Source organism: Schistocerca americana, chromosome 9 (assembly GCF_021461395.2).
Source record: "Schistocerca americana isolate TAMUIC-IGC-003095 chromosome 9, iqSchAmer2.1, whole genome shotgun sequence".
In the NCBI taxonomy this organism is placed as follows: domain Eukaryota; kingdom Metazoa; phylum Arthropoda; class Insecta; order Orthoptera; family Acrididae; genus Schistocerca; species Schistocerca americana.
The window spans coordinates 93220260-93292348 of NC_060127.1; the positions used below are offsets into that span (position 1 = coordinate 93220260).

Sequence of the window (72089 nt, forward strand, 5' to 3'; positions counted from 1 at the left end):
TACCAAACATGAACACAGAGGGTTATCTAGTAGCACAATATAGTAAAAAGCCACATAGTTATCTATGGTGTGAGCAGATTCACTAGGCTGTTTGCTTCTGCAATATAGCATCAGATAGTCCATCAATAAATAAATTTTCTGTAAACTGTATTTCAAGAATAGGAGGCTTCGGCAGAAGTGCCAGAGATTCTCTGGCGTTATGTCTCCAGCAGACTCGGTGTGATAACCAGGAGGTCCGTCCGGTTCCACCAGCAGGTCCCAGGAAGTTCGTTGTCAAGTCGTTGGTTCTCGGATTCTCGATCTTGGATGGTACCGAGAAGAGCTCTGCAGTCCTGGCGTTTCTCAGGTTGCTAGATTGCTGCAGGCATGGTATCACTATCCTGAATCGTTGGCTTCTCGATTGCATTTCAGCTGCACATGGTGTTGCGCTGTGTATTGTGGTTCTAGTTCGTAGCAGTTGTACAACATGGACACTAGAGTCACTATCTTGGGATCAGAAGATGAACAATGTGATTGACGACTTGATATTTCTGCAGTATCTGTGTCAAGGGCTTGTGGAATCTCTGATATCATTTCTGGTTCTGATGCTCTAAATTTTCGGACACTAGTTTAATATATATACACTCCTGGAAATTGAAATAAGAACACCGTGAATTCATTGTCCCAGGAAGGGGAAACTTTATTGACACATTCCTGGGGTCAGATACTTCACATGATCACACTGACAGAACCACAGGCACATAGACACAGGCAACAGAGCATGCACAATGTCGGCACTAGTACAGTGTATATCCACCTTTCGCAGCAATGCAGGCTGCTATTCTCCCATGGAGCCGATCGTAGAGATGCTGGATGTAGTCCTGTGGAACGGCTTGCCATGCCATTTCCACCTGGCGCCTCAGTTGGACCAGCGTTCGTGCTGGACGTGCAGACCGCGTGAGACGACGCTTCATCCAGTCCCAAACATGCTCAATAGGGGACAGATCCGGAGATCTTGCTGGCCAGGGTAGTTGACTTACACCTTCTAGAGCACGTTGGGTGGCACGGGATACATGCGGACGTGCATTGTCCTGTTGGAACAGCAAGTTCCCTTGCCGGTCTAGGAATGGTAGAACGATGGGTTCGATGACGGTTTGGATGTACCGTGCACTATTCAGTGTCCCCTCGACGATCACCAGTGGTGTACGGCCAGTGTAGGAGATCGCTCCCCACACCATGATGCCGGGTGTTGGCCCTGTGTGCCTCGGTCGTATGCAGTCCTGATTGTGGCGCTCACCTGCACGACGCCAAACACGCATACGACCATCATTGGCACCAAGACAGAAGCGACTCTCATCGCTGAAGACGACACGTCTCCATTCGTCCCTCCATTCACGCCTGTCGCGACACCACTGGAGGCGGGCTGCACGATGTTGGGGCGTGAGCGGAAGACGGCCTAACGGTGTGCGGGACCGTAGCCCAGCTTCATGGAGACGGTTGCGAATGGTCCTCGCCGATACCCCAGGAGCAACAGTGTCCCTAATTTGCTGGGAAGTGGCGGTGCGGTCCCCTACGGCACTGCGTAGGATCCTACGGTCTTGGCGTGCATTCGTGCGTCGCTGCGGTCCGGTCCCAGGTCGACGGGCACGTGCACCTTCCGCCGACCACTGGCGACAACATCGATGTACTGTGGAGACCTCACGCCCCACGTGTTGAGCAATTCGGCGGTACGTCCACCCTGCCTCCCGCATGACCACTATACGCCCTCGCTCAAAGTCCGTCAACTGCACATACGGTTCACGTCCACGCTGTCGCGGCATGCTACCAGTGTTAAAGACTGCGATGGAGCTCCGTATGCCACGGCAAACTGGCTGACAGTGACGGCGGCGGTGCACAAATGCTGCGCAGCTAGCGCCATTCGACGGCCAACACCGCGGTTCCTGGTGTGTCCGCTGTTCCGTGCGTGTGATCATTGCTTGTACAGCCCTCTCGCAGTGTCCGGAGCAAGTATGGTGGGTCTGACACACCGGTGTCAATGTGTTCTTTTTTCCATTTCCAGGAGTGTATGTATGGCATAGAGAATAGCATCAGTTTAATATACGTTGTGGAATTTGTTTAGCATATATGGGAATGGAGGGTGGTGATAGAATGATGTGCTCACTGGGAATTTGTTCATTTAACTGTTATGTCTTAGGTGTGTTTGATGCATCATTGTACTTTCAAAGAGACCAAAATCTTACATTTAATGGATTTTTATTTTGCTCGAATTATCGTTGACGTTTTGTGTATATTATGATATGCATGCATAAGCGAAACAGAAAATGTAGATACTGCAGTATTAAAGTTCTGAAGCTTCATTGTGCTTGCAAAGTGCGGAATGTTTCACAATAAATGGTAGGTAAATTTAATTATTTCTCAGATGTTGACTCTGAATTGCTTTTGTAAATGTCACATCTCTCACTGGTCGTCTTTCTGGCGAGTGTGTTTTTATAAATAGTCATTCTCATCCCGCAGGTAACGTCATATACCGTGGTGAAGCGCGTTACTCCTTCATGTCTTAATCAGACAAATGTGTGGCACACTTGTGTGTGCTAGTACATAAATTAGTGGTTGGTGTGGTTGATTACAGGTTTCATTTTCGTGAGGCATAGTTTCCCAAAATGCAGCTGTACATATTGAATACACACTGAATGCATTTAGATACTGCTGCAACCTAAAGATTACATTTTATGAAGCATTTCGTATGTTGTGACGTCATAGGCATAGTATTCTACAACAAAAGCTATGTAGCTTCACTGAGACTGGGGAGCCAAATCCATAAATGAGTTGTTGGAAGTCAGGAACGCAAACATAGTTAAAAAAATTTTCCGTACTTTATGCAGTTCAAATATTTTATCATATTTGGTGCTTACATTGGTATTATTTTTTACATCATTCTTATGACTTAACTACATCACGTTACTCTACTGTATTGCATGCAGCTAACCTCCTTTGCTGAGCAGGTGTGCAGAGGTTAGGGCACAGGATTCAGTGCAGGGGGGCACGGGGTGTGGTTCGCTCCCCCCTCCTCCTCCCTTTCCCCCTATGTGTCCTTGGCATGAGGCCAGATGCTGTTCGGGATACGGCCTTTGAGATAAGGATTACGCTGATGACAAGCACAGTTGTGCACATTTTATGCCAGTATGCCCAGTGACCCACTACTCACTAGTAACAAGTGGTCCTGAGTTATGTAGTTCGAAGGTAACATTGTGGAGGCCTCTAATATTGGGTTCCGCCACTGACCATAAAACGTTCGAAATGCAGCGCCTGCTGTCCAAATGACCAGCAATGAGAACCAGACACGATGTTGATGTCTACCCAGTGGCGCTCTTTTATCGTCACAAAATCTTAGAGGCTGCTGTGACAATGTCAAATGCAGCATGGTAACATCTGTTTCCTTGGAGTCTCCACCTACGCTCATGATCATTGTGTAAATGTACGCAGAAATGGGACTCGTTTGGAAAGATGGTGTGGCGCCACTCCTATGTTCATTGTTGTGAGGCGTTCCGCAGCCTCCCTCTGACGTCACATGGAAGATGGAAGTGGTTCAAATGGCTCTGAGCACTATGGGACTTAACAGCTGAGGTCATTAATCCCCTAGAACTTAGAACTACTTAAACCTAACTAACCTAAGGACATCACACACAGCCATGCCCGAGGAAGGATTCAAACCTGCGACCGTAGCGGTCGCGCGGTTCCAGACTGAAGCGCCTAGAACCGCTCGACCACACCGGCCGGCTCACATGGAAGTCTCCATTCTGGCAGTCCTCGATGTTCCACACGTCATCCCACTATCTGTGTGGATCCTTGTTTCCATGTAAAATTGCCCAGTTCCTGACTCCATGTATGAGTGTGTTGTGCTCTCTCACGTGCGCGATCTTACATTATCGCCTCAGTTGCGAGACACATGGGGCCATTTAGTACCTGTGTTTTGATCATTAACCCATAGACTGCAAACTACACGATAGCCCAAGGCTTCAGATTCACATGAGCAGCAGTTTCAAGGAAAATTAGCTCACTGTTTTGTCTTGCCATGATGATTGTGCTATGAAATTCTGATGCACAATGGTACCTGCTTCTCTTTCATGAACAACCAACTGTCAAACACTATTTGAGAATTGTAAGCCTGCCGTGAAATCGTTCCTTGTGTACCGGATATGGCTGGAATACTTATTACCCAGTTTGTTCTGCTGCACTGAAATGCTACCATGTCAACAGCCAAATGTAGAACACTTTATGGCAGTTAGACTTTAGTTGCATGCCGACTCCGTTGCGCTGCAATTTTAATGTCCGACAGTGTTCACAGAAATAACAATGTAGTTATTAGATAGAAATTGATGGTGGAGTCAGGTAAGGATGTTAAGAAAAAACATTATTAAAAATATTTTTTGTTATGATTTTGCTAAATAGAATAAATGAAATTAAGTCGATAAGCATTTGATGCGGCTTTGGATGATTTAGATATCGTGCAGAAAGTAAGCGCCGAAAGAGATTTTGAAGTTCAATATTTTCCTTATAAAATAGAAGTTTAACTACCAAAGCACCTTTTTGTTCTGAACTTCTCTTTGGTCCCCTTGACACCCCATTTGTCCATTTCACACCCTTCGTCAACATAAGAACATTCCCAAAAGTATTTTAAACTCAAGTACGTAAATAACTTTACGTAATTAAACTAACTGCTTTAAGGAGATAAAAATTTTCTTCCAAAACTAGACCTAGCCCTGATCAGTTTGATACCCCATTTGTGAAATTCAAAATCTCCATTTGGGTATGAAAATTGGAAAATTGGGAACCATTCTTTGCTTAATTTTTAGGGAGTTGTATTTACTCCTCTCTGACATCTGCCCAAAAAGATAGGTGGATCACATTCGAGGTATGGAAGACGGTAGCATCCCTAAAAGTTCTCTGTAATCTATTCCCACAGGAAAACAAAATATTAGACAACCTTCTAAAAGATGTCGTGAACAATTATGAGGCGCAAATAGGACAATATATTTAATTTTGAATCACGAATAGCAACAAACATGAGTAATTGGAAAGCCAAACGCCTTCGGTGCGGCGAAGCAGGCAAGTTTTACTGCCCACTTTGTGTACCAGTTAGGTTCTTCTCGGAAAATGCCTATGAAATGCGTGTATCATTTCTGGCAATCGTTAAGGACCGATCGCTCGACGAAAGAACCTTACCTAAACACTGGAAAGGTTGCAAGTACAAAAGACCCATTTCTCCGACTTGATTTCTCGAACCCTATTGTGTTCCACCATTACGAAATATCAGGAAGAAACCAATCTACTGACACTACATGATTACTTAAATTGAACTTATCGTTATTATGAAACCCAACTGACCCTTTGTTCAACTGAAGTAATGAGTGCCATCAACAGGAGATTTCACGTTGTTTCCAGATTTCTGTACTTTCAGGATGTTTGCGATATCTTTCCTCACAAGCGACTTCTACTCAAATTGCTTGACTATAATCAGATTGCGTGCATATGGAGATTCCAGAGTTCTAGAATTCCAGGTTTTTGACAGCGCGACATCTACTCAGATAGGGTGCCTACCGAGTATTGTTTCAATTTTGCGACTAGAATCAAGGTTTCTCATCAGGAATACTACAGTTCGTAGGTACTGAAAGATACAGAGTAATACAGAAGTGATACCTGGTGCTCACCAAACTATGTGCCGTAGGCACTGCCCTGTTATTAATCTACATAAACGATTTAGGAGACAGTCTGAGCAGCCGTCATATACTTTACGGATGACGATGTCATGTCGCGTCAAGTAAAGTCATCGGAAAACCATACCAAATTGCAAACTGAGTCAGATAGTTTTTTGAAAGGAACATTTATCCTTTATGTGCGGTGCTATTGGCCAGTTTCAACTTATTCATCAGCTGTATTTCATACGCCCGAAGGGTCTACGTGTTCATTCATTTGTGGATTAATACGTCTGCATGGCAGTCTGAGATCAAAAACATCATAGTAGAAGCAAGTAACCACTTCTTCTTACGTGTAAGCCCAAAGACTTCCACACTCACGATTCTTTCATAAAATGCTTGGAGGCTGTGTACCCACATATGAAGAACAGACGTAAACAATGTGTGATGCGAAAAGTGGCAGTTGTCTGCAGACAATAAAAGGTGTGAGCTCCTCCACGCTATTAATAAAAAAATTCTGTTAAATTTCGGTTACACAATAAGTCACATAAATTAAAGCATTTCCAGTCAGTTAAATGCCTAAAGATTAGCATTACGAATAGCCTAAACTGGAACCACGATGCAAATTATGTTGTGGGGAAGGCTAACCAAAGACTCTATTAACGCAGCACTCAGAAGACGCAAAATGTGTACTGAAGTGACAGGTTTCACTTACTAGTCCGTCCTCTTATTGATTGTTTCTATGGTGTATGAAAACCTGAGTACACAGGATTAGCTGTTGGACGTCGAAGAAGTTTTGCGTCATCAAGAAATACGAGAGAACGTTACAGATATGATAAACAAGTATGACTGACAATCGTAAGAATTAAAATGATTTTTTGTTGCTGCGACATCTTGTCTATAACCTTCTATAACCCTGCATACCAACATATTGTGTTAATTCCCATATACAAAGGGAGATATATCCATCGTAATTAAAAAAGAGAAATCACAGCTCACGCATATATATATATGGGTGTTTGTTATTACCATGTGCTATTCGAGAGTGGAAGGCTCGAGAAATAGTGAGCAAGTGGTTCTGCCCTCTTCTCAAACACTAAAACCTCTGATCTAATCACAGATCTTAAGGGCTGATCTCAACCCCTGATCTTAACTCCCGCTCTTAATCACGGGTGGTAGCCCCCTCTGTGTCTCTGTGTTACTACTTTGTGGAGGGTCGGCATTTAAGGCGTCCCTCACACACTTGTTGTTGTGGTCTTCAGTCCAGAGACTGGTTTGATGCAACTCTCCATGCTACTCTATCTTGTGCAAGCTTCTTCATCCCCCAGTACCTACTGCAACCTACATCCTTCTGAATCTGAATAGTGTATTCATTTCTTGGCCTCCCTCTACGATTTTTACGCTCCATACTGCCCTCCAGTACTAAACTGGTGATCCTTTGATGTCTCAGGATAACTCCTACCAACCGATCATTTCTTCTAGTCAAGATCCGTCACAAATTTCTCTTCTCCCCAATTCTATTACCTCCTCATTAGTGACGTGATCTACCCATCTAATCTTCAGCATTCTTCTGTAGCACCACATTTCAAAAGCTTCTATTCTCTTCTTATCGAAACTATTTAGCGTCCAATGTTTCACTTTGGCTACACTCCGTACAAATACTTTGAGAAAAGACTTCCTGACGCTTAAATCTGTAATCAATGTTTACAAACTTCTCGTCCTTAGAAACGCTGTCATTGCCATTGCCAGTCTACATATTTTATATCCTCTCTACTTCGACCATCATCAGTTATTTTGCTCCCCAAATAACAAAACTCATTTACTACTTTAAGTGTCTCATTACCTAATCTGATACTCTCAGCATCACCTGCTTATATTCGACTACATTCCATTATCCTCGTTTTGACTTTATTGATATTCATCTTATATCCTCATTTCAAGACACTGTCCATTCCGTTCAACTGCTCTTCCAGGTCCTTTGATGTCTCTGACAGAAGTACAATGTCATCGGCGAACCTCAAACTTTTTATTTCTTCTGCATGGATCTTAATTCCCACTTCGAGTTTTTCTTTTGTTTCCTTTACTGCTTGCTCAATATACAGATTGAATAACATCGGGGATACGCTACAGCCCTGTCTCACTCCCCTCCCAACCACTGCTTCCATTTCATGCCCCTCGACTCTTATATCTGCCATCCACTTACACGGCGCATTCCGCCGTGATACACGCTTCCTGTTGCGTGTCTCTGGTAGCAGCTGTAAATCATTCCTTGTCGTTCCTCGGCTGCTTTTACGGGCGCTGTGGCCACTGCGAATTGCCGATTAGTGTCAGCTCTGAAAACTGGCGGCACGGTCTCCAGACATGTGTGTCCTCGGTACTACGTAACTTCTCATGAATCTCGCGGGAGGAGGGGGGGAGGGGAGTGCTATTTGCTTTTACTTTCGCTTCTGTACCTCGTTCGTCGGACTGTCAGGTCTATAAACCAACAGTATTACTTAATCCTGCAACAGTGTCGATTCGGATAACTTTTCATGCACTTCTACTAAAGGCAACCTACGTGAGGTAACAGCACTCGATAGGAATGCAGGCTGTCTCGGCGGGACAGGAACCCGACTATTCACCTGAAGATGAATGTTAGGAAGGTCATGCGACAACACGATGCCACAACAGAGTTGTTTGCCCGAGAATATTTTATCAGTGCAATCGACAGTTCACTATTTACAGTAAACAGGTGTTTCATTAGCCACGTCACTTCGTTGTCGTCATTCTCGTATTACTTACAGGAATTGTGCATCTGCTTGTTCTTTCTTCATAGCATCTTTCCTTGAGATTCCCTACCCTCTCCCTCCAGTAAGGGCTATTTTCACAATTTTGTTGCGTGATCTATAACCTCTCATTCTGTTCACTTGGATTTTCCAGTTACAGCGCTATTCTCTTATTTCCACACTAGAAGGTGAATACAATCACTGGAAAATGAAATTAATAATCTGTTACATAACTACCAGTTTGGCTTTAGGAAAGATAACGGCGCCAGAGAGGCGTTTATAGCGTTCAGCTTGTCACTGGTAACAAGACTTACGAAAAATCTATCCACGTTCGTACGATTTATCGGCCTGGAAAAGCCAATCGACAAAGTGAAATACAGCAAAATGTGAGGGTAAGGCAGATAATATATGAGGGCTATTCGTTTGCTCGCGAGATCGCAAGCAGAGTGAAAATCAAAATTTATTTGTACTTCCAACAGTTAGCTACACCATCCAGGTACCTCTTTACATTTAGTGTTGTTCCAGCTTCCCAATACCCTCGCCTCAGAAGGTAGCCACCTGAGACTTCCGCCACTTCTTTATGCTAGCAAGCACCTAATTGCAGCGAAAAAAACTTCTTGTCAGCCAGCAGTTCCTGTGAGCTGAGATGAAAATCAGAGACCCAGGCTCTACAATGGGTGATTAAACATTTTTCACTCTGTAGGAGCAACTTTATTGCCCCAGCAGTGTGCCGCCGAGAGAAGGAAATGCGTGACAGTTACGTAATGTGGGGTTGCATGAAATCAGGCGAAATCTCTCAGCAGGCCCTCGTACTGTGCAGGGAACACAGTTTTCCAGGCTCTTTATGTGCTCGCTGTGAGCTTACAATTGAAAACAGCGACGCCACACAATCGATACACGTACTAGAGACGCTCCGCAAAATGGCTGTGCAAAGCTGCATCAGATAGTCACTGTGGTTTCCATTTCGCAATCGATCGAACAAAAAGCAAACAGCCCTCGAACAGTATCTGCACACTCGTCTGCAATGCACAATCGAACCCTAAGTGTCACAACAAGCGGAGCTGCCAGTACAAACGGAGGCGAGGTGTATTGTCAGCAAAGGAGCAGTAACAGCAAAGGAGAGTTCAGTGATTTTGAACACCAACAAGCCATTTCATATATCGCTGGTAATTAATCCGTCATCCACATTTCAAGCCTTGTAAAGCTGACTAAGTCTGCTTTTAATGATATGGTTGTGAAGTTAAACGCAAAGAAACAATGACAGATACACCAAGGCCACACAGATCTCAAGCGCAGATGGATAAGGACTATCAAGTACTGTAGAGGGTGGCTGTGAGAAATCGCATGAAATCAGCGGAAGGAATCACTGTACCATCAGTCCAGCTAGCACGCTGGCTGTGCATAGGAACGAAAAAGAAAAGCGTTCACTGGTTGAATAGTTTGTTATAAAATAAACGTCTTCACATCTATGATCACAAATACTGTAGGTCCTCCGACTAGTGACATAGGTCAGTAATTCCCATCGCCAGATCTGTTTTATAAAAAACGTCAAATGCTAAACACATAATCAGCGATACTGTCGTCACACATATATAAAACATGGTCTATACTAGAGTCATCTTGTTCATAGTGCTACTGCTCAAAACAAGAGTAGCGCTGACTCTAGCATATACCATAATTCATGCACTTAAGCGCCAAAGGGACATGTATTCAAATACAGATATACTCAAACATCCAGAATACGTCGAAGCTGTCAGTAACGCCTGCATAACACAACTAGTGTCCAGCGCAGTTGATTGATCGGTTACTGCTGCTATCATGTCAGGTTATCAACATTTAACTGAGTTTGAACCTAGTGATATAGTCGGTGGATGAGCGATGGGACACAGCATCTCCGAGGTAGCGATGGAGTGGGGATTTTCCCTTACCACCATTTCACGAGTGTACTGTGAATATCAAGAACCCAGAAAACATCAAACCTCCCACACCGCCGTGGCCGGAAAAAGATACTGCAAGAACGGGACTAACGACGACTGAAGAGAATCGTTCAACGTTACAGAGTGCCAACCTACCGTAAATTGCTGCAGATATCAACGCTGGACCATCAACAAGTGTCAGCGTGTGAACCAGTCAGCGAAACATCATCGGTATAGGCTTTTGGAGTGGACGGTCCACTCTTGCACCCTTGATGACTGCACGTCACCAAGCTTTATGCCTCGCTTGGCCCTTCAGCCCGACATGATACCGTTGATAAGCGAAAACACGTTGCCTGGTCGGGTAAGTCAGGTCTCAAATTGTATCGATCTGATGGACGTGTACAGATTTGGAGGCAACCTCATGAATCCATGGACCCTGCAGGTCAGCAGGGGGCTGTTGAAGCTGGTGGAGGCTCTGTAATGGTGTGAGGCGTGTGTAGTTGGAGTAAATGGGCTACCTGATACGTCTAGGTACGACTCTGACAGGTGACACGTATGTAAGCATCCTGCCTGACCACCTGCATCCATTCATGTCCATTGGACATTCCCATCAGGACAATACGACACACCACATATCCAGAATTACTACAGAGATGCTCCAAGGACACTCTTCTGAGTGTCAACTCCGCAGGCATAAATGTTATTGAGTATATATGGGATGCCTTGCAACATGCTGTTCAGAAGAGATCTCCAGCCTCCAGTACTCTTCTGGATTTATGGACAGCACTACTGGACTCGTTTTATCAGTTCCCTCCAGCACTACTTCAGACATTAGTCGAGTCTATGACACGTTGTGTTGCGGAACTTCTGCGTGTTGGGCCCCAAGCGACATTGGACAAGTGTGCCAGGTTCTTTGGCTCTTCATTCTGTATGTGTGACGATGCTGGCGCTGATTCTGTGTTTAGAATCTGCCGATGCCACTCTGGCTCTAGTATATTACGATATGATTTTTGGAAAACAGAACTGAAGATGGTCATTGCTGACCTAAACCAGGTGTCTGAGGACCTACAGTATTTGTGATCTGCTACGTGAAATAAAGAAATTTATTCTATATTTTCAGATCATTGTTGCAACCGCGACCATGTCGCAGCTTGTGAAGCTTGTTATAACACACAAATTTCTGCAGTCAGTGCTGAGCAAGGGTGGAAGTGATCTAAAGTGCGATGCCAATCGGCTGTGCTTAAGTATAAACGACTGATTTTGTGTAATTAAGCACGTTATACCCTGTGCGAATCCGATGGAAGAGTGATTACCTGGAGACCTTTACATAATGTTATAGGAGGTTCGTCATTCATCTGTGCTCTCATTATTACGCTCAACAAAACACTGAATCCGGAAGGATATAAATGCGTTTTCCAACACTGCGTACTGCTTACAGCAGAGAAACACTTTGTAGGCAATAATTGTTTATGTTACAATGACAATACACCCTGTAAGGAAACAGCATCTGTGAGCGATTGGTTTGTGGATAACACCTTTATTTAAGTGAAATGGTTTGCCCATAGTCCCTCCCTACCTGAACCCAATGGAAAACCTTTGGGAAGCGTTAAGCACCGACTTCGCTCCAGACCTTTGCGTCCAACATTACTTTCTCGGGTTTCGGTTCTTGAGGAAGAATGGGCTGCCTTTTCTCCACAGACATTCATACACCTCATTGGAAGTGTATGCAGAAGAGTTCAACCCTTCACAAAGGCCAAAGGTGGTTACACCCCTGGTCAATGACAGCTAATTGGTGTAATGATATATTTAATCACATCGGGCATATGAAGAAACTGGCTAATTCATAATACAATGACATACAGGGATCAGAAAGCGTACAGGACAGGGGTGTAACATTTCACCCCTGTTGTTCAATCTGCACACCGCAGAAAAAAAGGCCGAAACTTAAGAAACGTACAAGAGTGGGGTTAAAATTCAGGGTAAAATGGTATCAATGACAAGATTTACAAATGACATTGCTTCTATCTGTATGCGTGAGTAACAATTGCAGAGTCTGTTGAGCGAAATCAAGAACGTAATGATTAACAGCGAACTGGACTAAGCCCATGTAATATGGAGTAGCACAAATAAGATTAGCAAAAAAGTTAACATCTGAATTAGGGACCACGAAACAGAGGATGAGAAGGACTTACGCTACATTGGGAAGTGGAGAGTGTCCTAAGTAAAAAGTTTGGTTTTGGCTACGTAAGATAAGAGTGCCATTAAATAGCGTGTTCTCTCTTGCTATGTACACCTCACTGTTTACTTCACTTTTAATAACAGTGTCTCTCGATTCCCAAAGGTATGTGCAAAGAAGTCTCTCCGAGGTTGTGACGTATGTAGACGACGAGTGAAATTGCAATCGCTGCGTCCATTGATTTTGACAAGATGTCGTGGCGTCCTTGATTTTGAGTGAACATACAATGAAATAATTAATTACGCTCTTGGGAGGCAAAATGGCTAGAATCAAACAGCTTACCTGAAAAGTACACATATCAAACCATCTATACTCCCAAAATCCCTTGGAGAATTTCAGCAAGTTTAATCACTTGCAATGACAAGGTTTTTTTTCTGCACTGTTGTACACATTGTTAAGTTGTTCCATAACTGTTGGTACCTCAGTGGTTCATACTCTCATTTTCATTCAGTTTTCTCACTCTCTTGCCACTTTTGTTCAACTGTATCTTCCTCTGATTTTAAACAGATATTGTTCTCACTCGGCGTAGCAAGCACACAACGGAAAATATACATGTACAACACATTCGTACAACACTTAGGTTTTTTTTCATATCATTTTTTAGAAAAAGGGTGAATATACACACCAGGAAGAATTTCGTCACATATCCTTTCCTCCGACATTACTACGGTGTTAACTTTTCCGTTTCACAATAGCATCCCCGTCCATTCCGTTGTTTCCACAGGTAATTCCTATGATATTACTATTTTCTATGCGTGTAGGATTCTAAAAGATGCGACACAGTTAATAGGAAGACGCCAAGGGTTGAAAGTCATTTCGAATAAAATGAGGTGAAGACTTCTATTGTTGACTAAGATGTAGCGTATAAGATGAAAATTCTGCCTTTTTTCCTCATTGTCCTTTTTGATGTTTCAGAGGTAGCTCGTGTCAGATTTTCTGATGAAAGATGACATTTACCTGGCACTGCTGTATTTAATAAGGGGAAACAACAGCTTCATTTGTTTGAAAAAATTTATTTTACTGTGAGGGTATTGCTCACATGAGGGTATTTGAGCACGTCCTGCGTTTTGGTAACAATCGTAGAAAATGCTGCACTCCGGAATTTAGTGCCACCAACCTGAAAACAAAAAGCAAACATGCTAAATGAAGGTACTGATACGTAAAGTTCAGTATTAACATTACACCTTTTGAAAGCGTCTCAGCCTCGGTTTTAATTGCTGAAACTATTCGGAACATTTCGTGGTAGCAGGTAATCCTCACTTTTAGCTTAAAAATCTCATTATTTTGATTGGTTGCCTGTGACTTTATTCCGACAGCACTACAGTGGGACATGTTATATGATTTCATATACCAAATACTGTCACCATTCTAAAGCAGTTGACCTCAGGATGAAACGTGTGTTACGCAAGCATCGCCTTACCAACGGAACCATCTACTAAGCTTACATACTTATCCAAAGCCTTGAGTCCACCAATAAGTCTTCATAGATCATTCCTGACCAAGAGAAAAAATCGAAGCAAACGTTAATGCTCTAATGACTTCGTATATTACTTTTATCGTAGTCAGCAAAATACGACATAGCCACGAAATTGTTGATGTTATTGAAGTGTATTTGGTTCAAACTGAGTACGCATCCAGTCCCTAGTTTTCCTCAAATTACTTCAGAGGAATATATGTATGGTTTGCTCATCGTTTATTTTATCCAATGAAACAATTCTGCTACTTAGAAGTGAGGTAACAACATGACACACTGTCTAGCTATTTACGCGAGCCAGAAGCTGTATAAAAAACTACATTACGTAACTGTGTAGTACTGATGGATACTGATCAATCACCAATTCACGCAAGGTGTTTGCGTAAGAGCGTGCAAAAATTTTATGGGACATAGAGAATGTCACTGAACAATTTGAGGTAGGGAACCTGAGGTATGAGAAGGCAGCTTAAGGAGATATGGAAGTGGACTTGCCTACCGTTTTCTCTAGCGTTACCGTTTTCCATCTTATTTACGGCTAATATGCAAGTTTACACGTACTGTTCTTCAAATGGCTCAAATGGCTCTAGGCAATATAAGACTTAACATCTGAGGTCATGACCCCCACTAGACTTAGAACTACTTACACCTAACTAGCCTAAGGATTCGAACCTGCGACCGTAGCGGTCGCGCGGTTCCAGACTGTAGCGCCTAGAACCGCTCGGCCACACCGGCGGGCGGTGCATCAAAGTCTTCATCACCAATGTCACACAGCCACTGAGGTGCGCTGAAGTTTATGGCCATCAGTTCAGCACGTTTTATAAGATACAGTGCAAATAGTACGTTCATTCTGTGAATTATGGTACTTGCACTTAACTGTAACTAATTAAAATTTCTTCAGTGGATCATCCTCTGCGCCCTTAGGCCGGTATTGCACTATCAAATTTCTTTGTCAAAGATTTGATCAAAGATGTGATCCAATATTCCGTCCAATATATTTGACAAAGATCTTTGACGTAGCGCTACAAGGGGTATTACACTGTCATCAAATTTTTCGTCAAAGTTCAAGATGGCTGACAACAACTTGTTATTAACCGCAGCAGTTCTACGTACTCCAATTGCATTGTGTGCACATGCGGAAAAGAAGTGGGGGGAAAAAATGGAACCATACATACGAGGTTGACAGTCTTAAAAGTCCTGGGATTGCAACTTGATAATAAATTCAGTTGGGAGGAGCACACCACAGAACTGCAGAAAGGCCTTAACAAATCTGTATTTGAAATTCGAGTGTTAGCAGACATAGGCAACATAAAAATGATAAAGCTTGCATACTTTCATTCCATAATGTCATATGGGATAATATTTTTGGGTTAATCTTGAAGTCAAACAAAAGTTTTCAAGGTCCAAAGGCGTGTAATACGTATTATTTGTGGAGTAAATTCACGGACCACCTGCAGAAACCTCTTCAAAGAACTGGGTATACTAACTACTGCCTCTCAGTATATTTACTTCTTAATGAAATTTGTCGTAAATAATATATCTCTTTTCCCAACAAACAACTCAGTTCATACATACAATACCAGGAACAAAAATGATCTGCACAAGGTTTAAAAGCACTTACTTTAGTTCAAAAGGGGGTCCACTACTCAGGAACACTCATCTTCAATAATTTGCCAGGAAACATAAAAATTTTAGTTAGAAATAAAGATCAGTTTAAAAGGAGCCTGAAAGACTTACTACTGGCCAACTCCTTCTACTCCATTGGCGAAATTTTTAATAGAAGCAAATGATGTATTGTATTTATTCATACTATTAGTATTGTTATATCAGCTTCAAAAAATCGACATGTTCCACATCCACGAGGATCTCCTCAGCACGGATCTATGGAACGAAAAACTAATCTAATCTGGGTGAAGCTGTGGGTTTTACGACGACACGATAAAAGCATTCAACAAAACTTGTTACGTGAGCTTACAGTGGAAGACGTCAAGTTGTACATCAATTACTTAAGAATGGATGAGCATATATTTCTGTATGTGCTCAATGAAGTGTATCCTCACATCACAAAGCACAATATTCACTTAAGAACTGCTACATCTTCAGAAGACAGGCTCACTATAACACTCCGATTCCTTGCTACAGGAGAGGGTTATGTTAGGTTAGGTCACGTAGGGTCTCCAATCTTCTTAATCTATTTTTGTATTCAGGGTGCCTCACGTTGTAAAGCGCCTCATCAGCTTCAGACATCTCTATTAATTTTGTAGTTGTCGGCACACACCAATTGTATTTACCGGCAATGGTTATAAAAACACTACAGACGACAGAACGCTGCAGCGATGCTAGCGCTCCATGTGGTAACATGTCACATTGCAGTGAACAGAAGACAAGCGGTTTCTTTAATCAAATATACAGCGACGCCCTATATTTGATCAAATATTGGACGACATTTGACAAAGTCCCTATTACACTATCAAATATCTTTGACAAAGATATTGGACAAAGACATTTGATAGTGTAATACCGGCCTTACGGAAACGCCCTGTATAAATTTCAAGGTACATAGTTGACACATCACTCCCTGAAACATGGCAACAACTTTGTGATGTTTGACACTTCAAGGAATGAGGATAAAAAGTGCAGATATTTTGAGAAGAGATGAGGGTGTTGCTGAGTTACCTGATGTATAGATCGGGTTCCATTTAGTGCAGGGCGTATCTGGAGTAGGACGCACCATAAGCACCATAGGCACCGTAGCTCAGGGAAGAAGCGTACCTGTAACAGAGGAGGATGACCGCTGACATCACAAAATACACGCACTTTTCCTTGCAGTGTTGCTGACTCCATAATATCTACCTCGCCATATGAACTATGGTCTGTATCTTATTTAGCTCTAGCTGTGTTAGTTTTGTTTGTATCTGAAAAGATGTTGTTGAGGAATTCAGTTAATAAGGTTCAAACTCAGAGGCACAAGTTGTCACAAGTACAGAATCCACACGGAGTTTTACAATTGATATTGCAGCCTTGTAGTGGTTCTGGAGGGAATTTCTTAGACAAAGTTTCGATAAAGAACGCATGTCTGAAAACTTTTCTTTTGATTGTAAAATAAGTTTGAAGTTCGGATCACTTTCAAACTGGCTCTTCACAGTACTCACACAGGGGAGAGACTGAACTCTTACCCGTGTTCTGTACAGGATCCTCTGTCATGGGCAGTGGTTCGAGTTTCATCGTCGGGTTCCCCTCTATATGACGAAGGTCGTCCTCTTGAAAGCCGAGAGTGCTTCGTGGAGCACCACACTCAACAGTCCCCGTAGCGATGCTACCGGTTTCTCTTAGTCGTTACTGTACTCGGAAGAAAAGTGCTGTGTGATGTCATAATTACAACAGGCAATGACGACGGTGCCCACTTCTCAGTTTGCTTGCGTACCGTGAAGCTGGAGTCTTGGCAGTTATCTGATTTTCAAACATATTTCGTATCCAAACTGGACCATTTCCTAACATGGTTTCCCTACCAAAGTATTATCCCCACTACAACCCCTAGAAGCCTGTCATAAGATTTGCGAAACACATCGAGTTCCACCTCTCTTGTCTTTCCGGTTTAGTTTCATTCCGTAACTTACTTACCGATCATTTGACAGATAGTATGGGAATTCCCATGAACTCAAGCATTTGGAATCAGCTAATGCCTCGTTGTTTATTCCAAGAAAATTCTAAAACTGGATGTAAGTGCGTCCCGTAATAACTGATTTCACTCCTTTGTCCTTGAAAAGCTTTTGAGAAAGCGGCTATAGTATGAGTATGTCTGGTGACGACAGGAGCATTACTAATCGAGGTTCGTCCTTACTAGACTCTGAGACGATGGTAGCTGAACAGATTTATGTCCAGTTCATGGCAAACAAATTCAACCTCCGCGCGACAACCGTTATGCAGTTCCAGGCAATTTGAACTGCTAGTTGCTGAACTGGTCATACATTAAAAGAAAAACTATGAGTCAAATCCTTTGGATCAGATGGGTGAGAAGTTCATATCGAATTACAACATTGATAAAAAATTTCAAGGTGTTTTCCTAATTGAAGTGCTTCTAATTAATTGGACCTAAAGGCAATGTTTCCGGACTTTCTTTCCTCTACCTATTTTCACTCCCTGTTATCTTACTCAAGAAGATAATTATGCGTGTATTTAGTAGTATAGAACAATAATAATACTGAGTGGAACAAATAGACACGTCTTGTAGAAACCCCTTAAAGGACTTTCGAAATCTTACTATCAATTCAGATTTAATATTTGGTGGTATAAAACAAGGGAATCAATTTCAGCAAAAACTTTGCAGTCTACAGTGACTGCAGAAAACAAAGAAATATTTTCATTTACAGTTTGCTGTGTGTGCAGTTCACAGCGGAGATGTGTAGCTTGCTATTCAACAAGTGCCCAGTAACATGGTGCAATACTTTAGGTAGTGCCTACAACCTACCTCACTATAAACTTGTTCTACAAATTAGCTTATATTCAAGAACCGATAATACCTGTTAGCTAGTGGCAGAGTTGATTGTGAAGTGGCATTACAAGTAGTAGTCTACTGAAAAAGATCTCTGCCTTTACAGATGTACGAGTTGTACTGATAAAGTAATAATTATCACAACCAGAAAATAGTATAATTTATATTTTGATCAAGCGGACACCTAGCGCTGTGGTACAATACTGTGGCGATGGGATTTCAGTGTGTACCATACCTGCAAACAACGACTTTTAAACAAACATGAATTTAACTATACATCTCAAATATTTTCGGTTGACAACCGAAACGTAATGTTCCTTATCGATATGCTACTCAACTGACTTTCATTGACTAGTTCACATTCGAAGCCACTTAGCTCTCTTGATCAGTGCATTCTCCTCTTACTGCTGCTCTACTGATAACACAGTACTCACCATCTCGTTTTATAACGGCGAGTGCCATCCAGTAGTTTGCTACGTTTTAAATAGAGGTTCGGGATTTTTTTTTTTTCCAGATAGTGTAGTTGTGAGCTACATGAAAAGCAGCGCAGGTAAAATGTTGTACACCTAATAAGATACAAAAGATTTGTGTGATCAGGTTGTACCATTCATATGGACGCTAGTCAATTACATCCGTCTCTAATGACAGCAGTGTATCTTCCTTCAAATGGTATGGGTCTGCTCGAAAATGGGTCAGCAGCAAGGCCAAGGAAGAAATCAACTTATTAACCAAGCAAAGAGCTATTGTAGATGAGGATACCTGATTGAAGGCGTCAGGAAGGAGGATTACAGTGTTGGAAGAGAATATTTGGTTTATGTAGTCAATTGGACTTGATAGCGTAAAAATGGAGATCACATCCTCCACAGTTCCGTGAAGCTGCAGGGGCTCTATGGTTTCCTGTAGCAGAATATGCCTCTGTAATCGGGTTGAGATCATGCTATAACAGCGCTCAACAAACTCCGCACGTAGGCTAATGGCTGCCTGAAGCCAAATAGCATTTGCTAACCTGACTCTGTATGCTAAGAAGTGGCTGCTGATAAATGGAATCTAAAAGTGAGGTTCAACAACGCCTACATGTTTCACGGACATGCCAGCCCTCGTCAGTGGCTAAGGTACGGAAACAGCTTTCCGTGAACTCCTGGGAGGCTTAACATGCCCTAACAGGAGGTGCGGCTTGAAACTGTGTAAGGAGAGGACAGAACACTCAACTCCGCAAGTGCATGACAGCTGCTGTGCAGCTGAGGCCCAGATCCGTTGAAAGCTGGTACCTGCAGAAGTCAGTACACAGGTAACATTCCAAAATAGGAAGATCCCGGTATAACTTGAAGGAAGTAGACTTGGATGTTGGTGGTATAAACTGTGAATGTGGACAGAAGTGAATCACAACCAATTCTATTTAGTACTTACAGTGTCCAAGATACTGCACACCATCCTGGAACCTTGCATGTTGTGTCATATGAAGATATAAATACAATGTATGCGTTTGCGGTATCACCTATCGATACCACTCCATGGGCGTTACATCTGGCCGCGGAACTGTAAGTTTCCATCAGATGCTGACAGCGATAGTGCGGGATCCGGTGAACCCAATAATGCACGCCCGCTGAGCCACACCTCAAGTTAGGAAATCTTCAGTTTTCTGTGTTGACCTGTTCACTAATCATTTCTGCTCCTGTTCAGCTTTACTATGACAAGAGTTACCACACCACTCGACGGCCCACCTATCCTCACCGCTGTGTACGAAGTCATACACAACGTGTTGTATTATCTGAGTCTAATATGCTGATTCCCTAATATGATTGTGAATTTGTGTGTTTTTTGACAATAAAGCTGGAAGTCAGTGTAACTGAGAGAAAATTGTTACCTCGCGTAGCTAAGGGCTGGAGCAGCAGCGTACGAGATGGCTGGAGCAGCGGCGATGGCTGGGGCGGCGTAGGAAATTGCCGGAGCAGCTGCTACTCCGGCGATTGCGGGGGCGGCGTAGCTGATGGCGGGGGCAGCGTAGCTGACTGCAGGAGCCGCAGCAATGGCAGGGGCGGCGTAGCTGACTGCAGGAGCAGCAGCGATGGCTGGGGCGGCATAGCTGATAGCGGGGGCGGCAGCAATGGCGGGGGCGGCGTAGCTGACAGCGGGGGCGGCAGCAATGGCGGGGGCAGCGGCGTAGCCAACCTGCAGGAAAGACAGAGATGTAATCTGATACAGGACAGCAGCAAAGACGTTACCTGTCAAGTAATTTATAAAAGGGTACATCACAATGAAACATGATAATATCTGACGTGTTAATTTCATTAATGAACAATAGACAGAAATCCATGAAACAAATGAAATTTCATAGACCTGAAGGTAAAACTGTAAGTCACCCTACTGAGTATCACCGCCCATATTCAGGCGATTGAAATCTCATATATGTTAGTATTTGGTGCGCCTATTGCAGCTCTACATGTTTTCTTGACGTCCCAACACAGTATAAGAACATATGGTCCATAACGCTGTTTATGACATGATATGGCTTGATTTACCTACCACATGTGGCATTTTGTAAATAAAGTAAGTTTTGGGTGTAGACGTTGTATCTACCACTAAAATATTCCTGCTATAAATGTTCATGAAATATTTAACGTTTAATAAGACTGTTGCAACTAACTGGATATCAATTACAAAACCTTGTTATGGCGTTATACGCCTGAGGTGGGGAATTTTGATGACATGTAATATCTGCACTTGTGAAATCAATGTGGGATGTAATGAAAATTATGCGATCTGTGTGAATCACGACATGCTAGGTGTGATGGATCCGTTTAGTGAAGGAGCTCATTAAAAAGCCTGAGGCCTATGTGTACTTTACTTCCCAATAAATGTTAATACAAATTCGAGAGTTCACAGAAGCGAGATCTGTGCTTGACTGTCAAATTAAGTCATAGCTTTGCACAAGAGTAACGTGTTTTTGGTGTGTCTCGTATCCAGCAGGTAAATGACAAGCTACATTTTCGTGTTAGCAGAGGTATATATATTAGCCAATTGACATTTAACTGAAGTATTATATGAAGTAAGGTTATGAGCTAACGACACTCAAGTGTGTGTCACTTAGTACCTGACATTTTGTTATACATAAACACCACAAATCTGGTAGAATCATTTTCGATCCGCTCCTTGGTTCAGCACCTTATCTTCAACTGACAGACTTAAGAATTTTAATAGAGTATACACCTCATTTCCGTAATTTGAAAATTCACTGCCTGCGCAAAGGTGAAGCACGTACAAGACGTGGTCGAATGACAATGTCACTCTGTACAGACACACACCACCAGTGCGTATATAAATGGTTAGACATATCTTATACAGCTTTCAAACGGTAAAATTCTGTTGTTAAAAAGGGCAAAACTGTTGAAGGAGAAGCTGAATAAAAGCTCCTGAGCCATTGGTTTGGGATCAGCAGCAAACTGGCTGGTGATTTTCCGCCCCATACGTGGACTCTGACTGCATCTTATGGTGCATCTCTGTAAAAAAATTACTAATACTATTAACACAGCAAGTAAGTAATCATATAGTGGAAATATTTTGTTTGTGGATTGACTGATTTGAAAATCATACGAAATTCGACATGGTTTAACCAGTATGTCCAATTTCATATATATTTTTTGAATTTGTCAATCCACAAATAATTGATCCTGATTACGTAATTACTTATTCACTGCTAAATAGTATTGAAAATTTTTATACTGGGATGCACCAGAATAGGAAACTACAAATGGTGCGAAACTGACAGTCTGAGTCTACAAGGACCTCAAATAATAGAGCTATCGTGGATTAACGAGGTTTCAGTCTGTTTTAGTGCTTCAGTCTTCTGTAAACTACGTATAAGTGTTTTAGCTTGTGGTGGCTCTTGGTTTAAAATTATATGTAAAGAATTACAGTTGTAATTCTTAGTGACGGTCACAAAAGCCATTAGAATGTATAGATGTTGTAAATGTTTAGTGTTATCATCTGGTCTGATAGGACATACAACGAGTGTGAAGAGTGTCAGAGTGACCACTGTGAAGGACACAATGGGGACAGACACCCGTGTAAGACAGCGTTACCAAAAAGAGTCAGTTTCAAAGGATTCTCACTATGGGCTCCTTTGGCCAGCTGATTGAATATCCAGATTTGTGAGGCAGTAGGCTGTGACAGCGGCCCGATGTTGTACTGCATAGCAACTTGAAGGCAAACATACTCGTTGCCAAGCTTCTGGCCGATACATCTGACCGTAACAAGAGAGGATCTCCTCACTGGGCACCAACCACACCGAAACCCCTTCACATCAGCGCCTGACATCCGATAACAAGCAATGGAGAACGTGCAACATTTTGTGTCATCCTGAGCCATTGGTTTGGGATCAGCAGCAAACTGGCTGGTGATTTTCCGCCCCATACGTGGACTCTGACTGCATCTTATGGTGCATCTCTGTAAAAAAATTACTAATACTATTAACACAGCAAGTAAGTAATCATATAGTGGAAATATTTTGTTTGTGGATTGACTGATTTGAAAATCATACGAAATTCGACATGGTTTAACCAGTATGTCCAATTTCATATATATTTTTTGAATTTGTCAATCCACAAATAATTGATCCTGATTACGTAATTACTTATTCACTGCTAAATAGTATTGAAAATTTTTATACTGGGATGCACCAGAATAGGAAACTACAAATGGTGCGAAACTGACAGTCTGAGTCTACAAGGACCTCAAATAATAGAGCTATCGTGGATTAACGAGGTTTCAGTCTGTTTTAGTGCTTCAGTCTTCTGTAAACTACGTATAAGTGTTTTAGCTTGTGGTGGCTCTTGGTTTAAAATTATATGTAAAGAATTACAGTTGTAATTCTTAGTGACGGTCACAAAAGCCATTAGAATGTATAGATGTTGTAAATGTTTAGTGTTATCATCTGGTCTGATAGGACATACAACGAGTGTGAAGAGTGTCAGAGTGACCACTGTGAAGGACACAATGGGGACAGACACCCGTGTAAGACAGCGTTACCAAAAAGAGTCAGTTTCAAAGGATTCTCACTATGGGCTCCTTTGGCCAGCTGATTGAATATCCAGATTTGTGAGGCAGTAGGCTGTGACAGCGGCCCGATGTTGTACTGCATAGCAACTTGAAGGCAAACATACTCGTTGCCAAGCTTCTGGCCGATACATCTGACCCTAACAGGAGAGGATCTCCTCATTGGGCACCAACCACACCGAAACCTCTTCACATCAGCGCCTGACATACGATAACAAGCAATGGAGAACGTGCAACATTTTGTGTCATCCTGAGCCATTGGTTTGGGATCAGCAGCAAACTGGCTGGTAATTTTCCGCCCCATACGTGGATCGCCATTATCACAAGACCTGGTACGTTTGGAGTGATGCTGTTACTGTCAAGCAAGGATGATGAACGGCTTCGCGTTGCGTTCAGCAATGAACAGCGCTTCCGCGCTGTCCTGTATAGCCGTCTCCGGCGAGTGGAGAGAGTTTAGATTCTTCAGACATTTCAGAGATTGACATCAGTGTTACTCGGTATATCATGGTATTAGGAGTTTTCAGGTATGGCTTCGTATCACAGCTGCCAGTGACTGAAGGAACTCCTGAGCACAGTGGTACATCACGGACATCCCCCGTTCTTATGGGTTACTTCTCATGCCCCAATGTTGTTGTGCCGTTTATCATTGAGCTATGCTCGTTCACACACCACATTCCTCATGAACTTTGTATGATGTTTAAGTACTGTCATGACCTTAAATCTCCAGGTCTGTCCCTGGTTGCACATCAACTCCACCTCAGTGTCAGTACGCAGGGTATCAAGGACGAGTTACACGGGCTGTGGGTCACCTTGCCCCTGGAGAGGATACTGCACCTTTTTTGAGATCATTCCCGAAGTAGTTAGTGCACACATCTTGGCTAGAGAGTTGTGGAACACTGACACTTGCTCGACTCACCTCCACCGCCTGCCATCATGGTGTATAAAGTACGAAGAAGCTCACATTATGACCGAAACTAGTTACCATTGTGTATAAATATTTTGTTGTGTTTACCTCTTCCTAATTCAGTTTTACAGTATTTTATCGAAACCGCTAGTATTTCCAACATAATCAGTGCATACATCTTGGCTACAGGGTTTGCAAAGTCATACCGATAAGTGGACTTTACCGTCGACTTCTTTATAATTTTGAATCGATTTTGTAATCACTGAAATAACGTAACACCCCCTCAACCAGTGAAGATTCTTTTTGTTTCCTCCTATCTTTCTAGGTGCTTTATATTGCTTGTCAGGGTGTAGAGATGAGTGGGCGTTGAGTATGGCATGACCGTATTTTAAAATTCTGAAATTTGGCAGACCGTGAAATACTGACAAAACTATCTGCAGAAAATGTTTTGGTGATTACACACAAAGTATGCTGTCTAACGACTGTGGAGCCTTATATAACGGAGTCAGTTACCGGACTTGTATACAAAATCTGTTAATCAGAGAAACTATCAGATTTAAATTATAGACTAACCGTATTCGACCGTGGAGCCTTGTGCATGGGGGTGGGGGGAGGAGAGGGGGCGATGGTGGGTTGGCGGACGGGGCAAAGGGGGTAGCTGAGAGAGCATTTTTGTGTCCAGGGAAGGATAGCCGATTCCGGTTACTCCATTTGAGAAGCACTTGCAGAATGAGCACCCCCCTTTTTACGAACAGGGAAAGCACGTCCCAGAACAGTTAGAACAGTGAGCGATATGAGATATAAGAAGTTTCATTTCACAAATAGGTCAGGTACTTGGGGTGGAGGCTGTGCGACTTTTCTGTACCGCCCGAGAGCACGTGGGGAGCGTTTGCCATGTGTTTAGCGCATGCGCTGAATACATGTAACAATGCTACTTGACGAGTTAGCTGTATCATCAGCGCTTACCTGTGAGTTGCCTGAAGGTCGCCCAGTAATGCCCACGCCCTGTGGGTTGGCGTAGGAACAGACTGAGCTAGAGGGAAAATGTACCGTTAAGTACTCCACAAGACCGGCTTAATACAGCCGAGGATCGGAAATAATTCCATGGAAGCGTTTTAAAATTCAATTAAAAAATAATACTGACCGCAATGAAATATTTATTGCCGGTGGTAACGGGTTCGAATGAATATGTGGCCATCATCAGACCATGTAAAGCATGCAGGACGGAAACTAGTTACCATCGTCAATAAATGTTTTATTGGATTCAACTGTTTCTGATTCAATGTTGAAATATTTTATCACAACCGCTAATATTTTCCACGAGAAATGTTCTAATGTTCTCAAAAAGAGCTTATGCATGGAACTGCGGTAGCACATATGTATCAGTATCTCAAATTAGATATGTAGATAGTCTGTCCCCATTAATTACTTGTTTAATACTTCTAGTATCTTTGCATCAGGAAGATAGTAAATTTATTTCAGTAAAATGTGAACGAATGGTTACTGTTTCGTAAGGTAGAAATGTATCTTCATAACAACTCAGTCAAAGTACTTTAATGCCTTCCAGTTGATAATTTATGATGCTAGGGATGTTGAAGTGCTGGTTTCACTTAAGCTTGAAGGAGTTAAAGCTCTTTCTTTTACATTGTGGTCTACCTTTACGAATTGTAACAGGGCATTGTTTAACCATTATTGTAGCAAGCTATGCGACATTGTGGGAAACAACTGGAGGTGCTAACCCGCCGTGTAATGACTCGAAACTGGATATCTTTGTTGGACTGGTATCTGATCACATTTTCATATACCGGACGATTGTATACTCATTCCGCTAACTGGTGAAATCCTTTCTGGCTGTCAGCCGAGTCAAGGTGTCGTGTTGTCTCGTAGAAACGTTTCGAAAAATTTCTTACCCTTCATCTTTAAAACTCCTCGCCTGAAAATGAAGAGTACAATCCTTGTCGATACGTTGTGACAACCCAAAACCACTACACTTCTGACAATACTTCCCTTTATCTGTATTTAATCTTTTTATTATGAGATTACAATCGGTTTTGTGGTACCGAAAACCACATCCTCGGGTGACATGTGGCTACGTCATAAGACCTAAGTGGCCTGGAATGGGGACGCCAACTTTCGTTTTCAGATCAAAGTAATAAACTACGAAGTGGCGTTACGTCAACGAATCAATATCAGTTGGGCGTATGGATCCCAGTCCAAAATGATTGGTGGAGCTACAACTATAGTCTACCCGCATTCCCGAAACACGTGGCATCAAAGCGCACTGTGAAATACTGACTATTATGGACTCGAATCTCTACGTCCGACTGATTCTCATTGATTGACGTACCCCCTTTTAAAGGTTTACTGATGGGTTTTCATTGACACGGTATCGGTTCGTATCTGATAATACGGAACACAACTAAAGCAGTCACTGAATCCCAATGACAATTACTCACAACCGTGGTTGTCATGTCTACAAGGTTTTCTGCAACCCGAGAAGAGGTCATGTACGAAGTACGCTTAGAAAGTCTGTATTCCAGTACCAAACCACTGATACTTTTAGCACTGCCGGCTTTAAATCATCATTAGCTGACCTCATTTGCCCGTGCAGTAGTGCTACTGTTTATCTGGAATGAACTACATGAGATGCACGCTTGCAGCTGCCGCTGCCTGTACTGTGGTCTTGTCAGATACTGAGAAGGAAGTGGAAAACGCACAGTGAATACTCACCGCTGCCGGAGCGGCGATGGCTGCCCCGTAGCCGTATCCGCCGTATCCCAGACCCAGGAGTCCCCTCTTCTCCTGCTTCTTCTCAGCGGTCGCCTCCTTGTTTTCAGCGGCCAGCACGCAGGCGGCTACAGCGAACAGGATGACCTGGAAAAAAAAATGTTGCGAGATGTAGTAACAAGAAGAAAATAGCAGTGACGCCATTAACGACTGTCTCCTCTGAAATAACGTTGGAGGAGTGCCCTCCTAATTCACTCCGGAATGTTCTCACATTGTAAACCAGTTCAGCTTTGGAAAATAATCATCAAAAAATAATCCGATTAATTTCCTCTGTGATACAACGGTTCAGCTAAATCACCTACACGTGTCCAGTATTTTACCAATATCTACGCCTACATAAGCCAACCATACTAAATACAGGGTGTCACGGTTTAACATGTAATAGTATGAAATAAGCCAACCATACTGAATACAGGGTGTCCGGATTTAACATGTACACTACTGGCCATTAAAATTGCTTCACCAAGAAGAAATTCAGATGATAAACGGGTATTCATTGGATAAATATATTATACCAGAACTGACATGCGATTGCATTTTCACGCAATTTGGGTACATCAGTACCTAGAACAACCACCTCCGGCCGTAATAGCGGCCTTGATACGCGTGGACATTGAGTCAGACAGAGCTTCGATGGCGTGTACAGGTATAGCTGCCCATGCAGCTTCAACACGATACCGCAGTTCATCAATGGTAGTGACTGTCGTATTGTGACGAGCCAGTTGCTCTCTCGCCATTGACCAGATGTTTTCAATTGGTGAGAAATCTGGAGAATGTGCTGGCTAGGGCAGCAGTCGAACATTTTCTGTATCCAGAAAGACCCGTACAGGACCTGCATTATCCTAATGAAATGTAGGGTTTCGCAGGGATCGCATGAAGGGTAGAGCCACGGGTCGTAACACATCTGAAATGTAACGTCCACTGTTCAAAGTGCTGTTATTGCGAACAAGAGGTGACCGAGACGTGTAACCAATGGCACCCCATACCATCACGCCGGGTGATACGCCAGGATGGCGATGACGAATACACGTTTCCAATGTGTGTTCACCGCGATGTCGCCAAACTCGGATACGAGCATCATGATGCTGTACACAGAACCTGGATTCATCCGAAAAAATGACGTTTTGCCATTCGTGCACCCAGGTTCGTCACTGACTACACCATCGCAGGCACTCCTGTCTGTGGTACAGCGTCAAGGGTAACCGCAGCCATGGTCTCCGAGCTGCTGCTGCTGCAAACGCCGTCGAACTGTTCGTGCAGGTGGTTGTTGTCTTGCAAACGTCCCAATCTGTTGACTCAGGGACCGAGACGTGGCTGCACGATCCGTTACAGCCATGCGGATAAGATGCCTGTCATCTCGACTGCTTGTGATACGAAGCCGTTGGGATCCAGCACTGCGTTCCGTATTACCCTCCTGAACCCACCGATTCCATATTCTGCTATCAGTCATTGGACATCGACCAACGCGAGCAACAATGTCGCGATACGACAAACAGCAATCGCGATAGGCTACAATGGGACCTTTACCAAAGTCGGCAGCGTGATGTTACGCAGTGCTCCTCCTTACACGAGGTTGGAAACTTTCCTCATGTCAGCACGTTGTAGGTGTCGCCACCGGCGCCAACGTTGTGTGAATGCTCTGAAAAGCTAATCGTTTGCATATCACAGCATCTTCTTCCTGTCTGTTAAATTTCGCGTCAGTAGCACGTCATCTTCGTGGTGTAGCAATTTTAATGGCCAGTAGCGTAATACTATGAAATGTAATAACTTGAGACGTAAGTTATTTTCTGGTCGTTTACTTGTACAAGTACAGTAACTCAAATTTTTTTGTGTTCGTTCGCGGCATTTGTTACCATGTGCGCATGCGCCTAAAAGCGTGTCAGTAGCCCTGAGTACTCCACAGCAGAAGGTGTTTTCTCTCCCGGTGTTCTGTGCGGTATATGTCCCGGTGTCAAAGTTTGTTATACAGGTATAACTTCTTTTTCGGCGTGAGTAGCGACTGCGACCAATTCACGACGTTCTCACTCGCGTAACAATCAAGAAATGGGGCGAGCGACTTTGCCAAACAGCGAATTTTCTTTCGATGTCGGGCCACCGTGCTAAGTACGCAGTTCCAGAGGCTACTATCGGATTAATCCGCGTTTCCTTCAAGTGGACCATCCATTGTGAGTCAATCCGACAAGCAAGTAGGCTGTTACAGTTACCTCGTTCGAACGTACATGATGCCATCGACAAGGGTTTGCTCCTATGGACGTATAAACTGCAGCTCAAAATCAAGCTTGAGGATAGGAAGGAGACAATTGTGTCATAATTGGGTCAAAGCGAGGCATTCCTGGGTTTCGTCTGTATCTCGGACGAGGCTACATTCCACAATTCCGGTACGGTAAACGCGCACATCCAACCCCCACTCCCTCCCCGCATCCAGTGACAGGATGCGAGCATGACTGTCCGAAAGTGAAAGTGTGGTGTAGAATGTTGAAGGACAGGGTGATAGGCACATTCTTCTTCGTAGAGCCTATAGTTAATGCAACGTACATGTTAGAGCTGTATGCTGTGTCGCAACTTCTTCGTGACGTGGTGCGCCATCTTGTCTTTCAACAAGATGACCCACCATCCAGTTTAGTGACCATTTTGAGGGATTCCTTGGATCATGAGTTCCGAGATCTCTGCATGGGGAAAGGTAGTACATCGACTGCTTGGCTCCCCTTGAAGGCCAGACATTACGCTACTTAATTTTCTTCTGTTTGGTTCGTAAAGCGTCAAATGCAGCAGATGACCAATTTCCTACTTACCAAATCTGCGTCATCGTATACGTGCAACTACCGCAAATGTTACACCTGCAATGCTGCAGAACACTTCGACAGAAGTGGAATACAGATTAGAAGTGTGTCGCACCACTAATGGTACATATATCGAGGTATATTCTGTGTTGCCATACATGCAGAAATATATCGCCAAAAACGCTCTCAAATACAAGATGTCAAATTAAACACTTCTCAACCGTCCAGTTTCCAAAATTATTTTGTTTGGCTACCAGTTTCGGCGTGTTACTACGCCACCTTCACGCCCCTGAGCGACGTGGAGCAACATTCCGACTCGGTTCTGATAAAATAGTTTTGGAAACTAGAGGGGTGAAAGGTGTTTAATTTGATAGCCTGTGTCGAACAGCCGAGTCCCACATCCATCTCTGATAAGATGCACATACAGAGTATCTCAACTACCTCTCATGTTATTACATTTTATATGAATGTATGTTTAACCGTGACTCACTGTATTAGTCATACTTTTAAAAGAGTGTATACATAGACATGTTTAATTTCGTGTAAAAAAACTGAGTCGTGGTTAGCATATGTGCGAATCTTTGCGCTATGAAGGAATAATAACACACGAAGTACTATACTCTAAGACTGTCGTGGAAAAAAGTCAAAACATTTATATTTACCTCATAGTGCAAACAGTTCCTCTTGAAAACGGGACAGTTTACTGCAACGGCTCGTGATACGCATGACAAAGCGTAACCGGTGGGGTGTTCTAATATTTAAATAATTAATGACGCCGTTATGGTCTTTCGAAAATGGCCGATTGTAATGAATGAAATGAACTCACGGAATTATTATAGCTTCCACCAATTTCGCCCTGTCATCATTTGAAATGAGCACACAGTCGGATATCTGAGCGCGTTAGCATGCCGCTTCCGGGATTCGCGGAGGCTCACCGACCCTGGATCGAATCCCCGCAGCGGATTAATGAAGAGGAGTGATCTTCTCGTCACCTTGTATGTAGCTTTCGGCAGTTTCCTCTCCTCCGTCTAGTTGAATACCAGGCTGGTGTCCACGTCCTGTCTGTTACACTATCCGCAAAAACTTCGAAAACGTTTTCATCCTCTAATATCGGACAATACTAGGCACAAAGAGATTTGGAACACAAATTACATTGCAGGGAAGAAGGGATGGAACTAACGACTTTGCAGCAGTGATATCGCCGGTTCCCGCCAGATAAACGAAGTTCGCTGTCGTCTTGGCTAGCAGTTGCATTGATGAGCGTCCGGATCTGCAGAGTGCTGTTGGCAAGCGGGGTGCACTCAGCCCTTGTTAGGCAAACAGAGGAGCTACTCGACTGAGAAGAACTGTTTCGATCACGAAAACTGACAACGGCCGGGCGAGCGTTGTGCTGAATACATGCCACTCCATATCCACATCCAGGACGCTTATCGAATGTGGACGACACGGTAGTCGGTCGGTGCCGTTGGGCTTTTCAAGGCCTGTTCGGATGGAGAGAAGAAGGGGTGGTGACAGTAACGGCGTTCAACCAGTCTCTACCACTGACGTTGCCAAATCCATAAATTAACATGCCGACCCACTGAGGACACGTGATAAAGTCTGGGAAAAGGAAGATAATTTTAAGTGCGTGGATTTACATCGAATGAAAGTCTTTCACTGAGCCAGAAAAAGCATGGCTGACTATTAAAGTTGAAGGAGCGATTATCCAATAGCTTTCTTTCTTGTTGTGTCGGACATATGCCTGCCAAGTTGATCGACCAACAATGCTCGATTTGTTGTCTTTGAGCTGTTGGGAGTGTGTTATGTAGTGTGGTACTTCAGTTGGCACATATCCAGACGGATTCTCCGTCTGTAAACCATCTCCGTCCTTTCTATTTAGTCAACAGAATTCTAGGTAATTAGCAATAGGTTTCTAGTTCTTTAAAACCGATTGCACTTCCATAGCCCATAAAATTACTTACTATGGCACGGAAACTTCTTACTGATGAAAGGCTCATCGGTTAATCTAATGCAACTACTTTTCCTGGAAACATATTCAGTCTCAGCTTTATCTTCGGTAGGGATGGAAGCTGAATGAATTAATGAATTAGTATTTGTGCCAAGGCTGGGATTTGCACATCTGTCTAGTAAGCTGGAGACCCAGCTTCAAGTCCCGAGCATGGGGACTTCAAATTCTACCCTAATCGTACTCATCTGTTGCTTTTTTAACCTACAACTTGATCCCACTTCTGTATAATACTGCATCAAACCAGAATGAAGTACTCAACAAAGGAGAGAGCGATGTCATACAGGACAGACACGTGAAATCAGTGTTAGTGATGCCGAAATGGAGGGCTCAGATTTGTTGCATGAATTAGAATTGGGGAAAGAGTCGTACATTTGTAAAGGAAAACGCTTACAAGACGTTACCGTGACCAGTTCTACAACTTGGAGTACGTATCAAGTTGGCATGGCACGAGACATCGAACGAATCCAGAGATGCGCTTGCAACATCTCAGCAGGTCCATATGTCCCATGCGAAATTCTAACAGAAATGGTCCGAGAACGTATACTGAAATACTATCGCAGGTTACGTTATACGCGGTGTAAAACACTGACCCAGTAGACCTACATGGTCACAAAACATAATTAAGTCAAAGTGGCCTTACACTGACAATCGTTAATATCATGGCATAATAAAGGAACTCGCAGGTGGTCAGGAATAGTAACCATCATTCGATGCTAAGATGTGTACCTTAAGGCCTAATGCCACTTATTAAGCAGCAGAGAGGTATTCCACAGTAGAGAACATGAGCAAATGCTCAGAGCTCTTAAACTATACATTTTACGGCCGATGTTTACTGGGCATTTGTTTCTTGATTTGGTCCATACGACCAGCTGTCTCCTGGCCAAGATAGATTTATTGGTGTCAAACACAGGTCGTAAATTGAGCAAGAAATTTCTGAGAATGTGCGTTTGGAGCACAACGTTGTGTGGTAGTGAATCGTGGACAGTGGGGAAACTTGAACAGAAGAGAATTGAAGGAATATGTTGCAGCAGATGGACGCTGAAAATCGGGTGGACTGACAAGATAAGGGATGAGGTGGTTCTCCGTGGAATCGGAAAAGGAAGACAAATGTGGAAAACACTGGAAAGAAGAAGAAACGCATCACTGGTACTAGGGGGAACTGTAGACGGTAAAAACTGTGAGGGAGGACAGAGATGGGAATATATCCAGCAAATAATTGAGGACGTAGGTTGCCAGTGGTATTCTGTAATGAGGAGATGGACAGGAGAGAAAAACGTATCGGGCTGCATTAAGAGAATCAGATGATGCATGACCTAAAAGAAAGAAAGAACGCCTTTCAAAAAATGGAACGCGAAGAGCTTGCAGTAGAAGAGACTTGTTTCGCAGATTCAAAGACGAAGTTCTCATAGCTTTTAAGGTTTTCCTTTTTGGAGTCTATGTTTGCAAATCTTATCTGCTCCCAATCGTCGTTCCTGTCATATGTCTGAATATTACCTATCCCTCCTGGTTCACACTGTATAAAACTTTGTCTCTTTTAATCAGATCTGAAAGTGGTCGGGAAGGGCCGAACTCTACAGTCCGGAGACATTTTTTGTGACTCCAGACTGAAATCAAAGAAACCAGCTATGTAGAGGGAAATCCTTGGCCGACATTGTTCTAGTGAAAAACCCCTATTCGAAGTTTAACCACATCGGTATTTGGGAAGACGCGTCGACAATTGCGCCAGCCAGCCTGGATTTGGTTTTCAGGTGGTTTTCCACAACCGTCTAGGCGAATACCACGCTTGTTCCCACGTCTCGCCTCAGTTAAACGATTCACAAAAATTTCGAATACATTCTCACATCGTCACATAGACACAGTCAGATAGGATACAGAAATTTCATGCCGGGGAAAAGGGGTACTTATACGAGGGCCGTCTATTAACCCTCTATCAGTAACGTTGCCAAATCCAGATGACATTCTTACACTTCGTGAAGGCACGACATAATTTCAGGAAAACAAAGGAGTATCGAATAAGATCGTTAGTCTACAACCATAATATATCTCAAGAGACTGTTTCTCTATCGCTCAATACCAGAAATATTGATACGATCTACCCTCACCGCTCACCGAACTCTAGAGGAATATACAGAATGTCGCAGAAGTAGTGATCAATATTCATATAAACGACGATAACGATCATTCGAAACAAACAAATGTAGGAAACATGGGCCCTAAAACGCTTACGTCCAGAGTTATGAACATTTGTTCATATTTGTTCATCTCTGATACTGTGAAACACGTCTTCTCTGCTGAATGAGTGCTCGTATCCACTTTAGAGCCCCTGTTTACCGGAAATTTGTGTCTTGGCTTGGTTTATATTACATGCTCGCAAAATACGCAAAGCAAAGAGCTTGCAGCAGAAGAATATCCAAGATGGAGCGCTCGTACATCTTGAGCTATGGGTTTTAAGGCCTGTATTTACTAGATTTCCTGCCTCGAATGATCGCTCGTATCGTATCCCTTAATACTGACCATCCTTCCCAAAGACTCACTTTAGAGCGTTACAGACGTGACGTTGAAACTATATGCTTTTGTAGCCTCCATGGTATAGGTCTATATTTTATTGCGACGATTTCCAGTTTCGCAACAAAATCACTTATCCGACAGTGTATACTTACAATGGCGGTCTTCATGGTGAGCTGGCGTGTGTTGGGCTCCGCAACGAGGGGAAGAAGTTTCCTGAGCAGATGTGTGTACGTGAGTGTGTTGTTGGCGGCTGCCGCAGCTCTTATATACGATTAACGGCGACTAGTTATACCGGAATTGCCGCCTCTCGCTTAATGCATACTCGGCCACGATACAGCGTGACACGCGGACACGCCCCCAGACGTTGACCATCGTAGCCTAAAACAGAGCCGCAACCAACAGGTTACAGGGAGACAGCAGTCCTACCGGAGCGAGACCAATGACCACACCCCGCTTGTTGTTACGTATCTGACCAGTTATAACTAGTTATCGAAATTTGTGGTAAGACATCTAAGACAGCCCATCGGAAATAAATCCAGAGTGATGAAGTAATACGATGTGCTATTTTCGATGAGTTGTAGCGGGCAGTATCGTGACTTTCTAACGTACGCAAATACATTCTTACGTTAATAGCAGGCTGGGTTTGTGAAAAGTATGAAAGATAAATGCATCAGACAGGTAGTTACGACGTTGTGCTTGACAATGGAAGTGAGACTCTTCAAAAATCAAGACCTTTCAGAAGACTTTTAAATCTAGAAAATGGAGTTGAACAACGTGAAATAGTGCAAAGTGCGTGACATTCTGAGAGCGATTGGTGTAAACTGTGCGGAAATACTCGTAACACAAAATGTATAGTTCAACCTACAGGAAAATTAGACCTTAAGACAAAGAACGAAGTGTTCGCATTAGAAAGGATATAATGCAAGAATAAAAACTTTCATCCCAACAGCTCAATCCATACATCGAAGAGGCAATGACGGTAATAAAAGAAAGATTCAGGAGTGGGACATATTCAGGGGTATCACTGTTAAGATTCCGCTCCCGTCAGTGAAAGTGACGACGACTTGCGCTCTAGTGAGAACACGCTGTGGCTTGAGTTGATTCGTTGATTGTATTGCTATCCTAATTGAAACTGGGAAAGAAGTGCACGACCTTCACAGCGTCATGAATAAAGAATATGGACTGGGGGTAAACCGAACAACGACGACACTAATTCAGGACCATTTCAACAAAACAAAACAAACGCCATTTACAAAATCTTGAACAAGAGGTATTTTTAGTTGTACTCACAATCGTTGATTCGAATTTTAAACCTTTAATATTGCTCATTCACGTAGATTGCGCTTCATGAATAATTGAAGCTAATTACCTGCAGCCCTTACTAAGAAAAAAAGATTACAAATTACAGATTTAAAAAAAATCTACTTTTTCATGCGTATTTACAATTAAGGGCCAAAGAAACTGGTATCCCTGCCTAACATCGTGTACGGCTCCCTCGACCACACAGAACTGCTGCAACACGGCGTAGCATGAACTAGACTAATGTCTGAAGTAGTCCTGGAGGCAAATCACACCATGAATCCTGCAGGGCTGTCCATAAATCCGTAGAGTACGAGGGGGTGGAGATGTCTTCTCAACAGCACGTTCCACAGCACCTCTGATATGTTCAATAATGCTCCTGTCTGGAGAGTTTGGTGGTCAACGTCAGAACAGTGTTCCTGGAGCCACTCTGTAGTAATTCTGGACGTGTGGTGTGTCGTATTGACCTACTGTAATTTCACAAGTCCATCGGAATGCACAATGGTCATGAATGCATGCAGGTGATCAGATAAGATCTTACGTACGTGTCACGTGTCAGGGTCGTATGTAGATGTATCAGGGGTCCCATATAACTCCAATCGCACACGTTCCACGCCATTACAGAGCCTCCACAAGCTTGAACAGTCATGACATGAAGGGTCCACAGATTCATGAAGTTGTCTCCATACCCAAGCACGTCCATTCGCTTGATACAACTTGAAGCCAGACTCGTCCGACCAGGCAACATGTTTCAGGCCATAAACAGTCCAATGTCGGTGCTGACGGTCCCAGACGAGGCGTAAAGCTTTAGGTCGTGCAGTCATAAAGGGTACACGAGTGGGCCATCGGCTCCGAAAGCCCATATCGGTAATGTTTCTTTGAATGCTTGTCATGCTGATACTTGTTGATGGTCCACCATTGAAATCTGCTGCAATGTGCGGAAGGGTTTCATTTCTGTCACATTGAACGATTCTCTCCAGTCGTCGTTGATCCCGTTCTGGCAGGATCTTTTTGCGACCTCAGCAACGTCGCTGAATTGATGTTTTACCGTGTTCCTGATATTCACGGTACACCCTTGGAATGGTCGTAAGGGAAAATCCGCACATCGTCACTACCTCGGAGATGCTGTGTCCCATTCCTCGTGCGCCGAGTACAGGACCACGTTCAGACTCACTCAAATATTGATAACCTGCCGTTGTAGTAGCAGTGACCGCTCCAAGAACTGTAACTTTGTTTTACCCTTTGACCCTTTAAGAGAGTGTTTGCTGTACAGGTTGTAGCGGTCAGCTTCTCTCTTGGCTTGTGGTCGCCGGTGGCTGGAGCCCGAGGTCTACGCATGGGCTCTGTCGTGACGCCAGCGGAGTTGTGTCTCGATCTGACGTCGGGCTGATCACCTATAATTCATTAGTATTTAATTTGTTTGATCTTTGGTAATTCTTTTAAAATTGTGAAGTATGTCTAAATTGTTTAAGATTTGGTATTTGGCTTTTGATAATTTCTCTTAAGTCTGATCTATAATACACTCCTGGAAATGGAAAAAAGAACACATTGACACCGGTGTGTCAGACCCACCATACTTGCTCCGGACACTGCGAGAGGGCTGTACAAGCAATGATCACACGCACGGCACAGCGGACACACCAGGAACCGCGGTGTTGGCCGTCGAATGGCGCTAGCTGCGCATCATTTGTGCACCGCCGCCGTCAGTGTCAGCCAGTTTGCCGTGGCATACGGAGCTCCATCGCAGTCTTTAACACTGGTAGCATGCCGCGACAGCGTGGACGTGAACCGTATGTGCAGTTGACGGACTTTGAGCGAGGGCGTATAGTGGGCATGCGGGAGGCCGGGTGGATGTACCGCCGAATTGCTCAACACGTGGGGCGTGAGGTCTCCACAGTACATCGATGTTGTCGCCAGTGGTCGGCGGAAGGTGCACGTGCCCGTCACCTGGGACCGGACCGCAGCGACGCACGGATGCACGCCAAGACCGTAGGATCCTACGCAGTGCCGTAGGGGACCGCACCGCCACTTCCCAGCAAATTAGGGACACTGTTGCTCCTGGGGTATCGGCGAGGACCATTCGCAACCGTCTCCATGAAGCTGGGCTACGGTCCCGCATACCGTTAGGCCGTCTTCCGCTCACGCCCCAACATCGTGCAGCCCGCCTCCAGTGGTGTCGCGACAGGTGTGAATGGAGGGACGAATGGAGACGTGTCGTCTTCAGCGATGAGAGTCGCTTCTGCCTTGGTGCCAATGATGGTCGTATGCGTGTTTGGCGCCGTGCAGGTGAGCGCCACAATCAGGACTGCATACGACCGAGGCACACAGGGCCAACACCCGGCATCATGGTGTGGGGAGCGATCTCCTACATTGGCCGTACACCACTGGTGATCATCGAGGGGACACTGAATAGTGCACGGTACATCCAAACCGTCATCGAACCCATCGTTCCTAGACCGGCAAGGGAACGTGCTGTTCCAACAGGACAATGCACGTCCGCATGTATCCCGTGCCACCCAACGTGCTCTAGAAGGTGTAAGTCAACTACCCTGGCCAGCAAGATCTCCGGATCTGTCCCCCATTGAGCATGTTTGGGACTGGATGAAGCGTCGTCTCACGCGGTCTGCACGTCCAGCACGAACGGTGGTCCAACTGAGGCGCCAGGTGGAAATGGCATGGCAAGCCGTTCCACAGGACTACATCCAGCATCTCTACGATCGTCTCCATGGGAGAATAGCAGCCTGCATTGCTGCGAAAGGTGGATATACACTGTACTAGTGCCGACATTGTGCATGCTCTGTTGCCTGTGTCTATGTGCCTGTGGTTCTGTCAGTGTGATCATATGATGTATCTGACCCCAGGAATGTGTCAATAAAGTTTCCCCTTCCTGGGACAATGAATTCACGGTGTTCTTATTTCAATATTCAGGAGTGTATTGTTTCTTGTTTAAATGCAAAGAAAAACATTGAAGGCTATACCTGGTAATCGGCAAATAATTTCTTATTGATTAATAATTTTTTATACAAGGTGCTTAATAACAAAAGACCTCCAATGGTTTTTCCCGGCCTTTGTGCTAGTGCCGGTATACCACCACTTGGTACACCATCTTATTGGACATTTCGACCAATGATGCCCGTACGACATTCTTTACGTCCGTATAACACCACTTTATGCACAATGCTCTAGAAGTCGAATGGGCTGTTAGACAAAAAAAAAAAAAAAAAAAAAAAAACAACATAGGCGTTGTGCATGACGATTTACTATTGAAATTGGGAGAAACCATATTCCGGGAGGAGCTGTACAACATATTCAGAGGTTTACTGACAGTCATTCTTCCCAAGCACTCTTCGCGAGTGGAGCGAGGTTGGAGGGCTCAGTTTGTGGTACAAAAGTGCCCTCCGCCACACACCGAGGTAACTTTCGGACTGTAATGTAGATGTAGAAGTAAAATAAACAGCCGGACTCAATGCTAATTATTATTCTCCCAAACAAACCCCAATTCGTAAATGACGCAATATGGATTATAAATCGTTTCTGTCAGGTCACATAAATCTTTAAGGTCGACAGTCCCATTCGGAGACACTTTTCAGTAAGTATGGAAATTGCAGTGATTAAATCCAAAGTTTCACTTACTAACTAAATATCTGCAGTAACTTCTTCACGAGAAAGATACTGAACCACATTTTAAGAGCAATTTTGTGGCCAGCACATCACTCACTCCCACAAACAGTTAGAAAAATATTCTGTATGATTCTGAGCTGAGCAAGTACCGAGGAAATTAATCTGCAGCACTACTTGCTTTGCATGGAGGCTCACAAACACAAGTTCCCGCACAGGGAAATTAACATAGACCTCCTGCACATTTGAAATATATAAATTAAAATACTGAAACAGCCCACTTGAATATTTGTTGAGTAATATTGTCAGAATTAATTTACTTTTGATTACTGGTTGGATGTTCATGAGACTCCGATTACAGCATTACTCAACCGGCAAATCTTTGATCTTTTTTAAATAAAAGTAGTCAGGAATGAGTTCTTCAAGGTATCATCAATTTCAGTTTCTTCAAAAAATAAGCCGGTATCCTCATGATAATAATGACGCTATAGTAACTATAATTTCGCCCCTACTCTTCAATCTGTACATCGAGGAAGCAATGATGGAAACAAAAGAAAGGTTCAGGAGTGGAATTAAAATACAAGGTGAAAGGATATCAATGATACGATTCGCTGATGACATTGCTATCCTGAGTGAAAGTGAAGAAGAATTAAATGATCTGCAGAACGGAATGAACAGTCTAATGAGTACACAGTATGGTTTGAGAGTAAATCGGAGAAAGACGACGGTAATGACAAGTAGTAGAAATAAGAATAGCGAGAAACTTAACATCAGGATTGATGGTCACGAAGTCAATGAAATTAAGGAATTCTGCTACCTAGGCAGTAAAATAACCAATGACGGACGGAGCAAGGAGGACATCAAAAGCAGACTCGCTATGGCAAAAAAGGCATTTCTGGCCAAGAGAAGTCTACTAATATCAAATACCGGCCTTAATTTGAGGAAGAAATTTCTGTCTGGAGTATAGCATTGTATGGTAGTGAGACATTGAGACATAGACTGTGGGAAAACCGGAACAGAAGAGAATCGAAGTATTTGAGATGTGGTGCTATAGACGAATGTTGAAAATTAGGTGGACTGATGAGGTAAGGAATGAGGAGGTTCTACGCAGGAAAGGAATATGTGGAAAACACTGATAACGAGAAGGGACAGGATGATAGGACATCTGCTAAGGCATGAGGGAATGACTTCCATGGTACTAGAGGGAGCTGTAGAGGGCAAAAACTGTAGAGGAAGACAGAGATTGGAATACGTCAAGCAAATAATCGAGGACGTACGTTGCAAGAGCTACTCTGAGATGAAGAGGTTAGCACAGGGCGGGCCGCATCAAACCAGTCAGTAGACTGATGAAAAAAAAAAAAAAAAAAAAAAAAAAAAGTAACTAAAAAAGAATTAGAGTGAGGAACGAACCACACGCAGTATGACTTGAATCAGTTTCAGTCTGTGCGCTCAACCCAATTAGACTGTACTGATAGAGCTCTTTGCAAGTGTGGCACGTCATATATTTCTCAGACAATCAGGATCGTTGAGGACGGTGTACGTAGGGTAAGCGGCACGCACACGCGTACAACAGCCGAATAACTCGGCTGTTGAAGAACTTTGCCTTGGCACGGGTCATTTTATGGAATATAGCAAATAGAAGATTCTGAGACGCAGTTCCAGCTATTGAGTTAGTACTATTAAGGAAACACTTTAAATTAATTGAAGGAGTGATTTTACTAATAGAGATTAAAGTCTTATAGCGAAATCCTGTTCTCATCCTTGTCGAAAAACAAAAGGAGAGTTAATGATACACTATGTGATCAAAAGTGTCCGGACACCTGGCTGAAAATGAGTTACAAGTTCGTGGCGCCCTCCATCGGTAATGCTGGAATTCAATATGCTGTTGGCCCACCCTTAGCCTTGATCACAGCTTCCATTCTCCCAGGCATACGTTCAAGCTGGTGCTGGAAGGATTCTTGGGGAATGGCAGCCCATTCTCCACGGAGTGCTGCTCTGAGGAGAGATACTGATGGCGATCGATGAGGCCTGACATGAAGTTGGCATTTCCAAAAAATCCCAAAAGTGTTCTTTACGATTCAGGTCAGGACTCTGTGCAGGCCAGTCCATTACAGGAATGTTATTGTCGTGTAACCACCCAACGACAGGCCGTACATTATGAACAGGAGCTCGATCGTGTTGAAAGATGCAATCGTCATCCCTGAATTGCTCTTCAACAGTGAGAAGGAAGAAGGTGCTTAAAACATCAATGTAGCCCTGTGTTGTGATAGTGTCACGCAGGAAAACAAGGGTTTCAAGCCCCCTCCATGAAAAACACGACCACACCATAATACCACCGCCTCCGAATTTTACTGTTGGCACTACACGCTGGCAGATGACGTTCACCGGCATTCGCCATACCCGCACCCTGTCATCGAATCGCTGCATTCTGTACCGTGATTCGTCACTCCACACAACGTTTTTCCACCGTTCAATCATCCAATGCTTACGCCCCGTTATATTGGTACTTGAATTACGTAACCATTACTGCACCTCAACTCACCCTCTCGATACCAGCAATATTCTACTGTGTTTCTGTAAAGTAGTTAACATATTTCTGAGACAACATTCAGATTTGATTTCATTAATGTAGAGGTACTGTGATACATCGATATGTTTATGTTGCAATGATATTATTCTTATGAGTATTCTTTCTTTTGTCACTATGATATTTGTCGTATTTGTAACTCTGATTTTTGGGCGCGTAAGTGGTTATTGGAGAGTCAAGTCTTAGTCGTCATGTTGAATAGGCGCATATTGTAGTCAGCTTATGAAATGTTTTCAAGTATGTTTTATATTGTGAAGTGATGTTTTGTGTGTTACATGATATTGCAACAAAAGTAATAAAAAAGAAGTGTAACTTCAATTCGGAGTGCTGATTACTTTTTTTGCATCACCATTGTGCTAATTTGCAAAAGTTTAGTCTTCGAGAATGGTTTATGAAACGCATCTATAAAACTTTTGAATATCGAAGAATAACACCTAGGCCTTTCTGCATCCGAGCTTGGAATCACCACCACCTAGATTTTGGACGATTGAGCCATGAGTTCACAACAAGACCAGCGTGGGAAACACGAAAAGATGAGTGCCTAGTTTATCCATTATTTCATGAAATGACTTTATTAACTGTACTCTAATGACAACATCCAGATTTGATTTCATTAATGTAGAGGTACTTTGATACATCTAATGACACCTGCCACATAATATAACTTTGTTGTTGCTCGAAAATGCAGTATTTAGTAGCGTGAGCAACACCACAATCATAATTAATTTTCGAACTTTGTTGTGGTAGGGTTGTTAGACCTTACACCAAGCGAGGATTCGTTTGGCATTTACCGGCGTGACGTGTGGCTGTTGTGCAGCCGCTCGATCATGAAATCCAGGTTCTCTCTACTCCCGCCTAACTGTCATAGTACTTGCAGTAGATCCTGATGCAGTCTGAAATCCCTGTGTGAAGGTCTTTATAGATGTCTGGATATTACACATTACGACCCTCTTCAACTGTCAGCGGTCTCTGTCAGTCAACAGACGAGGTCGGCCTGTACGCTTTTGTGCTGTACGTGTCCCTTTACTTTTCCAATTCACTATCACATCGTAAACAGTGGACCTAGGGATGTTTAGGAGTGTGGAAATCTCGCGTACAGACTTATGACAGAAGTGACACCCAGTCACCTGACCACGTTTAAAGTCCGTGAGTTGCGCCATGTGCCCCATTCTGCTCTCTCACGATGTCTAATGACTACTGAGGTCGCTGATGTGTAGTGTGTCCGGATACTTTTGATCACATAGTATAGGTTTGATGGCTTCCATTACAGTAATTGTTAGATAATCTCTGTGATGATTTTCTTCACTTACGTATGACAGAAGAATGCAGTGCAAAGGGGTGTGGCGCTGCACCTTCGTACACTTAAGACCAAATAATGTGCCTTACAGTCTCTGAAATACATATGTTTTATATATCAAACTATTCAAGAAGATGTGCTCTACAAAATAGACATATTTTTGGAATATCGATTGTTTTTAAATTTCTTACCTCCTACCCCCCATTAAGCAAGACTGGACGTCACCTAACACCTCCTCAATTTCCTTTTCCATTATTTTGTATATTATTCTTGTCACCAACTTGGATGCGTGAGCTGTGAAGCTGAATGTGCAATGGTTCTCGCACTTGCCATCTCTTACAGTCTTCGGAACTGGGCGGACGATGTTTCTCCGAAAGTCTCATAAATTCTACACACCAATCGTTTTGTTGTCATTTCCCCCAATGATTTTAGAAATTCTGGTGGAATGTTAACTACCCCTCCTACCTTGTCCGATCTTAAGTTGTGACGAGGCGGATTACAACCTTCCTCTCCTCTCCGTCATTTTCAGTCCGCCTTCCACGTTAGGCTTCTTGCCGTCTGCCACTTTACTCTGTGTTTCTAGACACTCAACCGAGGGAAAACGGCGTTGAAGAAACTCCGCTGAGCAGAGGTGGCGGAACTCAAGCTCGGTAGCAGCATCAGTAAATTCGTAAAATTTCGTGCACCTGGGATTCTATGAAACTTGTTTGAATTTTTTTTAAATTTCAACAAATGCGCCTTTACTGCCTCCGCAAGATCTTGCAAATGGCCGTCAAGTCCGCGTTTACTGCCCATGTCATACTGATGGAAGCTGACGACTGTTTTTACTACAAGTTCCGTAAACGAAAGCAGCGATAAGTTTACCAAACCGACCCGAATGATTTTAACATTCTATATAGTCTCTGAAACTCAGCTATTCGCGAGTTACTACATCAGGTCATCCATTGTTCGTCTTCGAAAGAACTGCTCTCCCAAATGTTTCAAGATGACGCGGCGCTTAAGGAGGACGAGAAAGTTAAAACACAAACAACTTCCGAACAAATTCTCTTAAAATTTACAGACTGTCGCTATAAAGTTCAAAACCAAACGGTTCTAGGCGCTTCAGTCTCGAACCGCACGACCGCTATGGTCGCAGGTTCGAATCCTGCCTCGGGCATGGGTGGGTGTGATGTACTTAGGTTAGTTAGGTTTAAGTAATTCTACGTTCTAGGGGACTGATGACCTCAGATGTTGTCCCATAGTGCTCAGAACCATTTGAAAAATTTTTCAAAACCAAAGCCACTTCACAATTCCGATAACAGAACCGTCTCAACGTAAGATCTCCTTCACCTTAACAAAAGTTCAAGTACAATGACCCCACGTTGATCTGTCCATAATTACTATTCACGAGCGAATCCCAGAGACAGGGAACTGAGCCACAAAGCACTAAACAAACCGCGAGAATTGCTTAACCCCTACTGGGTGATGATTTAGGCAACCAGTCACAAGAGCCCGAGCATTTCTATTTTTCAGGTAATTCCTAAGTCATCAAACAGAATTAAGAAAGCAATTTATAAAAGAAATCCGCAATATGCGAAACAAACTAACTTAAACAAAGTAAAATATCAATTATTCTCTGAAATTAAATACGGATTTAGCACCTAAAATTTATTCTGGCTGCTTTTATATGAAAGTATGCACGCTACAACGTAAGTCACATGATTTATGTTTACACAACGACTTACAATGAAATAAAACAACCATAGTTAACGTATGATCTCCAACAACTCTCATAGTCTCTCCTCGACATTCACACAACAAAACGTAATGAAATAATAATTTTCACTATTACATCAGCATCTATTGTAACGAAACCAAAGAAAATTCTAAAAAACAATTTCTACCGACTGAATATTGTTAGCTATGTTTTCAGCTGTAAAACAATACATTACAATGCCTAGTTCAATTTAGTAGCACCAGGAAAGTTATTGCGTGTTTTAGGTAAAGCCTGGTGTCTTAGAAAGTGTTGAAAATACTGAACCGACATTTTTATGGTGTAGTTGTATTATCAGTAACACTCAATATGTGGAATATGAGAACGATAGTATCAAATTGAGTCTGTTGCCCCAGGCTCCAGAGAGTATGCGCAGTGGATCATACGCACCCAGACCTAGCTCATGCTGTAGTAGCGGCCAGCGACAGCTACGCTTAAGTGAGAGCAAAAAAAATGGTCTCCTCTCTGCTACATTACAAGACTAACTATGTGGTGGCTTACTTGACTGTAAGGTGGAAAGACTCAGAATAATTTGCTACTTTAGAAAGACATCCAAAGCTCTTTTCAATTCTGACTCCAAAACTGGTTCCCTTCTCTCCTACCTGGCAATTTCTGTTGCTTCCACCGTGCCGCATTGCAAAGTACTTCAACGGATGCTGAGAAGTATCCGAACGATTTGAAATTTCTATTTTGCTCCATATTCAACCAAAATTAGGTAAAATTTCTTGCAGTTTTTCAAAGTACTTTACAGGATTCTGAAATTTATCCACGCCCTGAATTTTTGTTTGTTCTGTATTCAGAAGTATCCATCCAAATTCACGTAATGCAGCAACAGCTTACGTGCAGAGTTCTAACGCAGCCACAAATTATTTATTTCCCACGTTGAAATTATTCTGTGAGGTTTTTCTCTTTTAAATGAACAGCACCATTTGATTGTACTAATTTTTTTTAAAATTATGACCCAGGTTTTGCCCTTTTATGCCATATTCAAAATATTCTGTCATTTCGTGGGGAGCGAATATTTTTCGTAATTTATGTCCAATTTTAAACTCGATGTCCTGCAATATATGTTAGCGACAGAAACTAAGTCACTTGAACATAGCGTAAATGGTCAAAACCTGGGTAGTAATTAAATAAACATCAGTACAATCAAATGACGGTGTGTTCATTTAAAAATTATTCTATGACTATTGCTCAGCAATATCAAAAACTGTTGGCCAAGTGTCAGAAGACAGGGAGGCAGACATTGGCATGCCCGAACCCCTTGACTTAGCATTACGCTTGCGTCCACAGATCTTATCTAGATGACTTATAATGCATTTTATTATCTTATCTTTGAATAATATGATATGCGTGTCGCAATGCAATACTCACATGGGAACGTCTGTTGATCCAACTTAGAGTTTAAAGTGGACTTGTTGACGAGGGTAAACAGTGGCATTTTCACGTCAAAAACCTGTCTTTCGCAACTCATTCAATATCCGTAGTGTTAATGGATGTATCGGATGATGAACCATCTATCGAAAAACAGGCATAAGTAGACTACGAAATTCTCGAGCGCAGCCATCCTCCTTTTTGTCCAATATTTCCACTTTCTGCTCCCATACACAATTTCTCTTGGCTTTGATGTCTTCGTTTTCGTTGCCATGGTCTCTCTTCTTCTTCTTCTTCTTCTTCTTCTTGTTCCGAAACTGCCGTCTGTATATCTGCAACTTTTGTGAAACATGTATGACGGGAATTTCAAGTGCGTGCTTCTTGAATTACAACTTCTCCTCTGACAAAACGTGGTGAAATTTTTTTTGTCCAGCTGGGTTAAGGTAAGAAATTGTGTTCTCTCCCGAACAAATATTTACCCCTGTCTCATCATTTTTCAGTAATGATCCATCAATTTTATCTAAGGTAGGCTTAACGATTTGTGAATATATATGATCTCAGTTGAAATTTTCTTTTTTGTATTAGATCTTTGCTTATGAACACTGAAGTCCTTGAGAATTTTAACTCAGTTCGGACTCTTTTCAGAAATTTTAATTTTAATTAGTGTATAATATAATCCAATCATTCCCGGGCATCTTACGAAGTGAACTATTAAATCATTCCGACGACATATGACCGTGACTTATCAATATCCCACACATTTGATATTGGTTCACATATGATGCTGTGTAGAGTATCACGAGTTTTGCATGTTTGTTGGACAAAAATAATGCTGCTTATTTACGCTAAGGCTCAGGTATTTATTCATTGTTCTTCATTGTCATCACGATCATCTACAGCTTCGCACTTTTTTTTTCTTGTCGTCCCATTCCTCCTCCTCCACCACAACCATCTCCGCCTTCTGCTTTCCTAAATACAGTGTTCTCTTTGTCTTCATCTTCTTCGTCATGGTCTGTCTTCTCCTTTCGGAATGCCGTCTCAATTTCTGTAACGTTTGATACAAAAGTTTAAATACATTATCAATTACATCATCAGCTTCAACTGGTTTTTTTGTAGTAACATCGGTTTCCTTCTAATATTTCGTCGAGATTTCAACATCCGACTCTTGAGATTACCCTTTCTTCCAATAGAATTGATAGGCATGTTAAAATTGTCGATGCTCCACTAGCAGCTGAACCGATTGTAAGCAGACGTCTCAATTTACGCCATCGCTCACATAGACTAATGATTAAACGCTTAAACGGTTGCAGAACTAAATAGTGAAACGGTTAAAGAGTTAAATGGCTTCATGATGAAATGGTTAAAAATTGAAATCGTGTTCTATACACATTATTGGTTTTCCATTGTCCATTTACTGTTGCCCATTACCTGTTTACCAGTACCGTTTCACTTATACCTGTTTCCGTTACCCACTACCTGTTACCTGTTACTTGCTACCTGTTACCCGTTGCCCAGTTACCATTTACTCATTTACCTTTCTGCACATTTTATCCTTTAACTCATAAACCAATCAACTGGTTTATCTATTTACCCAATTACTAATTCACCCAATGACCTATTAACCCAGTGGGAGATTTACCTCTTTATCCATTTACTTGTTAAGCTGTTTGACTGTTGACCTGATTCTTAATTACTTATTTTACACTTTTATTCATTAATCTATTCCCGATTTACCCGTGTGCATAAAAACCTGTTAAGCCATTTACCTGACGACAAGAAGCTATAGAAGCACAAATCAGCAGCTGATTTTATTCCTCATTTTGAAGTTTTGGGAAATAGCAGTTGAAGTAAAACTCATTATCCCATATTCAGAAACTACATATTTCTAATTTGTTACTTACATTGACTAAGTGAACTTTACCTTTTAAATACATATGGACAATATGTTATATAATCGGTTGCACATAAGAGTAATACAAATATTACAGCTGATATTATATGCTTGTAGTTACAACTGGAATTCATAACAGAATGTATACGTTTTCGCCATCTACCTTGCATGGCAGATAGGCCATGTGGCACGAAGCGGTACTTCAACTACAGAAATCTCAGTTAATTAAAAAAAAATTAGTACATCTCTCCCTGGATAGTTGTGCTCTAGAAGTATCTGGAAAAAAATCGAAGTATCAAGTCTCAGCGAAATGACACATGTGTTATGTGCTGAAATGTAGTCTAGAATTTGTAGACTAAAGGGCTTGAACTTTTTTTAAGTTTGCTACATTTCGACCTGTGTTTCTACAGTTCATATTTTCGTCAAAAATACTTCTCAGTTTGATTTCACATACGTAATGAATAAAAGGTAACTACAGGGATATTCTCCTAAAGCGTTTACAGCCCAAACACACACACACTTATTCTTAATGCCTCTGCGTAACACTATTAGACCAAAAACTAATGCATTAACACTGGACTGAAAGCTTCATTGAGCGAAAATTTTGTTGGCAACTTTTGCCTGCTTTTTCCATACTACGTTTAATGCCAGAAAAATGCTTAACGATAAGAATATTTAGTGAGTAAATTTCTTCTTCTATTCGACTACTAGGCAAAATTTTCTGTTAAAGAACTCATATTTACCGGCGTCTTCCTCTATCTCTTCTTCCTTGGCATTTAAAATTTCTAGCCTTTAAGTGGAGTCTCCCCAGTCTTTCTGGTGTTTGTTCCATATTCTTCGGCAATATACAGTTTCATCATGTAGACTAAAACTTTATAATTCCTCTTCAATATCTTGATTCCTTAGTCTACCTTTTACTGTACAGCCTTTATCTCTTCTCACGAATTTCAGTTCATGTAGCTGAGTATGGCTTTATTGCTTTAACTAATCATCCATGTCTCACTTCCATAGAGCAGCATTGAGACTACCACAGTTTTGTAGAATTTAATGTGAATATCTCTCCTACTTTTCTTTTTAAGGTTTCTGTTAATTGTTCCTCATATCCGACTCAATTTATTAAGCATAAATTTTATATCTTTGCTGTAGCCATTGTCACATATCCTGCGTAACTGAAGTGGTTCATTTGTAGTAATGTCTTCTGCTATATCACTATTTCAGTTTTAACATCTTCTTTCCCCACGAGGGCCATTGTCTTAGTTATTTCTGCTGAGATCTCAGTATCAAACTGACAACTGACATTGAGTTAGACATGAATCAGTAGCCAGAGACGAATTTTTGACGCGAGAGTAACGTAGTTTATTCTCACTGACAAGGCTCTTTGAGCTGTAAGTTAGATGAGCAGTAATTCTCTTGTGTGTTTGGAAATGCGACGTGCGTCTCATATTATGCTGAGCTTAGAGAGTGAAATATACTGCATGTCAGTAACATCTACATCTACATCTACATCTATACTCCGCGAGCCACCTTACGGTGTGTGGCGGAGGGTACTTATTGTACCACTATCTGATCCCCCCCTTCCCTGTTCCATTCACGAATTGTGCGTGGGAAGAACGACTGCTTGTAAGTCTCCGTATTTGCTCTAATTTCTCGGATCTTTTCGTTGTGATCATTACGCGAGATATATGTGGGCGGTAGTAATATGTTGCCCATCTCTTCCCGGAATGTGCTCTCTCGTAATTTCGATAATAAACCTCTCCGTATTGCGTAACGCCTTTCTTGAAGTGTCCGCCACTGGAGCTTGTTCAGCATCTCCGTAACGCTCTCGCGCTGACTAAATGTCCCCATGACGAATCGCGCTGCTTTTCGCTGGATCATGTCTATCTCTTCTATTAATCAAGCAAAACCCTCAGCGAGTTTGTCCTTGAAGATGCCTGCGTGCCTCTCTTGTGGAATTTGAGAAACATCATAGAACAATTTAGATGCTGAAAGTGTAATTCGTCTTAGGCTGCTTTACATAATTTTGGATTAACAATTTTGAATATAGTTCAGAACATTTTGATGTTTTGATGATTTTGAGCATCGTGTAAAGTACTTTTAAATACTGCTAGTTAGACGCTTTAAGTAATTTTTTGGTTGAAGGTGGCGCGCCAATTCATGTGAAAAAATTGTTTTGTGTGTGTGTGTGTGTCTGTGTGTGTGTGTGTGTGTGTGTGTGTGTGTGTGTGTGTGTGTGTAACAGTTCTGGCTGGGAAGGAGGGGATGGGGAGTCAGCCCAACTGCGCCAGTTCCAACAATTTGGAGTTCTTTAATTTTATTGTAATTATTTATCGAAGATACCTACTGATTGTCTGCTTCGTTTTAATGGTGTGCTGTAGCTGTCTGCAGAAGAGGTGGTAGGGGGTGAGGTGAACGATTACGTAAAGCGTTCAAGTCCTGCTCAAGTCAATGGCCCAAAGTCATTGCCCCTCCCCCTCCATGTTCGCAACCAAAAGTTTTAAGATCAAGTTGCCTCGGAATACTCTTTACTTTTTGGTCTCCTTATTTGTTCGGTATAGCTTCCGTTTCATGTCATTAAACCACCCAGGTACAGAAAGCATTTTACTTGTTATATGCTTGCCCTATCTAGGGATACGTTGCCTGCAGCTTCCTTCTTGCTTATTCTCATTACTTTTGTCTGTCCTATATTTATCTTTATTCCATATTAATCGCCCCTTCTTGCAGTACTAGTCTATATCTGCAGTAGTTCCTGATATCACTAGAACGGCTTGATCATTCAAGTATATTGCAGTCTTAGCCACAGTTATTGACGACACTAGAATAAGAAGCATATCTCGTTGCTGCAATACAGCAGACTGTCAGGTTAATCTAAAATTCGTTTCCAATGAACGTGACTCTCTTACATACCTTTCATTTAGTACGGCGGCAGATTCTGTGCTTCTCTAGGCGTGAAAATATACTGAACAATACTGTAGTACAGTTCCTAATCTATTCTTTACCCCTTCCTCATACACCATTTATCGAGGGACCATTCCCACGCACTGGTTCGCGAGTTCTGATACGTATCCAAATGACAACCACGCAGACCCATATTACACTGTGATCGGGAACTCATTTTGTATTTGAGTGAGGTGTGATGGAACGGGATAATTGATTGGATTGGGTACTTGGATGTCAGGTTGTCGGTGGTCTATCAGCAAGGCAGAATAGCAGTGAGGTGGTAAGTGGTACCTGATAGACGTCAGATGTGACATCAATGAAACAAAATTGACAAATAATACATTTACTCCAATGAGACATGAATCATAGCCGGCCGCTGTGGCCGAGTGGTTCCAGGCGCTTCAGTTCGGAATTGCACTGCTGCTACGGTCGCAGGTTGGAATCCTGCCTCGGCCGTGGATGTGTGTCATGTCCTTAGGTTAGTTAGGTTTAAGTAGTTCTAAGTTGTAGGGGACTGATGACCTCAGATGTTAAGTCCCATAGTGCTCAGTCATTTGAACCATTTGAACATGAATCATAAACAGCCGACGGTGGTGGCGCTGTGGTCAGTAGGTGACTACCTGCTGTCATCTACTCAACGAAGCGAAGACGCCAACGACAAGGCAAGGAAGCTCACACCAGAAAGCCGCCCTCAAACTATAGCATCTACGTTGCTTGTCGGTTCAAACTCTATAAGTGGACCCAGTGTGGAAGGGGCAGTCTTAGAGGAATATCTGCCCTCATCAACAGAGCCTGGCAGGCCGGAATTTACTTGCCCAGGCGGCGATGGATGAACGGCTGCGTAATCCTGGATGGGAGGTTGAGACCTCCATATGTTGGCAGCGGCAGCAGATGCAGTAACCCGCTAGTTAAAGAGCGCTACGTCCACGGTGCTGAGCTTGACCCCGGTAGCATGGCTGCAGCTAGCAGTAGAACACTCCAGAGAGAGTGATTGGTTGATCCATACAGACTTTAGTGATTAGTAAACTCGTGGGCTGACCTAGGTTCCTCCTCATGACTAGGGGCGTAAAGACTGCCACATTTTTTACTAAAAATATATTGTTTTTGTACGGCATCATATTAGCCACAACCAGGCCGTGACTCGAATGTGAAATAACTGGGCCATCGACGTTGGATGGTGGTGGCTGCATGCTGGCGTCATACTGCAATTCTTGGCTTATCAGCAGCAGTCTCCATAGGTCCAGTGAGATCTTGCCTGACCTGCATATGCGGCTCCTTACATTCGCAATTAATAATTGCCGGCGCAACAGTGTTATGGGAATGGACGAGAGTGCGTTACCAGTCGTCGCTTGAGGCAGTCAGTGGGGTGTGTATTGTAGTGGTCGCCTGAGGCAGTCAGTTGAGCTTGTAGTACAGTGGTCGCTTGAGGCAGTCATTGGGGCTGTAGTGCAGTGCTCACTTGAGGCAGTCAGTGCCTGTCAAAGCATAACACCTCACCAGTGGGCCATACTGCGGAACTGGGTTTCGCCGTAGCATTGTGAGGTGTCTCACGGAATTGTCTTCGGTGTTGAGGTCGTTTGAGCTCCTGTGCACTTCTATATGTTGTATAGGGACATAGATAAGGTTATTGATATTACGTGCAGTTACATTTTTAGGTACCTAATTTTGTTGGAAGTTTTATTACACTGAAAATATATTGCATTTTTTAGAATTTGAGTCCGGTAGATTGCTGCCTTTAGTCAAAATCTACCTAAGCACTCATTTTCGTTCTGTTTTTCTTTTCTTTCTTTGTATCTAAAATTGTTGTTATCTGATAGTGATTCAAACTTCTGAGGTCTTATGGAGAATATTTCTCGCTTAGTAGTTCTATGCTTGCTACCAGTTCATGTTGCTTGGAATACTTCGGCAAATTTTTGTGTGTATCCCATACTTTCTTTCACTCCTTGCATTCCGGCAGCCCATCTCCTGCCATCATCTATATCACTTTTAATCAAATTACAATCACCAACTTTCTCCTCCAAATGCCAAAAATTTTTTGACTAGGATCTAGACAGGGAGAAATGGCCATGGTTATAAAATAAGAGAATTCAGCGCTTACACAGAAAGACTTACTTCTCTCACGTACTACTCAAACGTGGAATGGTACTTGCTGCATGCAACCTCCATCGTACTCTTAACAATCAGTTCCAGAATAGTAGTCTAGATTTTGATGTAGATATGGAGAGAATAATAAGAAAAATGCTTTGTGTTAGGAAATTAACAGTAGCTAAGAGCACCGGCTCCCAAAACGTAACGCGCTTGGTTGATATTCACTGGTGCAATCTAACCTATGTTTATTGTCTGTCAGCAGGTGTTTCCAGTACGAATGATAGAAGACTGAGGTTATCTTTTTCTTTGCACAGACGCTTAATATCGCTATAAATAAATAATTCACTTAATTTGAACAATTCTTTGCTGGGACGTTGGATCTTACGTATCCTCAGCTGTGCATGGAGGTAAACAAGGGCTGAGATTCTCTCGAAGACAATGTTTATTGAAGAGTATGTTCTTCGCCGTCTTCGTTACTTTCAATTTATGTTTCCTTAATGAAGATAATACCAATTTGGTCGCCTGACATAGCAATTCATTGAGATATTCATTCCATTCCATGGTTCGCTTTTTAATACAGCAATAAAACAATCAAGTTTGCAAAGCTATTTTCATTTAAAAATAACACATTCCGCTGTGGTTGGGCATCATCAAATTAACCAAAAAAGAAGTAGGCTAATTAATTACCTATTCTGTAAACATTATAAGGCATCATTATAAGCTACACAAATTTTTTTTACTAAAACCACAAACAACAATGACGTAAAACTGTCTAATGATTTTCGTTGTGCCTGCTACCACAGCTCTACGTCACCCACATGCTCATAAAACCGTGTTGATGAAGATCATGTTGTCCCAATAACTAAAACGAACTGTGGGAACATAGACAAAAATTTGAGGTATCAACCGGCAGCCACTACGGAGTCAATGTCTGACAAACTAATAGAGGAAGTCAAAGAAGAATTACACATACCTTTGAACTTTTATAGCAGCCAGCGGAACACTGCATAGATGTAAGCGTACTTCATACGTCATGATGGCCTGGGTGCCAAACATCCAGGCAGTCTAATTGGCAGCGACACTGGAAACACTAAACGATGGATGGCCACATACAGCTGTGCTAATACAATGAAAACCCAATAGATGACCCTAGCACATTCAGTACTGTAGAAGGCTTATATGACACTGATTAACCTATAATGAACAATAAGGAATATATTGGATCAAAATTAAAATTAAAATGTAATGAAGATTAAAATAATTGAACTTATAATATGGGCCACCCGGAGTACGCATGACAAGCTAAAAATCACTTGTAAAGCTAGTGAGCTTATAGAAAAGCTTCCTGTGAGAAGTGTAATAATATAGACCGTACATCCGTAGAATCTATCAACATTCGTTGTTCACTATGAGAGAGATTATATTGTTAAGATTCTAGAATCCGTTGGTGAAAGCAACATTCCGCATATTGAGGCTGACGTAACGAAACAATACCCCAAAGAGCTCAAGAACTGTCTAGAAGAGTACTCAAATGTACTAGCTCTTACATAACCGTAAGACTGAACGTAATGAACCCTAAAATCCCGAGATTACGTGCCCAGTTTAAGACACACAAATCTTCGTTATCCGATGCGTCCTGTATCCAATGCCGTCGGTAACATACCTCCAAATATATACTGAAACTTCTGCTTCAGAAGTTTGTTTTTGAAGAGAATTTCTCAATTCGCAATAGACAGGAATTGGTTAATGCACTCAGTAATAGTGTTTTCCCACATAACTGTAATTTTTCTATCGCTAGATATTAAAAAACTGTATACTAACGTAAACATCAATGAAATTTTGCCCTCATACGAGAAAATATTCTAAATCACAACCGACTTACTCTGGAAGAAACCACTGAAACTATTTCCATGCTCGCGGTACTTACAGCACATAATATTTTTCTTTCTATAACGCGAACATTATAGTCATAACTGCTGGCCCGGTTGTGGGGAGCCGTCTAGCAGGATTTATTTATTTATTGCTGACATCTTCGTAAACCATTTGCAATGTGAGTACTTCGGTAAAAACATAAGGAATTCGAAGAAAGTCCTCTTCTATCGTCGATATGTCGCCGGCACTTTTATTATTTTTAATCAGTCGGTGGCTGAGGTTCAGATGTTGGTAGATCATTTTAATAAGCTGCACCCAAAACTCACTCATATAATGACGGATGAAAATAAAGTGCTCAGCTACTTGGACTTACAAGTACATCTCAATGAGGGTGGTATGCGGTCTGATACATGCCGGAAACCAACCACAAACAACTGTGTCATAAACGCCTCGTCTGTCACCTATTACGCTACAAGCATGTCTCCTTCAAGGCTGTGATCCACCTCATCCTTTTAAGTCCAGCATCGATAGAAAAAGAGTTGTCTAATCTTAAGTACATTGCTGTTCGTAACGGTTGTAACCCAATGATAGTTGACACCCTATACAGAAAAAAGACTTAGCATAATACGCACAACATCCCACTCACCTCTCCGGCTACTAACCATGATTTCGTGGGAATCCATTTCGGAGAAAATCTTTCGTACGAGCTAGCCAACTTTTTTAAGAAACAAGGTGTAGGCGTTATTTTCACTTCGGCCAGTGATATACGGAACCGATAGATCCACAATGAACAGCAGTACTGCTGGGTCAGACGTGTGAAAGATCCATTGCAGTGAATGTGACGCTTCATATATAGGACAAGCGAGCGTCCTCATCCGGACGAAATTTAGTGAGAACTTACTGAATAGGAAAGGGCAGGTTAAACGCCAGTCAGAGTTCGCGGAGCATCTAAAAGCTAAGCAATTTAAAGTTATTCCATTCGGCCAAATGGGGACGAAAGCTGAACTTATTTCAAGAGATGGATTGCTATAGACTCACGTGAACATAGTGGTACTCTTTTTAATGATCAGTTGGTTTGCAGGAATCAGACATTTTACGACTCAATCATACATGTCATAATGTCCCTCCATTGACAGCACTGTTATTCGTTTAAATGGCTCTGAGCAGTATGGGACAACATCTGAGGTCGTCAGTCCCCTAGAACGTAGAACTACTTAAACCAAACTAACTTAAGGACATCACAAACATCCATGCCCGAGGCAGGATTCGAACCTGCAACCGTAGCGATCGCGCGGCTCCAGACTGAAGCGCCTAGAACCGCTCGACCACAACAGCCGGCAGCACTGTCATTCTAAGAGTTGGTTTCATCGTTGTATATTTGTTTAATAAGACTTATTTAGTGGGCACCATTGGTTTAGAAGTTTCTATTTTTCTCTCTTTGTATGGTTTATAATGTGCTTCAATCCCACGATTACCGTGGAGGCACTTGTATGTTTACGGTTTTGAAAATAACCGAGAACAGCAATCAGTAATCCGTTCCTTGCAGTATTTAATAAAGCAAATTTAGATTTCGGCTAATGGCTAGTCTTTATCAATGCAGTATTTCAGAGCTTTAGTATATGCCCTAGTGCGTCAATCCAATGTTGTTCGGGCACCTGTCACAGTCTATTCAGGACTACTCTCAGTCCTGGAAGGAAAGGACGACTGATTGCTAGTCTCCATCATTTTGAAAGTCATATCAGAGTCGTTGAGTGAATTCCACATTCATAATGGAAGGTAATTTGCTGTTTAGGTTGTTTTTTTTCTTTTTTACCCTGTATGAACACTCATAATTGTGTGATTTTTGAGCGTGCATTTAATAGTGCAGTGGCACAGCACTCTGCCCTCACACAAACATGTAATTTCTTAAAGTTTTAAGATTTGTGAAAGATTTATTCTAATGTCGTAGTTGGTTTGTTTACTTAATTGTTCGTTAACGCTGCCTTTGTGTTTATTTACAGCAAGCGTCACTGTATTGCACGTGATCTGGATGGTCCATATTATCTGTTAAATAATTTTAACCTACATTGCCTTTTAAGATTGATTTTAATGTAATTTATTCCTTCTTATTAAGTATGGGTTAATCAGTTCCCTATTAGCCTTCTACGTAACCTAAATTACTAGCGCCATCTGTTGCCCTTCGGTTGCACAAGAGCGCCTATATGCGGCCATCCGTTGTTTAGTAATTCCAGTGCCGCTGCCGGCTAGACCGCTCAGCTGTTTGGCATCCAGGCCAACAGGTACGCATAGCACCACGCTGTAACAGTTCAATCGTATTTCTAATTCTTTACTTGTTTCCTTTATTAGTTTGTCACACCTCGTTTCCGTTGTGGTTGTAGGTTGATTTCCGAAATTTTCTGTCTAGGTTACCACAGTTCCTTCTAGTTACTCTGACGACCGGATTTCCATCCAGACAGTTTTATGTGTATGAGGCTGACGTAGACTGTTGGTAGCCGACGCAATTGGCCTCCTTTTTCGTTATACATCATATGATAATGCCTGATCAATAAAATGATTAAATAAGTAAATAAAAAACTTTGAAATTGTGACTTTTATTTTTAACACGAGCATGAAAACCGGTAATGTATCAAGCAGCCAACGATGCAATGGAAAGTAAGGTCCTTTCGCTAGCGAAATGAAAACCACACTGAAAATCATAAACTTTTTATTCTCAACAGTTACCTCTCTAAATAGTCGCAGCTCCGACTTAGACATTAGTCGTGGCGTTGTACAAACTTTTCAGTACCCTCGTCACAGAAAGCAGCCGCATGTGCTTTCCGGCAATTCTCTACGCTGGTCTGCTTTTCGTTGTTTGTGCCAAAATGTTTCCTACATAACCACGGTTCATGTGAGCAGAGATGAACAACGGAGGGAGCCAATTGAGATCTCAATTGTGGGTGATCAAACAGTTCCCATCGAAAACACTGCAGGAGCGTCTTCATTGCCCCTGCAGAATACGGCTGACAATTTTCTTGAAGAAAGATACGGATGACACTCGTGTTATGTGGGCTGCATAGCTTCAGGCGAAATCTCCCACCAGATCCACATAGTGGGTGGGAGATCCTTGTTTTAGGCGTTTCTACGTGATCACCCTTCGTTCTGAACTGAACTGAAAGGACCGACATGAAACGATCCACAGGCACACTAAAGACACTGCCCAACACATCTGTGCAAAGTTCCATAGCACTATCACTGTGGTTTCAATTTCGTGCCTAATTGGGCCTTACTTTCCGAATATGCCACGTAGCACTCAGAATAAAGACTTCAAAAACCCAGACAGCTAGTGAAGGATTTATTTCAATAACCAGTTTAGATAGGCCTATGTTACCGTCTTAGGATGTTACACTCTATATATTTACATAATCTGCCCCATCTGTGCCATGCATCGTAGTGGGGACGGTGGAGTATAAGATGTGCAGACGGTAACGTACTGGGTTACCGAAATAAATGCTTCACTAGCGATATTGGCCTTTTAATGTTGTTCTTCTGAGTTTATTATTCTGTAGATTGCCCCCATTCTGACGTAATGTCAGAAATATTTGAGCACTGTCCTGTTGAAATGCGGCACCATGATACTGTCCTTTGAGAAAACACATGATGACACAGGATGTCCATGAATAACCGTTAAGCCTACCGATTTCAGTCAGTCACTGTCAGCTATGACGTGAAATCCCACACAATGTCACCACACGTAATGACCCCTTTCTGGAATTTTGTTAGAATTGGACTTCTCCCAAGGTCACCGACATATTAGCCAACAATGGTAATTAGAGCAGCGCGATGCCCTTGAAGACCAGTCCCTGCTTTCCAGTCACGCCACCAATTCTAACAGTTTCTGTTGCGGTGTTAAACGACTGCCTACGGACAAGAACCCCTAGCCCAGTTGCTGCTTGTCTCTGGTCGATGGTACCAGAGGACACAGATTGTTCCAGTGGCCCATTAGTTTCTCTCACTGACCGGATTACCGCAGTGATTGACCCACTGAACTCTCATCTGGGAGGACGACGTCGAAACCCGAGTCTGGCCATCCAGATTCAGGTTTTGCATGAATTTTTAAAATCGCTCCACGCAAATGACGGGATGGCTTTTTCGAAAGGGCACGGCCGAAATCCTTCTCCATCCTTCCCTAATCACCGCTTGTGCTCCAATTACCTCGATGGGACGTTACCTGTCTCCTCCTGTCGTCCTCCTTTCTATCAGGTGGCAGCCGCATCTGTCAAGGGATTACAGTTTGCTCCACACACAGTACGATGATCACCCCTCGTGGAGATCAGACAGAGTGGACCTGATACTTGACGATTATGCCTGTCCTCACATTCGGTGCAGTCTAACACTGGGCAACCATTACATGCGAAAGCCCCCCAAGTCTCCGTAGCGCACGATTCGATCTGTTAAGTCGTAAAGTCAAGTGCTGGCACGCCAGTCGAGAGCGATAGAGCATAGATGGCGGTGAGAAGACGTCAGCCAATCGAATGCTGATCGACCCCTCTTCAGGACGACAACGCGACAGCAGCGGCCCCTTTTGCGAAGAGGACGTAAGTGCCGCGCCCGACTGGTCTCGGCCCAGTTCTACAGCAGCTTCTAGATTATCAATTTGGATAGAAGCGTCAACTCTAATCACTTGCTTGTACAGTCTGTGTATCACGGATTTATTATACTGAAGAGATATCTTTCCTGTAGCCTTTTGCTTTCGACACATCTGTGTAACACAAAGTATTGTATTTTTTCATTTTGCAATAAGACTTGATATTAATATGTCTTATTTGTTTGAATGTTGTCTAGCGATCCGAGAAAGCAGGTTTCCGAGACACCCCGTACTGACGACTATGGTGGATTTAACACAACCATCTGGCCAAATGGAGACCCACAAGGTGCCCCTTTCTAACTCTGTCAAGAGATGATACACTGCCTTACGCAAGTATACTGCTTCCTCATTCTACGCAGTGATCACTGAACATCTGATGCTGTTCGCGTCCCTTACATACCCGCATCAAACCTGGTAAACGCTCGTTCGATCTATACTTGAGTATTGCTCATCAGTGTGGGATCCGTACCAGATCGGTTTGACGGAGGAGATAGAGAAGATCCAAAGAAGAGCGGCACGTTTCGTCACAGGGTTATTTGGTAACCGTGATAGCGTCACGGAGATGTTTAATAAACTCAAGTGGCAGACTCTGCAAGAGAGGCGCTCTGCATCGCGGTGTAGCTTGCTCGCCAGGTTTCGAGAGGGTGCGTTTCTGGATGAGGTATCGAATATATTGCTTCCCCCTACTTATACCTCCCGAGGAGATCACGAATGTAAAATTAGAGAGATTAGAGCGCGCACGGAGGCTTTCAGACAGTCGTTCTTCTCGCGAACCATACGCGACTGGAACAGGAAAGGGAGGTAATGACAGTGGCACGTAAAGTGCCCTCCGCCACACACCGTTGGGTGGCTTGCGGAGTATAAATGTAGATGTAGATGTAGATGTAACAACACTATAGAGGAATAACGATAACAAACTATTGGTGTAATTCTACCTGTCGCAGAAAAGTGCAGCTCTAATCATTTACATCTACGCTGATGGTTTGTGCATATATGAAGTTACATCCGCTGAAGTCTTCTGCGTGCTTCACTTTTCATGTCAGGCAGTGTGTTACTCTCGTTAATAAAAAGGCAACCTTTTAAGTTTTCGCACTGTATCACTAGATGCCACTAAGAGGGGGAGATATTGCTTTCATTGCTAAAACGAAGTTCGGGAGCTGCGCGAGTAGTTGATCCGCTGTGAGCAGATCTGGCCGCGTAGTTGATCTGCTGTGAGCATTTCTTTTTGGTCATCAGTCTACTGACTGGTTTGATGCGGCCCGCCACTAATTCCTTTCCCGTGCTAACCTCTTCATCTCAGAGTAGCACTTGCAACCTACAACCTCAATTATTTGCTTGACGTATTCCAATCTCTGTCTCCCTCTACAATTTTTGCCCTCTACAGCTCCCTCTAATACCATGGAAGTCATTCCCTCATGTCTTAGCAGATATCCTATCATCCTGTCCCTTCTCCTTATCAGTGTTTTCCACATATTCCTCTCCGATTCTGCGTAGAACCTCCTCGTTCCTTACCTTATCAGTGCACCTAATTTTCAACATTCCTCTATAGCACCACATCTCAAATGCTTCGATTCTCTTCTCTTCCGGTTTACCCACAATCAATTTGTACAAACAGTTTATAAAAATATCAATATCTCTATTACGATTTTCGTAAATATTTGACCCTAAAACAAGGTCTCGAATCGATTCTTACAAATTTTGGGTACTCAACAATAAAAAATGGTTAGGAGGAGGTTAGTGTTTAACGGTCCGTCGATAACGAGGTCATTAGAGACGGAGCACAAGCTCGGATTAGGGAAAGACGAAGAAGGAAATCGGCCGTGACCTTTAAAAGGGACCATGCAGACATTTGCCTGAAGCGATTTTAGAGAAACCACGGTAAACCTAAATCAGGATGGCCGGATGTGGATTTTAACCGATAGAGAGTCCAGTGTGCTGACCACTCCGCCACCTCGCTCGTCCAAAATGATGGTTAACCATCGTTTTGCTGAATTTTATCGTGTTCGTGATAACGTCAGAGACAAATTTCGTGCACGTCACCAAAAATAGTTTGTTCTTCCAAGACAACAACCACTGGTGTGCCGTACATGTCTCAAATTAGTCGACATGTTGCTAAATCTGAGGCAGAGGTTCTCACTCTCATGTCTAGGACTACAGTCCAGTTGCGCCACTAAAGTTTCAAATGACGGCATAAATGTCTGGTTTTCTGACCTGTTGCGGGTCACCATAATTCTACAGTTACACAATGTTATGGTGGACAAAACTCTATATGTTTTTGAAACTAGATAAATGACGTGTGGTTGGTTAAGCCGTATTTCGTCAGTGATGCACCATCTTGTACCTTAAAACGGATGGTTTTAACCATGGAGCAAGTGACAACTGCAAATGAACTGCGTTTCTTTAAATTTTTGGCCATTTTACACGATTTGATTCAGTTTTCGTTCCATTGAACCAAAAAATGAGATGATTCTCGTAGGTGTGGGACAAGTCAGAAAGTATAACATAAAAAATATAAAACATTGGGATATAATACTTACTACCCTGATCATTCGTCAGGGAATTTATCAAAATAGGAGAATACAATACAGTAAACTGGAACAGCTAATATTTACAGAAACAACATGCTGTCCGAATCAAACATTGTTATGCTCAACTAATAAATTGATCATAACAAAATACCTAGTCGTTACTGTTGTGACCAAGTGCTGTCAAACAGATATCTAACAGACATTTTTACTTAAACTGTTAAGATATTCATCAACAGAGTAGAAAGGAATGCCTATCAAAAAGTGTTTCAAACTGTGTTTTAACCGTGCTTCATCTGAAACCAGATTTTAATGGTTCCTGGCAATTTATAGAAAATTTGTGTTCCTGAATGTTGGACCACTTTAGGACCAAGGGAAGTGATTTTAGGTCTTTATGTGGATTGTTCTGACTCCTCGTGTTGATGCTATATTTTGAGCTATTGGTTGGAAATAGAGATATATAACTTGAAACAAATTTCATTAAGGAATAAATATAATGCGAAGCAGTGGTTAGAACACAAAGTTCCTTGCACAGGTCTCTACGTGATATTCTTGAATTTACACCACAGATGATTCTTATTACACGCTTTTTCACGCTAAAGACTTTTGCTCGCTTTGATGAGTTACCCCAGAATATGATCCCGTATGGCACACTAGAATGAAAGCAAGCAAAGTATATAAGTAGTATATCTCCTACGTCTGACATCATTCTTACTTCAAATACAGACTTGTTTAGACGCTTAAGCAGTTTTGTGGTATGCCCTTCCCAACTGAATTTATTATCGAGTTGCAATGTGAGAAATTTAACATTCTCTACCTCTTCGATCTGCGTGTTTTCATACGTTAAACATTTGCTGAAAGGAAATTTCTTACAAGTTCTGAACTGCATGTAGTGGGTCTTTTCAAAATTTAATGATAGCAAACTAGCTTCAAACCATCTATTAATGTCAATGAAAATTTTATTAGAAGCTATCTAAAAACCAAAATTTGTGTCAGTGGCCAACAGTTTCACTTTCACAATGTTTGTTTCACCTGTTTAAAGGGTAAAACACATTAAAATAGACCAAGCTTCAGGGTCTAGTTTTCATATTTATTTTAGTTCTTTGATGTATTACAAGTTTTACGACAGTAATGGCAAAAGTATAACAGACTTTCCAGAAGAAAAGAGTGAAGGTGAGCTTTTAAACAGTTTCACACATAGTTGACACATGTTGGAAACCCGTGTTGGATGCTGCTTCATCATGAGATTCATCTGTAAAAGAGAAGAGAGGAATAAAAATTAGACAGAACTACATTTTAAATGCAGCTGCAGTGTCTGAGGCAACAATATTAGCGGCGAAAGTCCTAGATGTGAATTTTCTCTACACTAGCACATACGTTCACTACAGTTTCCTTCAATGTAAGCCTACAAGTTGAGAAATGAAGGTGGCACCTGTCAAGGGGCAGGGGCATGTACAGAGATGTCCATACATTTTTCTCATATAATAAAACCAAAATTGAATACACAAATTTTGAATGAATACAGCAAATATATATCATTAAACTGAAGTGATTTTGAGTATTGGTTGTGTAATTAATGGATTATAGGGTCTGCCATAGTGTATAGAGGATGAGTTATAAAGTTAATTTAGCAAAAAAATATATGAACATGTAATGTACATTCATCTGGTTTTCCAAGGGTTAATATTGCTGCAATGGACAGTAAATTCTCGTCTGCTCATTCTCGTAATGAATATTTTCCATCTTTGGCAACCTGTAGTTAACTATCATGGTGTACTAAAAGGTAATGCCTCAGGGATTTTTTTATGAGAAAACCCTTAAGGCTTTTTTTTTAAATAAAAGAAACGTTATTGATATTTATTCTTCATATCTACATATTTATTTCTCAACATAGTCACCCTAGCGATGAACATATTTCTTCCCACTAGAGAAGTTTCTTGATACCATCACTGTAAATGTTTGACTTTGTTAACAGAGCCCCAACCTCACCTCTGCTTGCACAGCTTGAGCACTATCAAAGTCTGAAAGGTCTTCTGAAAGTATGGAAACAGATGAAAATCGGTTAGGCCAAGTTGAGGCTGTATGGGGGATGGTTGATGACCGTGGGTTGGGTGGTTTTGTGGGAAGAGACCAAACTGCGAGGTCATCGGTCTCATCGGATTAGGGAAGGACGGGGAAGGAAGTCGGCCGTGCCCTTTCAAAGGAACCATCCCGGCATTTGCCTGGAGCGATTTAGGGAAATCACGGAGAAACTAAATCAGGATGGCTGGAGACGGGATTGAACCGTCGTCCTCCTGAATGCGAGTCCAGTGTGCTAACCACTGCGCCACCTCGCTCGGTCGAGGACCGCGAACCTAAGGCGTCGGATTGTTGCAGATGTCACAGCTCTCTTGTGTGATCATGCTGAAGAAGGGGGTCCCGTATCTGTGGACGAGCCCTTCAAATTCGAAACGCGTGTACAGTACTGTTTCTCGGGCACAGACACAGTTATGTTAGACACCACCATTTTACACGCTACAATTCGGTACCATCTAGCGGCAGAGTGCTGCACATATGTAGACATGAAGTATAATGATGTAGATTGTTAATAATATTTATTTTATTTGCCATGTTTTATACGTTTTCACACGAAAAGTACGGAGGTGTTACTTTTCAGCATGCACTCGCACAAATAGCTGTAAATTTACCATAGATACGGCACACACTGCTGCGTATTGTTTCGTAAGATAATTTTGTTTTGAAATATGAGCTGTTGCCTCACACACATTCCTCATTCAAGACCTTATACCAGCTTCAATATTCATTACCGACCGTTTTTCTTCTTTCTAATCTCAAAATAGTTCCGAATCTTCTATCGCCTAGATAGCACAGACCTTAAATTAATGGCTACTCTGAATATTTTTGTTTGGCTTGCACTCATTGTGTCCTTTCTAGTGCTTAAATCGACGTATGAGGTCTGATAATATCATGATTTTGAAAACTTATTTCAACTTAGTGGGTAGATACCTTTCCTGTCACATCAGTCTCCAATTCATACAAAATAGGCAAGTCACTTGAGCCAACTGTATGTGAATCATTGGGTCTTCCGATGTGTGGCACAGGATCCAACCACGATTGTTACTCGTTTGGAAACCAACCCGTATATCAACGTTTTGAACGTATTTGCAGTTTTATCTGAGAACGGACCACAGTAAGACAAAGTTATATGTCTAATGTTTTCCCGCCTTCCAGCAGAACTGCAGTACCTCGAGACAACATTTCGGAAAAATGGGTACAACCAGAAGCAAATAGGACACGCATTCAGACAGACTGCGCCAAGAGAACAAGAAGAAGAATCAGAAGAACACAAGTCATTGGCGTGCATTCCATTTGTCGGAAATACCTCCAGAAAAATCGGTAGAATCCTGGGGAAACACAATGTGAAATGTGTTTTCCGACCCCCTGCAAAAACCTTGACTCTACTGGGTTCAGTGAAAGATGACCTAGACCTTCGAAAACCAGGCGTTTATCAAATACCCTGTCAGTGCGGAAAATCATACATTGGGGAGACAGTCCGCACTGTAGAAGAGAGGTGCCGCGAACACAAGCGCCATACCGAATTACGCCAGGCCAATAAATTAACCGTGGCTGACCATTGTATGAAGACTGGCCATACTATGGACTATGAAAAAACAACAATACTCTGTCAGTCCTCATACTTCTGGGACTGCGTTACTAAAGAGGCCATCGAAATCCAACTACAGGATGATCTAATTAATAAAGACAGCGGCCATCTACTCAGTCAGGCTTGGAACCCTGCACTCAGCCTGGAGAGAAGGATGCGGTCTCAGAGATAGAAGTCCGCCCCCGACGGCGGCAGCAGGGAGACTGCAGACCCCAGTTGGGACCCAGGCGCCGCTTCCCCCACCACCTCCAGTAGCCGCCGCGCCGGCCGCACCGAAGACACCAGGAGAGGATCGGTGGAGGGGGTAACGGCTAGTATATATAGGGCGCCGAGAGCAACATTTCAACACGCGATATCAGCACATTACTCAACATTTCACCGCGAGTAGTAGTCGCTGGGGATCTGAACGCAAAACACACAGAATGGAATTCACGCATACGAAATCCCAACGGCAAAAAACTGTACGAACATCCACTAGGCAGAAATTACATTATACTAGCGCCGACTGAACCGACGCACATTCCCTATCAGAGGGGACACAGGCCAGACGTGATAGACATGGCCCTCATCAAGGGCATTACAGCGACACTCAACATTGCCGTTGAAAACGATCTGCCCTCAAACCACCAACCCGTAATACTATACATTGAGGAAACACTGCAGCACATGGAACAACGCAAGTTGTTGGACTACGGGCGTGCGAATTGGACATTGTTGAAGCAAACGCTCGATAGCCACATCCCACCTACATACGAAATTAATGAAACAGCACAAATTGACGAGGCAGTAGAAACCCTCACTAACGCCGTCCAGGACGCAATGGCAGGCACCATGCCTGATCGCACCTCACAACAACGCAGTGCGGCCCTGCCCCAGGAAATCCTGGGCCTAATCTCAATGAGGAATCGCCTCAGGAGACAATGGCAGCGCACCAGGCGTCCGTACTTCAAACGGCACATTAACAGACTACAGGGCATCATACAAACACATAGAACACAACAGTGGAACCTAAAACTCGAAGGGCTGGACACCGCACGACCTGGCGTGTGGCAACTAGCCCGACACTTCACCAGGGAGAAAATATACACCCCAACGCTTCAAGGGCCTGACGGACCTGCATACTCAGCGGAAGAGAAAGCAGAACTAATGGCCCGAACACTCGCAGCGTCATTCACACCGAACCTGGTACCATCAGATCCAGCGTTCACACTTGCTACTGACCAAGAGGTTACACGCATTCTAGCCCAACCATCGCGCGACGACATTCGACATGCTAGCACAGCCGAAGTCTCCTGGGCTATAATGCATTCCGCTGCTAGGAAAGCCCCTGGTCATGATGGCATTCAACTGAGTACCTAACACACATAACGAATGCCATACTAAAACACCAACACTTCCCCGCCTTTTGGAAGACGGCCAAGGTCCTGATGTACAGGAAGCCGGGGAAAGACCACAGCCTCCCACATAATTACCGACCCATCAGCCTTCTGAGCTCGCTCAGTAAGATTGTTGAGAAGGTGATTCTCAAACGCATCACTAGGCACTGCACAACAAATGACATCCTGAGACCGGAGCAATTCGGCTTCAGGAATCACCACTCCACAACACAACAACTCCTACGGGTCGTTGAACATACAACACATGGCTTCAACATAAACAAAGCTACAGGGGCAGTGTTCCTGGACATCGAAAAGGCTTTCGACCGTCTATGGCACAACGGCCTCATCCGCAAACTCAGCGACGCGGCATTCCCCGACGGGCTGCTACGTCTAATACACTCATACCTCACAGACAGGAGTTTCAACACTGACGTGCAGGGAAAACAATCAACACGACACGGTATACACGCGGGAGTACCCCAGGGAAACATCCTAGGGCCCCTACTGTTTAACCTCTACATAAACGATCTCCCAATCACACACAACACAATGATGGCAATCTCCGCGGATGACACAGCCATCCTTGCGCAAGATAGGACACCATCAAACATTACGTCACGCCTACAGACTGCACTCAGAGTGGCCGAGACTTGGTTGGAGAAATGGCGTGTTAGAGTAAACGTCGACAAGTGTGAAGCCGTTCTGTTCACTAGAAGACCGAGGCAACTGCGCAAACACCGATACTGCCGACCAATAACTCTACATGCACGTCCAATACGTTTCCGCGAGAAATTCAAATACCTCGGTGTCTGGCTGGACCGGAAATTACTCTGGGGGGACCACATACAACACATGACCAACCGAGCTAGCGCGAGGCTCAAACAGCTCTATCCTATGCTCAACAGGGGTAGCACACTGAACAGAAGGGTCTCGAGGTCCATGTACATGACACTTATCCGACCCCTGATGACGTACGCAGCTCCTGTCTGGGGATACGCTGCGCCTACACGCCTGCACCGTCTGCAGCTCATACAAAACAAAGTACTCAAAATCATAAGCAATGTTCCACGATACACACGCATCGCGGACCTTCACCGGAAATACCGACTTGAGACTCTCACGGAGGTAATCCACAAACTCACCACAAGACTATACAGAAACTCCAGACATTCGCAGAACCCGTTTATTCTGAATCTGGGGAACTACGACCACAACCATAGATGCAAACATAAAGGACCAAAAGACATACTTGTAAGGACATAACATCTATGGCCAAGCATACGCAAACATAACGGCACAGGCGAGCCCCTGTTAATTCAGACGCCATTACTGGATATCCAGCTGAAATACACTGCCGAATAATTGGCACCACACAGGGAAGCCGTACCGTACACTGCATGCAAACGAGCTCCATACATCCCCCACACAGTGAGATGATCTATGGCCGATCTCCCACTACTATATAACGATCTTGATTGTTCCAGGAATGTAGCAGCTGCAGCAACTGGGACACATCGCCATCGCTTGTCACGGTAATGATGCATGATACCTATACTAACAAATCCAACCTTGCATGAGCTATCGCAGCTAGTAAGCCACTACTGCTCTTACTACCCATCCCACTGTCGCAGAAGTTTTTTTCCCACGGCACGAGCCATGGCACTTTTTTCCCTCTGCTCTTCAAATCGCTACCCTCACTCGCGTTTCGTCCACTATCTATCACCTGATGGACCGTGTTAATGCGTAGTCTTACCCAGACGCACGGACAACATCACAGCCCAGCATCCTGTGATCCACTTACTAGATAACTAACATGTTTACGGAGGTGACAGTAGAACTTTCGGTTTGGTCACCACGTTGGTGCGGGCGTGGAGGGGCTCAATCTCTATGTAACAGCACAGTATTCGTCAGGAACCACTTGAAGATTGCAGCGTGTACGTCTGCCGAAATATTGTGGGGAAATTACGATGCTACCCGGTCGGACACCCGAGAACTGTTCGGCTTTCAATTTTTCTCAATATACATTGATTAGCCACCACCTTATGACTGTCTACCTAACAGCTGTTTTGTTTACCTTTGCACGGATAACAGCAGCGAAGCGTCGTGGCATGGAAGCAATGAGACCTTGGTAGGTCGCTGAAGGGCGTTGGCACCACATCTCTCACCTAATTCCCGTAAATTTCGGTGAGGTGGACGATAAGCTCTTAGGCCACATACAGTCACATCCCAGATGTTTTCGATCGGGTTCATATCTGGAGAGCTGGGGACCGCACATCAATTGGATCCCGTCACTGTATTCCTCGAACTACTCCATAACACTTCTGATCTTGTGAGATAGCGCATTGTCTTCAGAATGAGATTTTCACTCTGCAGCGGAGTGTGCGCTCATATAAAACTTCCTGGAAGATTGTGTGCCGGGCCGAGACTCGAACTCGGGACCTTTGCCTTTCGCGGGCAAGTGCTCCACCAACTGAGCTACCCAAGCACGACTCACGCCCCGTCCTCACAACTTTACTTCTGCCAGTACCTCGTCTCCTACCTTCCAAACTTTGCAGAAGCTCTCCTGCGAACCTTGCAGAACTAGCACTCCTGAAAGAAAGGATATAGCGGAGACATGGCTTAGCCACAGCCTGGGGGATGTTTCCAGAATGAGATTCTCACTCTGCAGCGGAGTGTACGCTGATATGAATCGTTCTGGCCCGCGAAAGGCAAAGGTCCCGAGTTCGAGTCTCGGCCCGGCACACAGTTTTAATCTGCCAGGAAGTTTCAGCGCATTGTCATGTTGAAAACGGCCACATTCGTCCTGAAACATGATCGTCGTGAAGGGGTGTACGTGGTCTGCAACCAGTATACGATATTCCTTGGCCGTCATGGTGCCTTGCACGAGCTGCACTGGACCCATGGATGCCCACGCGAATGTTCGTGCCGAGCCCCCGGGCATCACAATTTGTGTTCGGTTCATCTGAGACAGATCGCGCGCCTTCCCCATTCTACACACAGACTGCGCGCTCACTGATTCTTCGTGTAACATTTATGTGTCTGACCAGCAGTCATTCCTCTCCAGGTGACGCTGCTATTGCTTGGACGGGTCTATAGCAATAGTAGGTCGGTGCTTATAATGTTCTGGCTCATTAGTGTATTTTTCCCTTATTATTAATATCATTTTCGTCGAACCCACTTGTCAAACCGGACTGCTAATTTTTTTCTATTTAATTGTATCTGAAATCATTGTCCAAGTCGAACTTAGTTGGCCTGCAGAACAATGAGTTAAATACAGAACTTTTGCGCGATTCGGCGTGGCATGAGTCGCTGGGCGCAATAAAGTCCGTAGCTGTTGGTTTACAAAATATATTGTAGTCATAACACCCCGAACTCATAAAAAAGCTCCAAGCGTCCCGATTTTTTTTTATTTGTTAATTTATTGTTCCGTGGGATCAAATTAAGGAGAAGTCTCCATGGTCATGGAACGAGTCAATACATGAAATTATAACACGATAGTAGAAACAGATAAAATGAAATATAAGAACATATTCAGCGACAAGTCGTAAGTTAAAATATGGAAAATCAACAAGGTAACACTGGAATTTGCTCCTCGACTGAATAGAAGGAGTGAGCCATGATGAAACTCTTCAGTTTAGACTTAAAAGTATTTAGGCTACTGCTAAGATTTTTGAGTTCTTGTGGTAGCTTATTGAAAATGGATACAGCAGAATACTGCACTCCTTTCTGCACAAGAGTCAAGGAAGTGCATTCCACATGTAGATTTGATTTCTGCCTAGTATTAACTGAGTGAAAGCTGCTAACTCTTGGGAATAAGCTAATATTACTAACAACAAACGACATTAAAGAAAATATATACTGTGATGGCAATGTCAGAATTCCCAGACTATTGAATAGGGGTCGACAACAGGTTCTCGAACTTACACCACATATAGCACGAACAGCCCGTTTTAGAGCCAAAAATACCCCTTTTAAATCGGAAGAACTACCCCAAAAAGATAATACCATACGACATAAGCGCATGAAAATATGCGAAGTAGACTACTTTTCGTGTTGAACTGCCACTTATTTCAGATACTGTTCTAATGGTAAATAAAGCAGCGTTTAGTTTCTGAACAAGATCCTGAACATAGGCTTTCCACAACAGCTTAATATCTATCCGAACGCCTAGGGACTTGAACTGTTCCGCCTCGCTTATAATATGCCCATTCTGTCTGATCAAAATATCGGTTCCTGTTGAAATGTGAGTTAGAAGCTGTAAAAACTGAGTCTTACTGTGATTTAGTATCAAATTATTTTCCACAAGCCACGAACAACAAACCGATAGAAAGCACCTGTTCTTCGACTGAATTAAAATAAAACAATACAGTTTGCCGTTCCTGCTTATTCCACTATCAGAGGTACTGATAACTTTTCATTTATAAATTTTAACTTCATCTAATACCATAAGTATTTTGTACTTCGTCGATTGAATGACTACCCATGAGCTTTATTTTGCAGTAAAGTTAAAATTGTCATTCTGTGCTACGTTACATAGCTCACAAATGATTCAAGTGGCTCTAAGCACTATGCAACTTAACATCTGAGGTC

General features: G+C 42.8%; 1 protein-coding gene across 2 annotated transcripts; it reads right to left on the bottom strand.

Annotated features, from left to right (window-relative positions):
- Positions 1-16734: 16734 nt before the first annotated feature.
- Positions 16735-34817, bottom strand: LOC124551281 (cuticle protein 16.5-like). Of its 2 annotated transcripts, XM_047126285.1 has the most exons (5): positions 34744-34817; positions 27239-27382; positions 20707-20721; positions 20417-20667; positions 16735-16832 (listed from the first exon to the last, which is right to left on the bottom strand). In XM_047126285.1, exons 1-5 carry the CDS (start codon positions 34756-34758, stop codon positions 16760-16762), a joined length of 498 nt encoding a protein of 165 aa, XP_046982241.1. In that variant the 5' UTR covers positions 34759-34817; the 3' UTR covers positions 16735-16759. The 2 variants fall into 2 exon arrangements, with proteins under 2 accessions (XP_046982241.1, XP_046982240.1); XM_047126284.1 differs by having other exon boundaries at positions 20417-20721.
- Positions 34818-72089: the final 37272 nt, after the last annotated feature.

Bases quoted from the DNA above. Each gene is read 5' to 3' on its own strand.
- LOC124551281 (XM_047126284.1), bottom strand. The intron at 20,722-27,238 runs GTGAGTATTCAC...TCTTTCCTGCAG, and splicing joins CCATCGCCGCTCCGGCAGCG to GTTGGCTACGCCGCTGCCCC. The intron at 16,833-20,416 runs GTAACAATTTTC...CCTCTGTTACAG, and splicing joins CCAGCCCTTAGCTACGCGAG to GTACGCTTCTTCCCTGAGCT.